Source organism: Rattus norvegicus, chromosome 3 (assembly GCF_021556685.1).
Source record: "Rattus norvegicus strain SHRSP/BbbUtx chromosome 3, alternate assembly SHRSP_T2T, whole genome shotgun sequence".
In the NCBI taxonomy this organism is placed as follows: domain Eukaryota; kingdom Metazoa; phylum Chordata; class Mammalia; order Rodentia; family Muridae; genus Rattus; species Rattus norvegicus.
The window spans coordinates 157725768-157797856 of NC_141536.1; the positions used below are offsets into that span (position 1 = coordinate 157725768).

The window sequence follows — 72089 nt, forward strand, 5'->3', positions numbered from 1 at the left end:
ACTATATGTGCACCCTTACTATATGTGCATCCTTACTGTAGGTACACCCTTACTATAGGTGCGCCCTTACTATATGTGCACCCTTACTATATGTGCACCCTTACTATATGTCCCTATTTCATTCCCTTTTCCTCAGAAGTCAAAGCTAATCTATTCCAGCACATTCCTTTCCCTGCCATTTCCTGTACTCCCACGTCTCCTCTCTCTGTCTCTCTTTCTGTCCATCTCCTTGTCTGTCTCTCTTTGTCTCTCTCTGATGAAGAAACCTCACAGAGTTTCATGAACATCCCTCAAAGAAGTTGGCCTTGTAGTCTCTGTTTGCAGCTTGTCGCCTTTGGCCTATGTGACCATCTGAAGGTCAAGTCCTAGTCCTTAAATGCTATGCTTGGGAAAGTGTTTGGCTCTGCCTCAGTTGACTCACAAATGCACAGCATACAACAGCAGCCAGGAATAGGCCTGCATTAAAAATCGCTGCTCACACTGCTCACAGACACACTGATCGACACACGGCACTGTCCCTTGGCCTTTCTTGTCTGTAAAACATGGGCAGAACCACTCTTTACATGGGCACTTGGGAGGACTATAGAAACAAGATGTTTAGAAGCTAGAGAGTACCCTGTCAATAGCAGAGGACAGCCCCCACCCCCACGTTTAGGAGCCTTACAAAATGTGACATGGCATTAGACTATGAGATCTGATACTCTCCTCTGATCCATAAGTGTCTTAGCCTAGTGCCACTGTGACTAATAATTGGGAAAATCAACTTCATGATGGGAAGACATGGACTGGTGCGATGGCTCACTGTGTGTGGAGACAAGGACCTGAGTTCAAATCCTCCCTATCCACATAAAGACCAGGCATGTCTGTGCCTGTGGCCCCAGTGCTGGGAGGGCTGTGTGGAGACAGGAAAATGACTGGGGCTTGAAGGCTTTGAGTCTGGCCTGAGGCTCAAGGAGAGACTCTGGCTTCAGGGAGCAAAGGGGAGAGTGACTGATCAGGACACTCAAAGTCTGGCCAGGGAGGGTGGGAGAGGGGAGTCAGTCCACGATCAGTTCCCAATTGCCCACGAACTTGTGAATCTATCACGTGGTCCATGAACAGATGAGCTTAGCGTCTTCATGACCCAGTCACTTCCCAGAGACCTCACTTGGAACTTCACTGCACTGGGGCCCTAGGCGTCACCACATGAGCATTCTGGGTAACGGATACCAGACTACCGTGAGCAGTTACTTTAGGCGAGCTCCACCCCAGGTGGTGACTTCCGGCTGCATAGTTTCTCAGAAGTCAGTTTCATCTTCCACAAGTGGAAATGAGAGATCACATGCAAGTTAGGAAGGGCACTTCCCTGATGAACATGGAATACAGGGCACGACTTGCATCAGGGGATGTTGGAATTAAGGGATGTGACTTACTCAGTACTGTGTGGAACATTGTAAACTGGCTCAGTGAGGCCAAATGTCCTCCTCTTCCCCCTCCTTCCCTTCCCCCTCCTCCTTCTCTTCCTCCTCCCCCTCTTCCCCTTCCTCCCTTCCCCCTCCTTCTCCTCCTCCTCCCCCTCCTCCCTCTCTTCACCTTATGGGGCAGACTGACTGCCTACTGCAATGATAAGAGATACTGGTTAAATAATGGACTGGGTAGGAAGACAGAGAAAGAGGCTACATTCAAAGATAACATTTTACCAGAAGTTATGTATATACACACTTCCCTTAAAAAACATGGATTTTACTTATTTTTAAAAATTTGCATACGTTGTGTGTCTATGTAGTATGTGCCTGACAGAGAGAGGGAGAGACAGACAGACAGACAGAGAGGGAGGGAGAGAGACAGAGACAGAGAGACAGAGAGACAGAGACAGAGAGACAGAGAGACAGAGAAAGAGACACAGAGACAGAGACAGAGAGGAAGGGAGGGAGAGACACAGAGAGAGACAGAGAGAGAGAGAGAGGGAGACAGAGAGAGAGGGAGAGAGAGACAGAGAGAGACAGAGAGAGAGAAAGAGAGACAGAGACAGAGAGGAGGGGAAAGAGAGACAGAGACAGAGACAGAGAGGAAGGGAGAGAGAGACAGAGACAGAGAGACAGAGAGGGAGAGATAGAAAGAGAGAGAGACACCCACACAGTTTGTATGCATGGGCACCAGCAGGGGAATCCTGAGGAGGATGGCCAGGTCTCTTCCTCTCTTCCCCTGTCTCTGTCTGCCTCATTCCTCTGAGGCAGGGTCTCTCACTGAACCTGAAGCTTGCATTTTAGCCAGGCCAGCCGGCCTGTGGGCTGCAGAGATCCATTTTTCCGCCGGGGCCCACACTTGACTTTTACTCGGGTGTTGGAGATTTGATCCCAGGTTCAAATGCTTACACAGCAGACTCTCCTACCCATCCCATCATCTCTCCAGCCCTCAAAGCCAATGCTCGACGGTTGACTCCTACGGTTTCCTGGTTATTTATTGATATCTAAATACATTAAAAATTTGCCTCACGGGGCTGTCTGTCTGAGGGATGTGGGGGTTCGACCCACCTTCTTTGTGCTGGAAATGAATTGATGCAATTTAAATATTTTGTCTAAAAGTTATTTGGCCTGGAAAATACCAATCTAATTCCCCCACAAGTAAGAAAATTAGAAGGAGAGAGATCTAATCAGTGAGCAGAATATAGCCCTAGAAAATGTGTATCAGCATACCTTAACGAAAGTAGAATAAATCTTGGAACTTTAATATCCCCCTTTCTTGGACCTAAATAGGCCCCCTTGGAAAACTATTTTATTGTTTCTCATTAAATTAGAATTGTGCTGAGGTGCCACTATCTACGGTTTTCTATTATTATTAATGTAAAAAAAATTCCATTGTATCTTCAGCACTTCCCTGGTTAAAGCCGCCGGAAAAGGCCTCCCCACTTCTGCGCTTAACTCTGGCTCATTTTTAAACAAAGTTCCCCCTTTTTTTTGTTTACATCTGCATTTAAAGCCAGCAATTCTTTCTGGTGACAATTAAGGAAAAGTAATGTATGGGTGTAGTCCCCCGCTCTGTTAAATTACCGGCTTGTGTCGAAGAAGCCGGGGAAGAGTTACGGGGGAAGAAGAGCCTCATTAACCTTGGGAGGATGTGGTCATCTCTGGGAAACAGGATTTGGAAGCATCGTTTTTCAAAAACTCGGGCAGCTTGGTAGTGCATTAGAGAGCAGACACTCGGGCTTCCTCGCCCCAGGTGAGGTGGGTGGCCCAGGGAGGGATGGAGTTGATGGAGTCTCAGGCGTTTACAAGGCCTTCGTGGTTCTTGATGGTTCTCAAACATGCTGCCTCGAGGTGGCTTATCACCTTCATTTCTTCAGGGAACAGATGCTGGGTAACCATAGGGGTGGCACACCCATGTCCCAGAGGCACATCTGGCCCACAGATTGTGACAGAAAGTGTAGGTAACATGGGACTCACCTCTGTCTGGTTTCCGAGTGCAGAGTGACTTTCCCTGAAGAGACCCGAACAAATGTTTGCTCATCCCAGACAAAGTGCCAACAACACACCAAAGAAATGACTGCATTTCCTGAGCCAGGGGGTTTCCTGGGGTCACTCACAGCATGAGTGAGGGTCACTTACAGGAACAAGGGTGTGGCATGGCAGGAGGCACAGGCCTTACCTAGAAGCCGGGTCACAGCATGACTCAGGGATTCTGCCTCTCAGGGCCCATGGCCCCAGTTCCAGGCAGATCGACCCAAGAGTCCCCTCTCCTAGAGACTGTTCACTCTTTACAAAATGTCTTGTGAATCTCCCGAGTTTCTCAGCTTCCTGATCTTAGGAGATTTCCTCCTCCCTCTGGGAGAGACTGTTTCAGTTCTGAATAGCTCTGCCTTGCCATCCACGCCTGGAAGCTCCCTGGTCCTCTGGAGAAAGACTTCGCTCTCTGCATGCAAAGCCCCATGGGTCACAACTACTGTGGGCTGTGGCCTGGACGGGTCTTGCACAATCATCTGTTAAACTCCTCAAAGTGTTAAGAAGTGGAGTCTCTGAGGTGTGACCAAGTCACAAGAGCAAAGCCCTCAGAGAAAAGGGAGGGCCTTTCTAAAAGGGTTCGAGGGAGAACAAGAGGCCACGAATCTGAGAGGGAGCAGGCGTGGGCATGGAAGGAGTTGGAGGAACACGAATGATATGGATACAGTATTTATAGATGGAATTATCCAAGGGCCGATTTGCGAAAAAAGAGTGTTAAAATTGAGCTAGTTTTAAAAGTTGTGTAAACTACGATGACATAGCCTTTTAAAAATCTCCGCTATAACCCCGTTCAAACAAAACAACATTAAAAAAACCCAATGTATGCTACAATATACAAATATCTGTATTTTCCTTTAAATTTTTAACATTTGTCTTTAGGATGGGGTATACATATTGGACTTCATTGTGTTGTTTGATACATGTATGCCATGTTTTACTTTTAAATGTATCCTCTCCGTTGCATAGGTGACATTTGATTGCCATTATGTGTCAGTATTATTTTTAATATCTACCTAATGTACGGGGACTTATAGCCACCTCTTCTGGCCGTGCTTTGGGGACTTCCCCGTCATCACTGCTGGTGGAGCTGCGTTCTCAAGCTGAGCCCGATGTGACAAAACTTCTTTGGCTCGAGGAGTCGGGTAGACTCCGCTTGGAGACCCAGGGAGGAGTGAGTCGTCGGGATTTTACTCCCGCGAGCACTCTGCTGTATACTTCATTTAATACGTACAGCATGTAAATAGGTTTCAGGGGCATAAAAGCTTCAAAACTGAACAAAAAGGAAAATTTAATAACCGGCAGATTTTTTAGATTGTGCACTAAATAATCAGCTTTTCACGCGAAGAAAGGGGAGGAGAGAGGCAGAGTTTAGAGACAGACACAACAGATTAAAACCTACTATCTTGGGGGTGTAAATCACCTTCCAGGAGCCAAGCAATGTGGCTCCCATCAGGTCTCCTACAGCCAGCCATCCTGCCTGGGAGTTTGAGCATAATTCAGCAACAGCAAGGCAGGTAGAGACCTGATGATGGGCTACAACCAACACGTGCCATGGTCACACATGCCCTACCTTCTGCCCACGGTGTTAGCTCTGTAATAGCCTTCAAACTGTGTTCGCGATGACCCCACCAGGGCTCAGGGCGTGAGGAAGAGAAGCAGTCATAGCGAGCGGTGCATGCTTGAGGGAGAAAGATCGTAAGTTCAAATGCAGCCCCCATTACAGAGTAAGTTGGAGGCCAATGTGGGCCTCTTGGTGAGACCCTGTTTTAGAACACGATGTAGAAAGGTGGGTTGGGATGAAGCTTGGGGATTGTGTTAGCTTAGCATGCACAGAGGTTCAAAAAAGGAAAGGAAAACAATTAAGGTATAATGAGAAATTAATCGACCTGTGGTGACTCTCTTGGACTTAACTGGGGCAATTTTGACACTGGGGAGGGGGACCCATGGCAGAACCTGGACACCTTCTGATGGTCACACCCAGGGAGGCGCTCCTCGTGGGAAGCGATGACAGATGCTGTTAAATATCAGATAGCGTGCGGGACGGTCCCAGAACAAAGAGCTCTCTAGCCGTCAGATGTGCACAGCGACAGGAAGTCCTGCATACAGGGTCGAGCTCTAACTCCGGGAGGTATGACATTGCTCTGGTTGGCTTCTCTGTTACTGGGAAAGCCACCGTGACCAAAAGCATCTTGAGGAGAAGAGGGTTTATTTCAGTTTACAGTTCCACATCACACTTGATCACTGGAGGAAGTCAGGGCAGGAACCTGGAGGCAGGAGCTGAAGCAAAGGCCACGGGGGAGTGGTGCTTATTAGCTTGCTTCTAGGTGTCTGTCTGTCTGTCTGTCTGTCTGCTTGCCTTCCCTCTCTCCCTCCCTTCCCTTCCCTTCCCTCCTTCCCTCTCTTTGTCCCTCCCTCCCTCTCTTGCCTTCCCTCCTTCCCTCCCTCTCTCCCCCTCCCTTCCCTTCCCTCCTTCCCTCTCTTTGTCCCTCCCTCCCTCTCTTGCCTTCCCTCCTTCCCTCCCTCTGTCCCTCCCTCCCTTCCCTTCCCTCCTTCCCTCTCTATGTCCCTCCCTCCCTCTCTTGCCTTCCCTCCTTCCCTCACTCTGTCCCTCCCTCCCTTGCCTTCCCTCCCTCCTCCCTCCCCCCATCCCTCCCTCCCTTTCTTTTTTCTTTTTTTTTTTTTAGCCATCTTTCATATACAGCCCAGACCGACCTGCTCAGAGATGGCGCCACCCACAATGATCTGGCCCCTCCTACACCACTAAGCAACCAAGAAAATGCCCCACAGGCAGGCCCAGGATGGAGACATTTCCTCAAGTGAGGCGCCTTCTCCTCAGGTGCGTCAAGTTAACAACCAAGGTCAGCCTTCTCCTCTTAGTTGAGTTTCCTCAGGTTGGTTCACTACAGCAGCAGCGAGGGAGTGAGAAAGGGTGTCCTTTCCAGAGAGGGTACACCTGATGTGGCCCCGCCCCTTGCCTTTCATGTCTTGGACTTGATGAGGAGTCAGGGGACTGACAAAATTAGTTTTGATTTGCTACCAGGCAGTGAGAGAACAATAGGGTCAGGAAGACACACAGAAGGCTCCATTCCCCTCCAGTGGATAAGAAGTCCTATCCAGTGAGGTGCCTGGGAAATGGCCACGGAGCAGAGATAAGCACAAACCGCAGAGCCTGTTTGTCCCTGGAAGAGTCTCTCCCCTGTCGGTTTGAGGCAGGACAGTGGGGAGGGATGAAGGGGGTCTCACGGTCTCCGTCTATGCCACACCCGGCTTGCGGTTAGATGGGAGACTTGAGTCTCCAGAGCTGTCAATCCGTCACTTTCTAATGGCATCAGATTTGCTTTAAAAAATTCATGCTGTGGGCTTTGAGGAAATAATTGTAGCTCCAGAAGTTTGTTAAAGATGGCATTCGATAGATTCATTTTAATGGGCAGCCTCATGCGTGGGTATTTTATCCTTTGCGACAGCACGTTTTGTGGAAGGAGAAAAGGATGCAAGTCAGGGGTTTGCTATCTAGATTTTTGTTTGTTTTATCTTTTTGCTGTTGTGTTTAAAAGCAAATTTCCACTTACTGATATAGCTGTCCAAGTGTTTCTGAAACTTTTATGGGAGGGAGAATTTTGTCTTTCTTATGCTTGATTGAAGAATGTGTGGAATTAACATTTGAAATTGGCAATTCCTCAAATTGAAGGACAATGAATGCTAGCATATACCATGGATTAGTATACATTCAATTTACGTAAAAGTTTGAGAGAGACAGTGCGGTGGTATCCAAGTGCTGCCTAGAACCATCACGTGCGACTGAAGGCTGCAATGAACTCTGTTGCTGTGCGGACCTCCCGTTAGCTAATTATATTTAATATAACTACCCCCACCCCCAAACAAATCGTTATCACCCGATGGAGTGGACGCCAAGTCCAATCACCGTCACCAGATAAGATGAACATTTAACACAGAACCGCTAACACAGCAATTCTAACAAAAACAAAAAACGCTTGTGTTTTTGAGAGCAAGTCTAAGTTTTAGCATTTTGATCTTTCCCCGGCTGTTGCCTGAGAACACAATGACAGTGCGGTCTGTGCAAAGTCTCAGAGCACAAGAGTTGCTCAGGGGTTCGATGCCCAAGATCTAGGACAGCCACACCTAGCAGCCGCCGCAGACACCCCAGGGTGTCTCTCTGTCTAACTTATCAGACCTCTGGACAAAGTTTTGTGTGAGGATAGGAATTGGTGGCTGGAAAGAGTTAGAGGACCGTCAGAGTCACTGTTAAACACTCTCTGGGGTAGTGCTTCTCAACCTTCCTAACGCTGTGACCCTTTAATACAGTTTCTCATGCTGTGGGGACCCACAGCACATTATTTTGTTGCTACTTCATAATTGCAATTTTGCTACTGTCATGAATCATAATATAAATATCCGATATGATATGTGGGGGGTCGTGACCCACAGGTTGAGAACCACTGCTCCTGGGGAAAAGGTTAAAAGACTTTTACCTGTTAGTATCGTCGTTTTAAGTGTACAGGGACATATCATGGCGCCTGAGTGGAGGTCAGGAGAGAAGTTGTGGAGTCCGTTCTCTCCTCTTCCTTCCTGTGGGCTCCAGAGATTGAAGTCAGGTCACCTCATTGCATGGTAAGCACCTTTACCCACAGATCCAAACTGCCAACCCTAAAACATATATCTTCTTATATGTAATATACAATAATTTATATATTTGATTATATGTGATATATGTTGAATGTCTTTGAGATAATGCAAGAGATTTACACTCAAGAGGAAAATGAAAGATTTTGCATACCCAGAGGAAAGACCAAAAGCAGATTGTATCATGCTTGATAGTCTGTGGACATTAACTATCTTTCTGGCCTCCTTCCCTCCTTCTCTCCCTCCCCCCATCTCTTTCCCCCTCCTTCTCCCTCCCTTCCCTCCCTCCCTTCCTCTCTCCTTCCCTCCCTTTTTCCTCTCTCCCTCCCTCACCCCTCTCCCTCTCCCCTCCCTCCCTCCCTCCCTCTTCCCTCCCTCCCTCTCTCCCTCCCTCTATCCCTTCCCCCCTTCTTCCATCCCTCCCTCCCTCCATCTCACTCGCTCTCTCCTCCCTCTCTCCTCCCTCTCTCCCACTCCCACTCCCTCCCTCCCTCTTTTGTCCTTTCCTTTCTTCTTTCCTTCCTGCCTCTTTCTCTCTCTACTTTCCTTCACATGTTTATCACAAACGAGACCATTTCCTTCTTTGACTTTTTTGAGGGGAGTGTCCTTTTTTATTCCTGGGACATCCTGTATACAAATTCTTCTTCTCTCAGTGCTGGAACCCCGTCTGTACAGGGTTTGGACTTGTGCAGACCCTGTGCATGCTGCCACAGTTTCTGTGAATGTGCCTCAACTCTGTTAGGTCTAGAGGGTCTTTTTTTCCCCTTGGTGTCTTCCATTCCCTCTGGATCTCAAAACCTTTCTGTCTCCTCTTGCACAAAATTCTCTGAGACCCGAGGGTTGCTCCCATCTACTGCAGGAGGAAGATTCTCTGAGGACGGGTGAGCAAAGACACTGACCCACGAGTATAGCAGAATACCATTAGGAGTCACTGTATTTCTGCATTTCTTTATGAGAACAATAGCATTTGTTTTTCTCCTTAGGATCATGGCCTATCTAGTTCCAGGTTTTGGGTTACCCAGGCAGTATCGAGCATGGGTTCCGTCTCATAGATTTGCCTGAGATCCGATCAGATAGACTTTTGTGCCCATATTACTCCCATGTGTCATGCAAACAGGCCACTATTGTAGATCAAAAGGTTTATAATGGTTGGCGTTTACCTTTCCCCCCTGGCAGTGTGCAAAAGGTTTATAATGGTTGGCGTTTACCTTTCCCTCCTGGCAGTGTGCAGAGTATCTTCCAGGATCAAGAACATTGTTTAGAATAGGTGAGGGCTCTAGATAGGCACCATCTTGAATTCTTCATGCTCGATGAGTTATGTAGGTGTCATTTATGGGGCCTCACCATTGGTTAAATAAGACCATTTAATGAAGATCACATGGATGTTTTGAACACTTACCTTGATATACAAACACACTCTCAAGTGATGTCGACGGTCAGGCAAATTGACCGCTGCCATCCCGTAATCTCCTCTTATATCCTTCCTTTGTGCTATTATACCGTCTTTGCAAATTAACTGCACTTTGTAGAGCTGACCATGCTGTGCAATGTTTCTTGGGTTTCGTTCATGTTCTTTAACTGTAGCTTTGAATGGACCTCTACCATCATCATAAACCACACCAGACTTTCCTTTTTAAGTAAAAAGATAGCCTTTGGGCTGGAAACATTACTGATGAGGGTAACAACAGCAGCAAAGATAACACACCTCATGCAATGCATAAGGACTGGAACAGACGTTTCCACAAGAAGGCATAGAAAGAGGTGCTCAGGGCAAACCGTCATGTATATGCAAGCCAAAACCCCCATGGTGTTGTTGTAAAAATATAAAAATAATAAAGAGTAGTTGTCTTTTACCCCTCTAGGTCTGTACCGCGGTGCCCCAAGATATCTGCTAGCTATCTTGGCAGAAACACATCCCAGCTGCACACTTTCTTACACTCAAACCCTCACATAAAAGAACACACAACACAACAATCTTTGACCCAATTGGTAAGATATAATTGCCCACTTGAACATACAAAGCCTGGTACCATCTATCCCTTGAGAACATTAATAACAACCTGTAAACACACAGAGCAGAATCTTAACATCACCTGCCATGGCTTCTTCCCTCTCTCTCTGTCTCTCCTGTCTCTGTTCTAGTCTCCTTCTCTTCCTTCAAACTTCTCTCCTGCCCATCCTTCCTTCTCCTCCAATGACAGGCCTCCTTCTATCCTGTACCTGCCCCCCACCTGTACTTTACAAATTCAATGGAGAGGTGGTTCTGGTGAAGTCACCTGAGTCCTGAGTATGTGACCAGGCAGCTGTCCTTGGAGCAGTGGAATTAGCATCAAAATACAGATAACTCCAGGGCAAACCACAACACCATGGCAAGAATGTAGTATGGTATAGATATTATGGAGGTCCCCAGGGAATCAGGAAATGGGTCTATACATGGTGCTGCATAGCTTTAATATTAGCATTTGGGAGGTAGAGGCAGGAAAAGCAGGAGTTCAATGCCAGCCTCAGCTATAGAGTGAGTCTGAGCCCAGCCTGTGCTATGTGAGACTTCATCTTAATAGATCAGCCCAGCTCAACCCAACCCAACTCAACCCAACCCAACCCAAACCAACCCAAACCAACCCAAACTAACCCCAACCAACCCAACCCAACCCAACCCCAACCAACCCCAACCAACCCAAACCAACCCAAACCAACCCAAACCAACCCAAACCAACCCAAACCAACCCCAACCAACCCAAACCAACCCCAATCAACCCAAACCAACCCAAACCAACCCCAACCAACCCCAACCAACCCAAACCAACCCAAACCAACCCAACCTAGCCCAACCCAACCCAAACAACCACAGTGGCCATATTCTTATTTCGTAGTGTAATGAGAGCAGTTTTCTGAATCCTACACACAGTAATTCCGTCATGTAACAAGCTGCTGTTTCTCCATTCTAGACCAGAGTAAGAGAAGCCAGCCTTCCTAGGGATGGGCAGTGTTCACTGAGACCAGCAAAATCCCTAACAGGGGTGAGGACACAGTACACACCCAACTTTTCTGGGCTCTGGTTTTGTCTGGTCCCTCTGCTAAGCACAGTCAACTCTGTTGCTGTAACACTGGGCAACAGTCCAAAGTCACATTCAAATAAATTCTTTTTGTAGCCATGGGCTGCATAACATATCTCAGGGAGTGGAGGTGGGATTGGAGGATGCAGGTGGCCATTGTGAGAAAATGCAGCTGTTCATTGGCCCCACGGCTTTGCAGCTTTTCCCTGATATAACCAATCTCAGTTCACTCACCAAGAAGACCTTGGTGGGATATCCCACACTCCTGGAGCTGTATATACTCACTCCTTCCTGCCTTGATCTAGGCGTGTACAGATGAAGTCAGAAGACACTTCAAAATGCAGGCAGGCTCCAAGCCAACACCTCTGCACTGACTCCATGAGTGACATTTTAAGATTGTTATCACCTTCAGCCTTGACCTTCTTCAAGGACAGAGAGAAGGCCTTGTCCACCTCTACATTTCCTTCAGGTGGATTTTCCTGTCCATCCCTACATTGCTTTCCCTCTGTTTGTCCATCCATCCCTCCATCCTTCTGTCCCTCCGTCCCTCTGTCCCTTTGTCCCTCTGTAAGTCCATTCTCCCACCATCCATCCATCCATCCATTCCTCCCTCCCTCCTCCCCTCTCTCCCTTCCTCACTCACTCACTCCCTCCGTCTGTCTGTCCCTCCCTCTTCCTTCCTTCCTTTGTTTCTTTCTTCCAGTTTCCTTATTAATAACAATGACATTGATATTGGAGGCAGAAGAGCCAGTAACTCAGACACGTCTCCATTCTCAGAGAGAGGTTTCAGGGACATTGCCTGGGCTTGAGGGCTTCCCTGGAACTTAGAGAAGGAATGGTTTTGAGCCATTTTGAAAAAACACCAAAGCCCCAACAAGACCATTTGGGAAGGTTTGCCCCAGGTCTACCTAAGGCAGCCTGCCAATAGTTACTGCTTCTTTCCCAGTCTCTTACTTTCTTCCCTGGCCCAGTTATGGAGAATGCACCTCAGCTATCTCTCTCCTGTTCCCAGGTTTGTCCCCTTGGGGGTGTCACGGACCCCAGGGTCGCTCCCCACCCCTCACTGGGTTTATGCCCTTTCTGAAAGGAAGATGAAGTCTCTAACCAGACTCCCTTCACGTTAAACAGGTTATTCTGCTTCTGAATTCACTTAGCTCAGAAGGAAGGTTCTGCTCTGCTGTGGAGCTAGTTCAGGACATTTGGGATGTAGAAACTGGAAAATTGATGAAGATGATCTGGAGGAAACACAGAAGGTTTAGGAGGGAGAACTAAATGATTCTAGTCAATTCCACATTCTACATTGTGTGGATTGAGAGCGCCTTTCCAGAAGACTGGCTCCACTCATGGAAGTCTGGATGAACAGCATAGCAAGCCAAACTAAGCCTTATCTCCTGGAAGACACCACTCAACCTGTTAAAACGCTGCTTTTGTTTTGATTTGGAATAATGGGCGACACTAAAAGCTTACTTCTCGTGGCCAATGATATGTTTATAGCAATGTTTCCCCCCACTTAGTTTTTAAAAGTTATCTTCTAAAAACCCCACAGATAATGAAGTCTTACAATAGAGTACAGGAATTCTTAAAGTGTCCATGTTAGAAGTATTTTCAATACAGACAGCATCCCAGGGCGGAGCTGTTGACAACTGACGGCTTCCGGTAGAGGGGGCTCCTGTTCCTTTTGCTTTAAGGGCAGCCTCTGGTGGGTTGACCGTGTTCCAGGGAAGGCCACGCGTCCAGGAATACACGGGCAGCACAGGTGAATCTCATGGATAGTTTTTAAGGATGTTGGATGTCTAGGGTTGGGTGAGCCACCATTCCCATCTCAGTTTTCCCTCTTCCCTTATACAGGGTTCTGTCTATGGTTTGCTAGTTGAAAACAAAAGAAAATAAGGAGTTAAGCCTTATTCTCTCTCTCTCTCTCTCTCTCTCTCTCTCTCTCTCAGCAGATTTGTTCTTTAAAAATACTCTTTATTTTACTATTTGAGACTATAATATAACTACATCATTTTCCCCTTTCCATTCCTCCCTTCAAGTCCCTCCCCCATACCCCTTTTCTTGCTTTTTCAAATTTATGATCCCTTTCTTCATTAATATGTATATATGTATTATCTCTTCTGTCTGTCTGTCTGTCTATCCATCCACCCACCCACCCACACACACCTACCTATCTATCTATCTACCTATCTATCATCTATCTATCTATTATCTATCTATCTATCTATCTATCTATCTATCTATCTATCTAATCTATCAACTACCTACATACCTGTATCTATATCTATATTTATATTCCTAAATACATAAGTACAACCTGCTCTGTCCATACAATGCTGCTCTTCTGTACATTTCCAGGGCTGACTATTGGCATTAGAGGACAATGTACTCTTCCCTCAAGACTATTTCTCCCACTCTCATTCCTTAGTTGCCTGTAGCTCTTTGTGTAGTGTTGAGGCCTCTTGAGCTTTCCTTCCCCTGTGTTCTCATGTCTGTTGTCCTTCTGCCCACGGAGGAACATAGTCCTCATCCCTCACCAAGGAAACCTCTCTTTGCAACAGACAGAGACCATTATAGAAAACCACAACCAATCACAATGCAGGATTGTAGAGTCCAGCCCTGATGGACACATCTATCTACAACATGACTCCTACACCTAAGGCCCAGGGATCACAGTGGAGGAGAGGTCTGAAATACCATAAGCAAGGATCAGGGAGTTTGCTATGAGGTCCTGTCTTCCAGGAGTGTCAGAAGCCACACCCATGAAATCTCACCAGCATGGCTGCTTAAAGAAGAGCTGAACAAGGGTGCTTTGTTCTCATGTGGGCTGGAGAGCACCTCTGAAGTCATCCATTCGTTTGCTTGTGTCTATACAATGTGAAATAAAACAGCTTCCTTAGGTGTTGCACTTTAAATGAGCCCACACTTGGTAGTTTTCTCTGTCAGAGATCTTTAGTAAGTCAGAAACAGAGCACACATAGTGTCATGTATATGATGACATGGAGCCCAGCATGTGACAATGTACCCATAATGACACACCCACTCCAACAAGACCACACCCACTCCAAGACCACACCCACTCCAACAAAGCCACACCCACTCCAACAAGACCACACCCACTCTAACAAGACCAACCCACTCCAAAAGCCACGCCCACTCCAACAAGACCACACCCACTCCATCAAGGCCACACCCACTTCAACAAGACCACACCCACTCCAACAAGACTACACTCACTCCAACAAGGCCACACCTCCAAATAGTGCCACCCTCTGGTTTGAATATACCATAAGAATGCAAGCAAAAGGTGAGACTACTTTCTTTCTAACACAAAGAAACCTATGCCACGTTAAACTGTTGGTTATTTAAAAACAACAGAGGGAACACGCCTGAGATGTATGTATAGGAGAGGTACTTGCTGCTACAGGTAGTCACCTTGGCTGTGGTCACAAGGTCACTGCAGAATTCAGTGAGACCGTCCGGCACAGAGCTGCTTAGCAAACCACAAGGTGCGGTTCAAATGTGAACGGCTTCACTTCGGAGTCTGAAGGGCTGGCTGTGTGGGTGAGTCTTTGTTTTGTTTTTGCCCTTTCCTTCCATTTTTGTCTGGATGACAGACACACGTTAATTAAAGAGAAATTTGGCATTAGCTGAACACGCCTGTGACTACGCAAGGGTGATGTCATCTTACTTGATTAGCCAGGTGGTATTGTCTGGCTTTCACAGTGAAGAAGCCAAGCCCCAGAGAGAACAACTGAAGCCATTAGAGGTAGGTGCAATGTCAGGATTTGAACCCAACTCTCTCTGATTCCACTGCCATTGATCTGCGCTTGGGTGACATTTAGGGTGTGTTGCCGCTTTTCTCCATGTGCACCAGTACCGATAATTCCCTTTTAAGTCCTAGGAGGTTGTGCCACCTGCATTTGCTCATGTGACCCTTGTTGCAGATGACAGAATAACTCTAGTCAGCGATGTGGGTGGCTGCAACTCATCGTCCGGAACCCAGCTTGGCCACAGTTATTTCCTGAAAGAGATCTCAGAGCTCCTGTTGGGGGCAGGTCTCTGCGTTGAGTGGCCTTGCTGTCACACCTGCATCTGGCCTTCAGGTCCTCAGCAGACATCTGAGGGCAAGAGGCATTACCAAAGACAAGGATAGCCACCGAATGCTTCTGAGTGACACCTGAATCGTGACAATTTGTGATTACCCCAGGAAGGAAGCTGGACAAGTTGACTCCATTTTGGGCACAGTGGCTATTTACTGGGGAATGTGCCACCAAGGTGCAGGTCTGCTCTGCCTCAGGTTCACGTCCATCTTCCTGTTTAGACCTTGGGCGGCGGCAGAGGATGGAACTGCACACACTCCTGCTGGAGAAGGAGTCCCTTATTTGGGAAGGTTAAGAAGGATAGGGTGTGTGTGTGTGTGTGTGTGTGTGAGTGTGTGTGTGTGTGTGTATAGGGTGTGTGTGTGTGTGTGTAGGGTGTGTGTGTGTATAGGGTGTGTGTGTGTGTGTATAGGGTGTGTGTGGGAAGGTTAAGAAGGATAGGGTGTGTGTGTGTGTGTGTGTGTATAGGGTGTGTGTGTGTGTATAGGGTGTGTGTGTGTGTATAGGGTGTGTGTGTGTGTATAGGGTGTGTGTGTGTGTGTGTGTGAGTGTGTGTGTGTGTGTATAGGGTGTGTGTGTGTGTGTGTGAGTGTGTGTGTGTATAGGGTGTGTGTGTGTGTGTGTAGGGTGTGTGTGTGTGTGTGTGTAGGGTGTGTGTGTGTATAGGGTGTGTGTGTGTGTGTGTGAGTGTGTGTGTGTGTGTATAGGGTGTGTGTGTGTGTGTAGGGTGTGTGTGTGTGTGTGTATAGGGTGTGTGTGTGTATAGGGTGTGTGTGTGTGTGTGTGTGTAGGGTGTGTGTGTGTGTATAGGGTGTGTGTGTGTGTGTGTGTATGTGTGTGTGTGTGTGTATAGGGTGTGTGTGTGTATAGGGTGTGTGTGTGTGTATAGGGTGTGTGTGTGTGTATGTGTGTGTGTGTATAGGGTGTGTGTGTGTGCATATGTGTGTGTGTATAGGGTGTGTGTGTGTGTGTGTATAGGGTGTGTGTGTGTGTATAGGGTGTGTGTGTGTGTATAGGGTGTGTGTGTGTATGTGTGTGTGTGTATAGGGTGTGTGTGTGTGTATAGGGTGTGTGTGTGTGTGTGTGTGTATAGGGTGTGTGTGTGTGCATATGTGTGTGTGTATAGGGTGTGTGTGTATAGGGTGTGTGTGTGTGTATAGGGTGTGTGTGTATAGGGTGTGTGTGTGTGTGTGTGTGTGTGTGTGGTGTGGTGAAGGTCACCTCCTCATTCTCTGTATCCGACAGGTCCATGGTTAAGTAATAGAAAAACTGGGAAAGGGGTGTCACGAAGAAACACACCTTCAGAGGCCACTCAGGCAACCTAACGGTATGAAGGGGTGAGTAAAACAGGAGAGAGGTGAGGACGTTCGCGCTCTGTCAGATCCACATTCAGCCTAAAGATATTAAAACCCAGTGTTGAAAGGGAAGCCGCCTGGTAGACACTACCTGGGCAAGCCCAAGGAGATGGAGGAGGGTGGTCAGGAGAGAAGCCGGAATTTAACACAACATTGCCTATCCCAGGCTACTGGGGACCTTGCAGATGCCTGTGAGCCTTCTCACTTCTTAAAATCTTAAGCCCATAGTGACTCCCCCATCCCTAGTCATGAGACAGGAGTGCACAGGACTCCATCCATACCATACAGTTCAGTTTCTTTTGACCTGACCTCACCGGGTAAGAGAGCATCTTCTCTCCATTATGATTTCTGACACTATTATAAGAGCAAACGGGTCGAGCTTTGGTTTAGTGAATTCTAAGCAGATCGTTGGAGTCTTCTTTAGGGTCCTGGGCACGTTTACTCACGGATTTGATTCTTCTCTGTAGTAATTCCTGATTTAGCTTCCAGGGTATTACGGGCCATCTGTCCCTATTATTTTTAATTAAGGTCTTTGCCTTGCCTCATCTTCGGAGCTCGGGTAGGTGATGCCACAGCGCCTGAGGTCTACGTGCGGGTCCTAGGTTAATGTCGCCCCACAAAGTGGGCAAAAGCCATTTATTGGCCGGACTTCCATTTTATGTTTAATTATCTTAAACGTTGCAAGCTCAGCTGTTCGTGTGGCTGTGCTCTGTCGGATAGTGAGGACGCTGGTGGAGTTTTCTGATGGAGAATTCCGATGGGTCAAAGGTCAGAGGCCGCCCAAACCAAGGGGCCTTCTGTAGGTCTGAGATCACAGAACTGGAAAAAACCACCGTCAGCCAGCACTCCCTTTTTCAAATGCACTCAGATGCTGAGAACTAATTGAACCAACTTCCCAGAGGGCGGATATTTAGTGGGTGTCAAAAGGAGCATTTACAGACGGACTCTCACTCTCATGGCGTTTAGATCTGAGGACACAGGGGCGCTTGGGAAGGTAGCAAGAGATTCAGACTCCAATTCCATCCAGAGGACGATAAATATGGCTTCCTGTAGCCAAATCTGGCCGGAACACGCCGTTTGGTACTCTTTAAATATCTGTTTCCCACGGTTCTTCAAAGCAGCAGGAAGAACGAGGTCTTTTGCCAGGAAGAAAGGAAGTGGGGAGCGCGGGAGGCTGGGGCCCTTCACGTGGTTGTTCTCCTGGTACCCGGGGCCCTCCTGCTCACAGCAGTCCACAGAGCTGCAGCCACCCTGGCATTTGTCACTGTCACTTCACAAGTGCTCGGCATTGTTCAGGAAATCGTATGTGTAAAGCAGGGACGCTCGCATCTCACTTCGACGGGGGGGAGGGGGAGGAAGAGCTATGTGGCGGGGGCGGGGGGGGGGGAGCAGCGTGGCGAAGGGGGCTCCAAACCCAACCATGGGCTTATGTGTCCTATGATGGGCCCCAGCAAGAGTCATAAATAATTGTGACAAGTTCTTTTCTCTCCCGCCTCCCATGTGACAGTCCTTGACTCTGCCTCCTGTCTCCTTTCCCCTCGGCCTCGTAGACTAGACCTGCCAGGCCGTGGGATGATAGATGCGACCGGGCAACAAATGGCAGCTGGATTGGGTTTCCTGTCGGTGCTTTAGAGGGAATCAGATATGCTGTATAAAGCAATAAGAAAAGCACACTCATAAGGTGGATTTAAAATAGCCAGCGCAGCGCTAACCTACTTCATTGTTTATCAAAAGTGAAATCTTCCACAGTAAGCCCTTAGTGATGTGTTAATTTCTCAGACCCTTGTCAGGACAGTGCGCATAGCAGCCATTAAAGAAAGAGAAGAAAAACTGAAGAGGGGAAGACGGATAAAAACCATTGGCCTTCTCCCTGTTTTACTTTTGTTTGTCTAAGGACCACACTTTCCTTTTTGTCTAAGAAGAGAGCACCAGGAGATCGTACCACTTTTTTTTTCCCTTTCTTAATCTTGATTTTTAAGCATAAAATTGGGAATTGGGCTGTATATAAAATATGTAAGCCTCTGTTTAAATTTATTTTAATATTTTTTATATCATCTTCCCATACCTACTCTATTGATCTAGGATCTGGGTAATGGATGATCTGGGTTTCCAGCCTCCGTGGAAATATCAACACATCTAGGAGGAGTGTGTTTCATAAAGAATTACAGCGTTCCCTGAGCAGCTCGGACCATGCGTCAGGCCTGCTGGCTTGGCCAGCTCGTGTCTGGATGGACGCACGGGATCTCTACAGTGTGATTCAGTGATTTATCCTGCACCTCAGTTCATGGATGAGGTTGGCCGAACCACCGTGGAAGGAGCTGCTGCGAAATTTAAGAGGGCTCGGTATATCAGACGGAGAGGCCTTCCCCCTTGATTTTTCTGATGAATCATGTTAGGAAGGCTGCGGCTTTCACGGAGCCGCCTGTGGCAGGAGGCAGAGAGGTGGCACAAGATGTTTATTGGGGAAAAAAAACCCACCATCCTTCAGACTGGGTACCAGGTTAAGGCTGGGGGGCGGGGCTAGGAAGGCAATTCGAGTTATGCCTCCATCATTCAAATCCGGGGACGATTTGATATGGGTGAGGTTACGCTCCCAGCTTACAGGGCTGCTGAGTATAATTGAGCATTGTTTATGACTTGGTTGACTGTAGCATTGCTGCTGCAGGATAATCTGCAGGAGAAAATCTATTTATCTGGGACTTTATCACCCTCGGGTTCGGTGACTTTTCTCTCTTTTTAAATTTTCCTTCTCAGTCGCCGTGGATTGATGGGACAGGAGGCGCGGAGGGCAGGTTTGGATTTCCCGGTTCCAAATCCCGGCTCACATTGCTGGGTCAAAACCAGAGGAGCTGCCCTCACTCTCTGAAGTGGGAGACCCAGGCCCACAATGATTTCCAAGCAACGGGCTGTTTTGAGAGGTAGATAAAATGGCCAGGTACACTTGGAAACCTTCCATGGGGCTCAGGCTTTGAACTTGTGCCGACCTGATGCCGATGCCAGTTTGGGAGCTGTGATGACACCTGTTTAGCGGAAGCAGGATGCCCCGTTCAGGCCTTGCAAGGTCCTGCTGCCAACTCTGTCTGCTTCCCTTTCCTCTGTCTGGCCCATTACTCAGTGAGCAGCCTCTGCCATAGGCACTGAGCTGCCCCACCATACCTTCCCGGCTGTGGTGCTCGGAGACCATGACTTGTTTCTGGTAGGGACATTGTCACAGTAACATCAAAGAAATCATTTCAGTGGGTTCGGTGCAGTTCTTCATTGGATAAATGACCTTATTATGATAACAATGTTTATGGCTCTGCACAGCATGGTTGTTTAGTTATGAATGCTTTCAGGCTGGAGTCGGGGGTCTCTTCATTCGGAGTCCTTCCAGGCTTGGCGATGGGATGTCACCGCAGAGGTGAAGCTGTCTTTGAGGAGTCTCAGACAAACTGTCTCTGTAGAAGGGAAGATATTCTCTATGATGGTGACGCTGCCTCCCTGAGTAACTTCATCTCTCTTTTCCCTCCCTCCCCACCTCTTCCTCTCATTCCCTTCCTCTTTTCCTTTATTTTCTCTCTCTGAGGCCCTAATGAGGGCCTCATTTAGTATAAGCTGCCTTTAAGGAACTGTGTAGCCAAGGCTGATTTTGAACTTGTGACCTTCCTTCCTCGGCTTCTGCATGCTGGGATTGCAGGTATGCAACAGCACACTCAGTTCATGCGTCGCTGGGGATGAAGCCCAGGTCCCCCCTCTTTGTTCTGTCAGCTGAGTAACGTCCTCAGCCCCAGCTCCACGTCTCCCTTATCGGGAAACACCTTTCTGAGATGTTTTCTGTGGATGCAACCAGGCAGGTTCCAAGGCCCACTCGATTTGTTCTTGATCCGTTTTCTCCTCAGCTCACTCTCTCTCAGTCTATCATGGATGACCTTCTGTGGGAGGTGTAGCCACAGGCAGATTCTAATCCGCTTCTGGAATCATTAAAACAATGTTTTGGGGGGCTCGACTTCCAGTGAGAAATCCATTTTTCTGTATTGTGTCGCATGATGAACGTGGCACACCCCTCCATTTTGTTGACTCATTTGTCCCATGAATCATTAGTCATCCTTCTCCAGTCTGACACATGCTGGAACTTTTTTATTCTCTTTTGTTTTGTTTTATAAAAAGGTGCTGTGCTAGATCAGGCTCTGCAAACTCATTCTTTAGGAGGCCAGAGGTGATTTGTCCCTCGGATGGTCGTGTGATCTTTGCCTGAGGACAGCAGTGGACAAATGCTGAGCGACAGCGGCAGAGCTAAGCACCCTGAGTCCCTTCCTTACGCGCACCGAAGTTAGAATTTTATATTATTTTCTTGTGCTGCACAGCGTGATTCTGCACACGAGCATGTGAAAATGCAGGCCAAATAAAGTAAGTAGGGGGTGGTCCAACCTTGTGACACTGAAACACTATGCTGTCATCTTCAGAGTTTATACCCAAGCGCTGCTCAACAGAGTTTAAAAATGTTGGGCCTAGAGAGATGGGTCCATGCTTAAGAGCACTGGTAACTTTTTCTAGAGGGCCCAGGTTCGATTCCCAGCACCCATAGAGTAGCAGTGGCCTACAAACATCTGTGACTCCATTCCCTGGGGATCCAATGCCTTCTTTGGCCATCAAGGGTACCGGGCACTCACACAGTGCACAGACATGCGTGCTGGCAAACATTTACACACATAGAATGGTAAAATAAATCCCAGCAACTTAGAGCATTTGATTCGAGTCAGTGAATTTGAGTTGGCCACATTCAAAGCTGTGCTGGTCTTCAACACTCACATAAGATGTACAGTTTGCAAAGTTGTCTTCTTGGATATTTCTCAAAGTGACTTGAGGGGACATTTGCTTGGCAGAGACATAAATGGTTCCTCAAGGGGAGAATCTTCCCTTTCCAGATGGGCTGCGAAATCCCAGAGTTAAATATAAGCCCCCACCTCTTAGCACAAATAGAGCATCCTTAGTCCCCTTTGACATCCTGAAGTCCAGCTTTCTGTGAGGTACACAATCCAGTACACTGCCCACAGCTGTTAGGTCATATGAGCCTTATGATTGAAATCACCTTTGGGAATTGAGTTTAGGGACTGCACTTAGGGTACTGTTTGAAAGCCCAGGTGAACCCTCTTTTCTTTCAGGATCAGCAAGTATTATGTGTAGAGCCCACATCAACCAGTGAGCAAGGGCATTGGTAATTTCTAGTTTCTCGGTTAACAGACACCTGGGTGCCACTGTGAGCATGGATACAAGATGTCATCAAGAGGGGTGACTGGCCCACTGTTGCCTCCTCAGAGAGTTTATAGGGGATTCAGAACTGTTACAGGCTACACAATGTGTAACTGTTACAGGCTACACAACATGTAACTGTTACAGGCTACACAACATGTAACTGTTACAGGCTATACAACATGTAACTGTTACAGGCTAGACAACATGTAACTGTTACAGGCTACACAACATGTAACTGTTACAGGCTATACAACATGTAACTGTTACAGGCTAGACAACATGTAACTGTTACAGGCTACACAACATGTAACTGTTACAGGCTATACAACATGTAACTGTTACAGGCTACACAACACGTAACTGTTACAGGCTACACAACATGTAACTGTTACAGGCTAGACAACATGTAACTGTTACAGGCTACACGTGTAACTGTTACAGGCTGCACATCATGGAACTGTTACAGGCTAGACATCAGAAACATAGCTGTTCATGCTTTCACTCTGATGGAAGACTTGGCCGTTGGTGGCATCACAATAAGGGGGTGATGATGGCACACACAGGTGCTGTCCAATCTCCTAGTTGTCCCTTTTAATCCGTGTGCCTACTTACTTGACTATGGCAGTGGTCATAAATATGATCACTGAGTTATCAACCCAGGGATTTCTGGAGTTTCCACAAAGCAGCCTCAAAGAGGTTGGAGAAAGGGGGATATTTAAGTAAAGGTTTCTTTATTTTTGTTTCGTAAGTACATGTACATGTACATGCACATGTGTGGGGGTACCCTCAGAGACTGGAAGAAGGTATCAGATCCTTGGAACTGGAGTTACAGGTGTGAGCTGCCTGCTGTGGGTGCCGAGAACCGAGCTTGGGTCCTCTGGGAGCACAGCAAACCCTCGGAAATGCCGAGCCATCTCTCTGGGCCAGGAGAGTGTTCTAAGTGAGACGTGGGAAGTCGTGACTGTGATTTGTCTGGAGCATCTGGAAGTCGTGCAGTGGCGCGTACGTGCTCACAGATAGGGCTGACTCTAGAGGCAAAGCAGTATGAGGAGCGCCACCTCTCCCAGGGGCAGCCAAGCCTTCTGTGCTTGTTACTTTCCTGTGGCTGAGATAGAATACCATGACCAAGGGGGACTTGCAGGAAAGAGCTCATTTGGGCTTATGGATCCAAGGGATAAGAGTAACATGGTGGCGGGGAAGCCTAGTGGTAAGCAGCAGGCATGTGACTGGAACAGCAAACCGAGAAGGCACATCTGAACCATAGGCAGGAAGCAGAGAGTGGGGGGAGACAAGGAGAGAAGAGGAGAAGGGGTGGACGGGAGGGAGAGACCAGGAAGCAGGGTCAAGTTATAAACACTCAAATCCTACCCCTAGCGACATGCTTCCTCCAGCCTCCTGCACCTCTCAGTGTTCCACAACCTTCCAAACAGTGTTGTCAACTGAAGACCAAGGGTCGAAATGCCAGAGCCTCTGGGAGACATTGCTCATTCAAACCGTTTATCCCCTAACAGACTACAGAGAGTTACCAAGTAAAATGACTCGTCATGTCAACAAAATCACCCTTCAAGCCCTAGCCCCACAACAGGCTTTCCAAGTTAGAGATCCAAAATCCAAAGTGGCCTCCTACCAGCAACCCAACATCCCCTTTCTATTTCCGGACCACTGTAGAGGTACTCAAGAGGAAGAGTCCCACTGGGACTGGGAACTCAGTGGCCAAGGGCTTGCTGCGCAAACACGAGGACCTGGGTCTGGATGCCAGCACCACTGTGGAAGTCAGCATGGATGGCAGTGTGCACTTGTAGTCCCAACATTGGAGAGGGGCAGAGACCGGTGACCCCTGGGAGCTGACTAGCCAGAGAGTTCAACTGAAAATAAGGCTTCAGAGTCAAGGAAGAGACTCTCACAACTTCTGATGGAGTGTGATAGAGGACGATATCCAATGCCAACTTCCGGCTTCCACATACACGTACATGCTCATGAGAACACATACACTCACACACACTCACACACATACACACACACACACAGAGACAGAGAGATAGAGAGACAGAGAGAGAGACAGAGAGAGAGACATAGAGGCAGAGATACAGACACATAAAAACACACTCATACACAGATACAAGCACAGAGACACACAGGTACACTCACAGATGAGACACGCAAAGACACACAGACACGCACAGATGAGACACAGACACACACACAAGACAGAGACACAAGTAGACGGATACACAGAGAGACAGACAGATATACATAGATACACATATACACACAGAGAGACAGACAGATATACATAGATACACATATACACACAGAGAGACAGACATACACACAAATCAGACATAGATGCACAGAGGAATACAGATAGATAAATAGATATAGACACATACAAAGACATAGATGAGGCACATAGACACATACTCAAGATCGAGACACACAAAACACAGAAACACAAAGACACACACAGACACATACAGACAGACACACGTACATACACACACACAGGTACACACACAAACATAGGTACACACACAGGTACACACAAACACACACACACACATAGACACACAGAGAGACACAGATAGGCACACACAGACACATACAGACAGACACACATACATACAGACACACATACATACAGACACACATACACAAATACACACACACAGGTACACACAAACACACACACAGGTACACACAAACACACACACAGGTACACAAACACACACACACACACACACACACACACACACACACACACACACACACACCCCTCACTGGGTTCCTTGGCATCTGTTTGAGAGTATCCTAAAGATCTTGGGAGGAGCATGCCTACTGCTAGAGTTCAAGAGACCAAACACAGCAAGCCCCGGTGTGGGCCTGCTTTCCCCAGTAGAACCTTCACAAAGACAATTCCGTTTCTCTTAAAATAACAAGGGTTCTTCAACAGCTGTGGGGAAGAAAAGCAAGTTACTTAAGTTCAACAGGAAGACAATAAAGGAGGTGGCCTGGTTCAGTTTGAAACTCGAGAGCCTTACAGTTCTTTAGCCACCATGCAGACGGGCAGGAGAGGGGGAGGACCTCGGGTCACGGCACTATTTTCAATTAAAGAAAGTTCGAGAGAAAGGCTTTGCAAAGCTGTGCTGCATATTAAAGCCCCTATCTCCTGGCGGCTGGGGATTAGATGTTCCACACGGTACCTGAGATTTGTAAATATTAATGGGGGATTATTCTAATGAGCGTGGGTTTACTATTTATTTATTTATTTTTCCGCAGTTCTGGCTACAGGGCTGAGTGAACCCATCGCTCTGTTTTCTGGCCTTTTGCAACCATGATTTAGCCTGAAGTGCAGCTGGCTTGTCGTCTTAGCGTGTGCCCAGGTGCACTGTGGGCTGAGTCCCTTTGTCACTCAGGGCACTGACAGATCCTTCCTGGCAGCAACATGGAATGCAGTTGCTAGTCCACCGTCCACTGCCGTGTTATCCGTTGCATTTCCTCCTAATCATGTCTCATAACCCGACTTCTCTGACATCTGTGCAGTGCGTCTCCTCCCACAGAGCAGTCCCGTGAGACAGAAACGCTGGCCTCCACACGCAGGATCCGCAAGCCTCGGTCCACAGCCTCACTCCACCCCATTTCCTGTTTCCCTGTTGATTATAAGGTTTCGGTGTTAAAAACTTGCTTTGCATTTTTAAAAAAAAGTCTTATTTTTTTTTATTCAGATCTGTGTAATACTTGGTAGCATTATTCAAATGGGGTGCATTTAAATGTGCTTTTTAATGTGATAAATAGATCTTATTTCTTAGTGAATACTTACACAAAATAATGGGTTTCATTACAGCATTTTTACCTCTGTATTTATTATTTGTCGTTGGTTTACATGTGTGTCACGTATGTGTACATGTGTACGCATGCCCGCGTGGAGGCTGGAGGTTAACCCCTGTTCTTGTCCCTCGGGAGGCACTTATTTTTATTTCTGAGTCAGGGTCTTTCCTCTGCGTGGGGCTCACCAATTAGACTAGGGTGGCTTGTCAGCAAGCCCCAGACCCTGGGTCCCTAGCATCACGGTTAGAAGGTATTGCCACATGCGAGCACAGGTGCTCCGGCTTGCATGTCGAACACTTTACTGACCGAGCCATCTCCTAGCTCTGATCCTTGCATTTCTTTTTAAATGGTAGAAAAATGATCAAGATTTTTGTAACGTACAAAACATTATGTCAAATTCGAGTTTCAGTGTCCCCGTGTGACACTTTATTGAGACATCATTGTGTCTGCTCATTTAGGACTTGGCCGTAGCTCATTAGCGCTCTGGGCTGAGCCTGGAATGTTCACCATCGTGCCTTTCAACAAAAAAGTTTCTGGACCATTCCATCCAATGTTGGGTAATTCATAATGAGAAGTAAACGCGGGTGAACTAATAGAAACAGGGTGGAGTAGGGGCGGTGTCGAGAGATCTCTTGGCTACCCTCAGTCAAGGGGAAGGAAGATTACAGAAGTCAAAATTCAATCCTGTCTTTGTGCCCAGAACAATCACTGGGTCAAAGGGGGATGCGTGAAGTAGAGTGGAGGCTGTCTGGAAGCTTTGCCTAACTTTGAGTGACATGGCAGAGGGCGCTGCGGCCCATGCCTAAGGTTCTAGCACAGGGGACCAAAAGCTAAAGCAAGCGGGCCCTGAGTTCAAGGCCAGCCTGGGCTACACTGGGGAGGCACGGAGAGGAGATTCCACCTCAAAAAGACCAACAACATCCAGGACAAATAACCACAACGGGCACTCCTCCACCAGAGGCAGCCATCCGAGTTACGGAATAAACAAGGGTTGGGGGCGGCTGAAGAGATGGTTTGGAGGTTAAGAGCACTGCATGCTCTTCCTGAGGACCCAGGTTCGGTTCTCAGCACCCACATGGGGGCTCACAGTTGTCTGTAACTCCAGATCCAGAGGGTCCGACACCCACATACAGACATATATACTGGCAAAACAACTCCAATTACGATAAAAATAAGCAAATGGTTCTTTAAGAAGGGCCACGGAGATAGTTCAGTCTATAAAGCATGTTAAACCCGGGTTCTGTCTTTAACACTCATGTGGAAATGCTAGACGCCCTGAGGGCACTTAGAATCTCAGTCCCGGGCAGTGGAGACAGGAGGACCCTGGGCCTTGCTGGCCAGTCAGTTGGGTGAGGTCAGCAAGTGAGGGAATTCTTGGTGCAGTGAGAGGCTTTGTCTCCAAAAACAAGGCAGAAGTGACTGAGAAAGAAATCTGGGGTTGAGCTCTGGCCTCCACACGCTTTCATACGTATACATACGTGTGAACCATCATGTAGCTAACACACGGTGCATGCACGTATGCATGTGTACATAGACACACAGACACACACAGAGGCAACTAACACACAGTGCATGTGCACTCGTGCACGTGCACACACACACACACACACACACACACACACACACACACACACACAAGTAAAAACAAATGGTAGAGCTCCTTTTCAGAGACGTCTCGAAACTCCAGATGTTCATGTATAGACGCCCACCCCTTTCATTTTCCTTTGGCCCCCTCTGTCTCCGGTAACCCAGCCCTTCCTTGTCGTGATCCTGATGTCATCAGAGTGCAGACTGAACTCTCTAGATTCGTTATTTTCAACTACAGGCTCAGGTCACATGCCTTCCCCATGCCACCAGCCTCCCATCCTCCTTCTACAAAGGCCCGTGTAACTGGGGGACGCCCCGGAGTGAGTCCGAACTACAAAAAGGCAGCGTGACAGTAACAAGGTGGAGAGTGTAGCGGGCACTCGAGCACAGACAAAGTTGCTAGGGAAACATGGCAGGTCCCGGGAGCTGCCAGCTCTGGTACATTTATAAAGAACTGACAACAATTGACCTCTGTCTCCTCTTCCCTGCATGCCTTTCACCAGGCGTGCCAGAGAGGGGTGACTTGAATGACATATTTGATGGGCAGATTTTCAGATGCCATGGAGGAGAGGGTCCTGCTTTCCAGCCCTTCGAAGAGCTCAGAAGTCACGAGTGTCACCTCCACTGCCACCCGGTCCGTGCGATTGAAAGGGGGTATTTTCACATCAAGACTTGGCTCCTATATTCCCGAGGAGAAAAATGACATATTTTGTTGCATTATTTAAATATCCCTGCTGAACACCAAATTAAAAATATCCATTAAAGGTTTATTTGATATCTTCCTAATTATTGCCCATTGCGCATTTGACAAATTATTTACACATTTTAATAATTGCGACTTTCTTTGGAAGTGACACAAAAACAATTACTTTCTCGAAATTCCACTGCGTGGATGCTTTTGAAACTACGGAGCCATTAAAAACAGTCTGTCGAATTAAAGGTTGGGCAATTAATTAAGTGCAAATTCTGTAAAAGTGGACCAAGGAGAATATTCATCAAACGTATGAAATATGGCCTATCTTGTCCAAAAGACAAATATGTTTAAACAAAAGATGAAAATTAATGACAAAATTACGGGTCGCAAACCGCACACGGAGCCAACAGAAGACAGCTGTACAGGGTTCCGGCACGCTGGGTCCACGCCTGTGGAATCTATGATTCATTGCCACCGGACAACTTTCCCTAGTTAACTGGAAAGTTTTGCCTGTGGGATAATAAAAGTTCCCCGTGAGAGCTCCCAGTGTGGTGGTAGCAATGTTTTGCTGGCCTTTAGAAAGGTCTAATTAAATGTAACCCAAGGTGGGCACAGTAGCCAGAGAGCAGGTCTCCCTTGGACAAGCTCAGCCCAAGTGTGGTACAAGGATTACCCCTTACACTCCCCTCTGTTTGGAATTTCTGACTTGGCTGGCTTCCCATCTTCGGTCACATTGGTTCTGACAAACCTGAGTCCCCACTCCTTCTTCGAGAGGGCTCTAATTACGTTAAGACTTTGGCTTTCCTCTGTCAGTGGACTATACAGCAGGGGTCACTAGAAATCAGGACAGTGACTTGCAGGAGCCCTGTCCATCAGGAAGCCCTGCACTTCCCTACTGCTGGTTCCCAGTGTACCCAGATTCACAAATCAACATCAACGCTGATACTGAGTGGGCGGAGGAGGGAGGCGGTTTCCGGACTGTGGGGACCGTTATGGATACGAGGCTGTTATTTCCATATTAAAATGTAATGGTCTCATTAAAGTTAAAACCACTGTTAAACTTGATGGAGTAAATTAGTTAATTAACCGTAGCATCCGATGTGTTCCTCCGGGGCATACCTTACGTTCCTCAAGATGGGAATGCAGGCTCGGCTTGGAGGATTTTATCGGGAAAAGTACAGAACGCTCATCTTAGATGTCTTGGTGTACGTAAAAATAGAAAAAAAAAACCTGAACCCTAGCAGGTGAGGGTGTTAGGCGGTGCTACGTGAAGACAGGAATAGCCTTCTGATAAAAGAGGGTAGATTTTATTTTTAAGCTGAAATTTCTGAGGAGTTTTTCTTGTTTAAAAAAAAAAAAGACAAAAAACACTTAATAAGCAGGTTGCAAAGTGATTCTTAGCCAGCTCTACAAACCATGGGCAAAGTAACAGATTTATTTATTTGTTCTCCTGCTTTCCTCTGCCTCAGTATCTAAAAGGTGTTTCCATGTGGTTTATAGAAACTTCTCAAAGGCTATGTGGGTAAGTGCCCTTGAGTCAGTCCTGGCTAGGTTTTGTCCACTTGAAACAAGCCGGGGATGTTGGGAAATTACCTCCCCCATATTGGCCTGTGGGCAAGCCCGCACAACATTTTCTTGAGTCATGACTCCTGTGGGAGGGTACAGACCCCTGGGGCAGTGCTCCCTTTGGTGGATGGTCCTGAGTTGTGTGAGAAAGCAAACTAAGCCAGCAAGCCGTGGGGAGCAAGTCAGCAAGCAGCACTCCTCTGTGGCCTCTGCTTCATTCTGTCTCCAGGGTCCTGCCCTGGCTTTTCTCAGTGATGGTGTGTGACCTGTGCACTAAATCAATCTGTTACATCCCCCGTTAATTTTGGTCATGGTTCCTATCACCACAACAGAAAGCACATCAGGACAGTGAGGGTTGCGGGGGAGCGAGCGGGTAGATAGGGGATGGGTGGGTGAGACTTAAAAAGGACTTTCACTTTTCATGCCTGGGGCAGGTTTTTCTACCCTGTTGGCTACCTGAGACTTGGGTCCCTTGCAGCTGAGTTAGGAAGCAGTTAGCCTCATTCTGGGTCTGTCCCACTTTCTGCATCTATACAAGGACAGTAACCACGGCTGGCTGCTGGTGTTGTCGTGATGGATGAGTGTTGTAGGAAGTTGGTCTGAACGGGCCACGTGACACGGTCCCACTGATCACAGATATAACTGAGCAGAGAGAATGGGAGAGAGAGGGCCAGGTGGGCAAGGTGGCAGAGGTGACGTAGCCACATCTAGTCCAAGCATGTCATCTCTCCATGGCAGGTTTTGTCATAGGTGTTAAGTCATTGAAATGGTCTAGGGATCCATCCCTACATACTGAGTAGGGAGAAGCATGGTTTTATGTGGTTTCTTGGTCACTTTCTTCCCATCCAACGTACTACCTAATAAAGACCTAGGGCGGGGAGCTGGTGAGTGTACAGATGCTCCCTGATGCTTTTATGAACGTTGACATTGAAATAGAGCAGGAGTAAGGCTGGTGAGATGGATCATGGGTAGATAGATAACCCAACCGCCTAGGGAGGTGAGGTCCAGCCTTAGGACCTTCCTGGGTGTGGTTCCTGGTAGGAGAAGACAATTGACTCCTAAATGTTGTTCTCTGATACACACACACACACACACAAAACCACACTCATACAGACACACACCATACACACTCATACAATATATGCCTATATACATATAAACACAGACACACTCGCTCACATAACACACCCCACTCACACTCACATACATACACCCTCACACAAATATACACACACCCACTCATACAGATACACAACACAAACACAAATTTAAACACATGTACACACACATATATGCATACATACACAACACCCATACACATATATACATATACTCACACTCACATACACATACACACATATACATATACACACACTCACACCCATACACACATACTCACACACACAAACCCCAACACTCATTCTCATACATGCATATGCACATACACTCACACACTCCCATACAAATCAAATATATACATAATCATACATACACACACACCCACAAACCCATATACTTACACTCACATACACATACATACACATGCATTCACACACATACATACTCACACACGCAGCCCCCCTCACATACATATGCATATACACTCACACACATACACTCACACAAACATATGCACACACTCATACACATATACACATACACTTATTCATACAGACACACCACACATATGTGCACACAATACACACTCACACACATATACATAAATGCATGCACACCCCCACACCCCCACATACATATATAGTCACACTCACACATACACACATACATAAACACACACATATACACTCACACTTGCATGGACACACACATACTCACACACGAATGTGCACATGCACTCACATACACACACCTACACATGTACTCACACACACGCATACATACTCACGTACACATACACACCATGTCCTTTAGATCCCTTCTGTATAGGGATGAGAATTAATCCCCAACCAAAATGCTGAACTTTAGCCCAAAGTGATATTATGCACATGAAGTTAATGTATTATAAAAGCAGGTTTTTGTATTTTGCATTTGTAAGGTTTCCCCCTTTTTGCACTCACAAGAGAATTCGAGAATAAGCCATGTATTTTGGAAATTGGGGCAAAAATAGTGAAAACCTGAGAAAGTGGCACAGAGATGGGAGAAAGCCAATATATAATTTAGAAACCACATTACCATATAAAGTGATTACCAAATGTAAACCAGGTCAGTCTAATCATTTTCTAAAAACTATTGGTTTGTAATGAAAATCAAACATGAAGACGCTGGCTCAGCTGACACTTAGCACACCTGTGAAAAATGACAGTGTCTCCTGGGCACATGCGGTGGCCTAGAAAAGCCAGCTCCATGCCACCACACACTCAATTTAACAGCTGCTTGCTGCAGGTGCTATCGTTGTCCCCATTGAAGAGATGGGAAAAGTGAGGCACTCAGAGAGGGCAAAGAGCTTGCTCAAGTGTACCACACCAGTAAGAGGCAATGGTTAAATCTGAAGGATGTGGTGGAGTAGGGAGATGCTCTTCCCACCCCATCAGCCCACCTCGGTGAGTTCCGGCTCCATCTCTGACAGCGACTCAGCTCTTCTGAATTCCCACACCTTCCCCAAGAGTGCAGTTCAGGAAGCAGGTGACCTGGGATTTCAGTCCCAGCCTCTTAATATACACAAGAGCTCACGAAATAGTTCTCGGTCTCTGAGTATCCACATCTTCCTTTCTGAAATGGGGCTGGTAAGGGCTCCCTCGTGCAGATGCTAGCAGACGTCCTCCCTGGTGTTCATGGCTCTTCTGGGAGGTGCTGGGCCATGCGGAGGGCAGTCCCTGCACTCCTATGGCCTCTCCTGTCCATGGTCGCACAGTAGCAGCCAGCTCCATTGGCACCTAGGTAGGCTGGGTGTGTAAGAGGTGATGTCTCCAGGGGCCAGTCCTCAAGTATGGGTGGCAAAAGCTGGCATGATAGGTACCCTGGGTGCTCTGTTCTTGCAACCCAGCACTGTGCTGTACCATCTTTCAAAGTGTGCTCAGTGCCCAGAGCTCCAGACCCCTTCTCCACAGTCCCAACCACCTCCCCAGGGCTCTTCCTACTGCCTTTCCCCATGTCCCCCCACCCCCCAGTTTCTGTTTCCCAGTTCCTCACCAAGTCCATAGCTTAACTTCTTTTCAAATTTGTTCACTGGTGTGGCATGTCGCGGCACCGAACAATCATATATGCTATCAACCATTGTTAACATACAGAAACACAGCGTGAGGAGCTGCTGTAAGGAGGCCGACGTTGTTCCGTGTTCACTGCTGACAACTTTGAGACTCATTTGCTCCTCCCCTCTGTCTGCTTCACATCATGGAAAAACTGCCCAGAGGACCCAGGTGACTTCCTACTTTACCAGCAGAAAATATAAATGCAGAGGGGAATCCCTCAACCACCACCCCCATCACCATCACCACCACCAAAATAATACCTCCTCACCCCTCTCCCAACCAGTCTCCTTCTCCTGCTTTCTTGAGACATGGGGGATCTGACTGGAAACTTGCACGTCAGCGGTGGCTCAGCCACTAAAGGCTAGGCTCATGGCCAGATAGCCTTTCACATCCTTTCTGTGTGCAGTGTGAACTGACCTCTGTGGTAGTTAATAGACACTGCCAACTTGATAGTGGAGACAAACCTTTAGGGGTGTCTGTGGGAGACTTGCTAGATTGAGTGAACGGAGTTTGGAAGGCAGGCCTTACATGGGGGTGGCACCATTCCATGGACTGGAGTCCTGGGCTAGCTGACGACAGTAGGTAAGCAGAGAATCAGTATCCACCCGCCTCTGCTGAGTGGAGATCCTATGTGACCAGCTGCCCCCAACCCCCTCTGCTGAGTGGAGATCCTGTGTGACCAGCTGCCCCCCACCCCCTCTGCTGAGTGGAGATTCTGTGTGACCAGCTGGCCCCACCCCCATTCTGCCTCACTTTGCCCATCGTGATGGGGAACCAGAGCAAACCACCTTTTTCTTGTTTCTGTGGGGCTGTTACAGCAGGAGGAACTCTATTGCACACCACAGAACCAGGGCAGGACTCTGTAAGGTAAGAAAGGTGTATTATCAACCTTTCTTGTCCCCACAACAGATTGCCTGACAAGATGACTTGAGGAAGACAAGAACTTTGGTTCATGGTTAGAAATGGTCTAGAGCCCATCACGGTGGGAAGAAACGGGATAGTGGGAGTGTCCAGCTGAACCCTTCCCATCCCTGCCACAAACAAGAAGTAGAAAAGCCATCTGGCCTGAAGTGGAGTTAGCGGAAGTCTCAAGCTCTGCCCCATGGCCTGATGTCTGACAGGCAGGCTGCAGGTTCACGGGGCTCTCCCACCTCTTGGGACAGCACCACCAGCTGGGGACCAAGTACCCCAGCAGTTGGCTGTTTTCAAATCGTAGCAGGTTTGAAGCTCTCTGGCAGCTACTTTTGAGCAGTGCCCGTGGCCGTAGAGAGGTCAAAGGGCAGGAGTCTGAAGTTCGAGGTCAGGAACTGAAGGAACGGATCTGGACATGATGGTTGAGGATCAAGGCTGCTGCAGGCCGAGGGGCAATGGGAGGCTTGGCTTCACGTTTTGTCAGCAGCAGCGACAATACAGAGGACGCACTGTTGGCTTAGAGGAAACCAAACCTTCCTAAATTCTACTCTGCATTGGCATGGGGATTTCGTGAGGAGAGGTCGTATCCTGGTACACACCCTGCCTGATTTCTTACAGCTCAAACCTGAACTTGGGGTTTAGGATGGCAAACAGCTTAGAGGTCGAACGTAGACGCCAATGTTCTAAATTCATGCCCGCCCTGGGTGGTAGAAAGAGGCTCTCCCTCCAGTCTGTAGAGTTTCCAACGAGGTGATCCAATCCAGGACAGAGAAACAGTTACGTAACTCCCTGTCCCAGCTTCCCAGCCTCTATTTATAAGTCAAATGTTGGCATGTGTGTGAGATTTAAAGGGAAGGCAGCTTTGCTCATGATCTTGTGATGTTTAATTTTTTTTTTTTACCTTTGATTTAATGAAGATCTCCCCACCAGTTCTGAATAGGTAACGGGGGAACTTTGCAGGTCTTCTGAGTCTCAGTTCCACTCTCTGGATGAATTTGAAATAAGAAAAGCCCTTCAGCTTTGTCTAAACGTTTAAACATGGACGCCGACAGCCCAGAAGGACGTGCAGTCAGTTCCTGCAAACAGCAGGGCATAACTTTATATATTTAGTGTGCACCTAAACGCGAGGGAAGTCAGGTTGTTATAAAAGGCTTTTAATTTAAAAAGATGCCTTTAAAGCGACCCATTCCCACGTCTAAGGGCTGTGAAGATGATGCTTACATCAGAGGCTACTTGGTAAGATAGTCTTAAGAGGAGAAATATGCCAGGGTCCCAAAGCATTCAGATTCTCTTCCTCTGCCTGTAATCAATTGGCAGTGCTCACTGTTAATGTGGAATGGCACAGTGTATGCGTATGAGTACATGTGTGTTCATGTAAAGGTCAGAGGACAAGCTCAGATGTCCTTCTCTGCCTTGTCTTACTGAGGCGGTCTCTCATTGGCTTGAAGCTCACCAATCCATCTAGGCTGTCTGGCCCCTGAACCCCTGGCATCCTCCTGTCTCTGGCTTGCCAGGGCTGGGATTGCAAATATATGACAGTACGGCGGCCTTTTTTAAAAGAAGATGGCTTCTGGGGATTAGACTTAGGTCTTCAGAGTGAGTACTTTATCAACAGATCCATCTCCCCTACCCAATGTTGCATTGAAAAGAAAATGGAGTACAAGACTGAAATAAAAGAGGGGAGAGAGACCTCATCGCCTGATCATGTGGGCACTCCTGAGGCTGCAGAGCGGAGGAGACCACCAACACTGCCCACCCCTGCCCACATCCCTGGCCCAAGAGGCAACTGTATAAGGCCTCTGGGTTCCCGTAGGGGAGGGCCCGGGAGCGGCAGGACCCCTGCGCCTGAGACACTGCCGGAACCTGAAGGAAACAGACCGGATAAACAGTTCTCTGCACCCAAATCCCGTGGGAGGGAGAGCTGAACCTTCAGAGAGGCGGACACGCCTGGGAAACCAGAAGAGACTGCACTCTGTGCACATCCAGGCGCCAGAGGAAAACACCAAACGCCATCTGGAACCCTAGTGCACGGAGGCTCCTGGAAAGAGCGGCGCAGATCTTCCCGGTTGCTGCCACAGCGGAGAGGACTTAGGCAGTACCCCACGAGCAAACTTGAGCCTTGGAACTGCAGGTAGGACCAACTTTTCCCCTGCAAGAAACCTGCCTGGTGAACTCAGGACACACAGAGGCAAAATTCCTCTAAGGCCGGGCACTTCCTGTGTTTACCGGAAGTCCCACACCGGCGGATCCCGGACCGCAGCAGCTCTCTGCTCCCAAACCCCGTGGGAGAGAGACCTCACCGCCTGATCAGGTGGGCACTCCTGAGGCTGCAGAGCGGAGGAGACCACCAACACTGCCCACCCCTGCCCACATCCCTGGCCCAAGAGGCAACTGTATAAGGCCTCTGGGTTCCCATAGGGGAGGGCTCGGGAGCGGCAGGACCCCTGCGCCTGAGACACTGCCGGAACCTGAAGGAAACAGACCGGATAAACAGTTCTCTGCACCCAAATCCCGTGGGAGGGAGAGCTGAACCTTCAGAGAGGCGGACACGCCTGGGAAACCAGAAGAGACTGCACTCTGTGCACATCCAGGCGCCAGAGGAAAACACCAAACGCCATCTGGAACCCTGGTGCACGGAGGCTCCTGGAAAGAGCGGCGCAGATCTTCCCGGTTGCTGCCACAGCGGAGAGGACTTAGGCAGTACCCCACGAGCAAACTTGAGCCTTGGAACCACAGGTAGGACCAACTTTTCCCCTGCAAGAAACCTGCCTGGTGAACTCAAGACACAGGCCCACAGGAACAGCTGAAGACCTGTAGAGAGGAAAAACTACACGCCCGAAAGCAGAACACTCTGTCCCCATAACTGGCTGAAAGAAAACAGGAAAACAGGTCTACAGCACTCCTGACACACAGGCTTATAGGACAGTCGAGCCACTGTCAGAAATAGCAGAACAAAGTAACACTAGAGATAATCTGATGGCGAGAGGCAAGCGCAGGAACCCAAGCAACAGAAACCAAGACTACATGGCATCATCGGAGCCCAATTCTCCCACCAAAGCAAACACGGAATATCCAAACACACCAGAAAAGCAAGACCTAGTTTCAAAATCATATTTGATCATGATGCTGGAGGACTTCAAGAAAGACATAAAGAACTCCCTTAGAGAACAAGTAGAAGCCTACAGAGAGGAATCGCAAAAATCCCTGAAAGAATTCCAGGAAAACACAATCAAACAGTTGAAGGAATTAAAAATGGAAATAGAAGCAATCAAGAAAGAACACATGGAAACAACCCTGGACATAGAAAATCAAAAGAAAAGACAAGGAGCTGTAGATACAAGCTTCACCAACAGAATTCAAGAGATGGAAGAGAGAATCTCGGGAGCAGAAGATTCCATAGAAATCATTGACTCAACTGTCAAAGATAATGTAAAGCGGAAAAAGCTACTGGTCCAAAACATACAGGAAATCCAGGACTCAATGAGAAGATCAAACCTAAGGATAATAGGTATAGAAGAGAGTGAAGACTCCCAGCTCAAAGGACCAGTAAATATCTTCAACAAAATCATAGAAGAAAACTTCCCTAACCTAAAAAAAGAGATACGCATAGGCATACAAGAAGCCTACAGAACTCCAAATAGATTGGACCAGAAAAGAAACACCTCCCGTCACATAATTGTCAAAACACCAAACGCACAAAATAAAAGAATATTAAAAGCAGTAAGGGAAAAAGGTCAAGTAACATATAAAGGCAGACCTATCAGAATCACACCAGACTTTTCGCCAGAAACTATGAAGGCCAGAAGATCCTGGACAGATGTCATACAGACCCTAAGAGAACACAAATGCCAGCCCAGGTTACTGTATCCTGCAAAACTCTCAATTAACATAGATGGAGAAACCAAGATATTCCATGACAAAACCAAATTTACACAATATCTTTCTACAAGTCCAGCACTACAAAGGATAATAAAGGGTAAAGCCCAACATGAGGAGGCAAGCTATAACCTAGAAGCAAGAAACTAATCATCTTGGCAACAAAACAAAGAGAATGAAAGCACACAAACATAACCTCACTTCCAAATATGAATATAACGGGAAGCAATAATCACTATTCCTTAATATCTCTCAATATCAATGGCCTCAACTCCCCAATAAAAAGACATAGATTAACAAACTGGATACGCAACGAGGACCCTGCATTCTGCTGCCTACAGGAAACACACCTCAGAGACAAAGACAGACATTACCTCAGAGTGAAAGGCTGGAAAACAATTTTCCAAGCAAATGGTCAGAAGAAGCAAGCTGGAGTAGCCATTCTAATATCAAATAAAATCAATTTTCAACTAAAAGTCATCAAAAAAGATAAGGAAGGACACTTCATATTCATCAAAGGAAAAATCCACCAAGATGAACTCTCAATCCTAAATATCTATGCCCCAAATACAAGGGCACCTACATATGTAAAAGAAACCTTACTAAAGCTCAAAACACACATTGCACCTCACACAATAATAGTGGGAGATTTCAACACCCCACTCTCATCAATGGACAGATCATGGAAACAGAAATTAAACAGAGATGTAGACAGACTAAGAGAAGTCATGAGCCAAATGGACTTAACGGATATTTATAGAACATTCTATCCTAAAGCAAAAGGATATACCTTCTTCTCAGCTCCTCATGGTACTTTCTCCAAAATTGACCATATAATTGGTCAAAAAACGGGCCTCAACAGGTACAGAAAGATAGAAATAATCCCATGCGTGCTATCGGACCACCACGGCCTAAAACTGGTCTTCAATAACAATAAGGGAAGAATGCCCACATATACGTGGAAATTGAACAATGCTCTACTCAATGATAACCTGGTCAAGGAAGAAATAAAGAAAGAAATTAAAAACTTTTTAGAATTTAATGAAAATGAAGGTACAACATACCCAAACTTATGGGACACAATGAAAGCTGTGCTAAGAGGAAAACTCATAGCGCTGAGTGCCTGCAGAAAGAAACAGGAAAGAGCATATGTCAGCAGCTTGACAGCACACCTAAAAGCTCTAGAACAAAAAGAAGCAAATACACCCAGGAGGAGTAGAAGGCAGGAAATAATCAAACTCAGAGCTGAAATCAACCAAGTAGAAACAAAAAGGACCATAGAAAGAATCAACAGAACCAAAAGTTGGTTCTTTGAGAAAATCAACAAGATAGATAAACCCTTAGCCAGACTAACGAGAGGACACAGAGAGTGCGTCCAAATTAACAAAATCAGAAATGAAAAGGGAGACATAACTACAGATTCAGAGGAAATTCAAAAAATCATCAGATCTTACTATAAAAACCTATATTCAACAAAACTTGAAAATCTTCAGGAAATGGACAATTTCCTAGACAGATACCAGGTATCGAAGTTAAATCAGGAACAGATAAACCAGTTAAACAACCCCATAACTCCTAAGGAAATAGAAGCAGTCATTAAAGGTCTCCCAACCAAAAAGAGCCCAGGTCCAGACGGGTTTAGTGCAGAATTCTATCAAACCTTCATAGAAGACCTTATACCAATATTATCCAAACTATTCCACAAAATTGAAACAGATGGAGCCCTACCGAATTCCTTCTATGAAGCCACAATTACTCTTATACCTAAACCACACAAAGACCCAACAAAGAAAGAGAACTTCAGACCAATTTCCCTTATGAATATCGACGCAAAAATACTCAATAAAATTCTGGCAAACCGAATTCAAGAGCACATCAAAACAATCATCCACCATGATCAAGTAGGCTTCATCCCAGGCATGCAGGGATGGTTTAATATAAGGAAAACCATCAACGTGATCCATCATATAAACAAACTGAAAGAACAGAACCACATGATCATTTCATTAGATGCTGAGAAAGCATTTGACAAAATTCAACACCCCTTCATGATAAAAGTCCTGGAAAGAATAGGTATTCAAGGCCCATACCTAAACATAGTAAAAGCCATATACAGCAAACCAGTTGCTAACATTAAACTAAATGGAGAGAAACTTGAAGCAATCCCACTAAAATCAGGGACTAGACAAGGCTGCCCACTCTCTCCCTACTTATTCAATATAGTTCTTGAAGTTCTAGCCAGAGCAATCAGACAACAAAAGGAGATCAAGGGGATACAGATCGGAAAAGAAGAGGTCAAAATATCACTATTTGCAGACAACATGATAGTATATTTAAGTGATCCCAAAAGTTCCACCAGAGAACTACTAAAGCTGATAAACAACTTCAGCAAAGTGGCTGGGTATAAAATTAACTCAAATAAATCAGTTGCCTTCCTCTATACAAAAGAGAAACAAGCCGAGAAAGAAATTAGGGAAACGACACCCTTCATAATAGACCCAAATAATATAAAGTACCTCGGTGTGACTTTAACCAAGCAAGTAAAAGATCTGTACAATAAGAACTTCAAGACACTGAGGAAAGAAATTGAAGAAGACCTCAGAAGATGGAAAGATCTCCCATGCTCATGGATTGGGAGGATTAATATAGTAAAAATGGCCATTTTACCAAAAGCAATCTACAGATTCAATGCAATCCCCATCAAAATACCAATCCAATTCTTCAAAGAGTTAGACAGAACAATTTGCAAATTCATCTGGAATAACAAAAAACCCAGGATAGCTAAAGCTATCCTCAACAATAAGAGGACTTCAGGGGGAATCACTATCCCTGAACTCAAGCAGTATTACAGAGCAATAGTGATAAAAACTGCATGGTATTGGTACAGAGACAGACAGATAGACCAATGGAATAGAATTGAAGACCCAGAAATGAACCCACACACCTATGGTCACTTGATTTTTGACAAAGGAGCCAAAACCATCCAATGGAAAAAAGATAGCATTTTCAGCAAATGGTGCTGGTTCAACTGGAGGGCAACATGTAGAAGAATGCAGATCGATCCATGCTTATCACCCTGTACAAAGCTTAAGTCCAAGTGGATCAAGGACCTCCACATCAAACCAGACACACTCAAACTAATAGAAGAAAAACTAGGGAAGCATCTGGAACACATGGGCACTGGAAAAAATTTCCTGAACAAAACACCAATGGCTTATGCTCTAAGATCAAGAATCGACAAATGGGATCTCATAAAACTGCAAAGCTTCTGTAAGGCAAAGGACACTGTGGTTAGGACAAAACGGCAACCAACAGATTGGGAAAAGATCTTTACCAATCCTATAACAGATAGAGGCCTTATATCCAAAATATACAAAGAACTCAAGAAGTTAGACCGCAGGGAAACAAATAACCCTATTAAAAAATGGGGTTCAGAGCTAAACAAAGAATTCACAGCTGAGGAATGCCGAATGGCTGAGAAACACCTAAAGAAATGTTCAACATCTTTAGTCATAAGGGAAATGCAAATCAAAAAAACCCTGAGATTTCACCTCACACCAGTGAGAATGGCTAAGATCAAAAACTCAGGTGACAGCAGATGCTGGCGAGGATGTGGAGAAAGAGGAACACTCCTCCATTGTTGGTGGGATTGCAGACTGGTAAAACCATTCTGGAAATCAGTCTGGAGGTTCCTCAGAAAATTGGACATTGAACTGCCTGAGGATCCAGCCATACCTCTCTTGGGCATATACCCAAAAGATGCCTCAACATATAAAAGAGACACGTGCTCCACTATGTTCATCGCAGCCTTATTTATAATAGCCAGAAACTGGAAAGAACCCAGATGCCCTTCAACAGAGGAATGGATACAGAAAATGTGGTACATCTACACAATGGAATATTACTCAGCTATCAAAAACAACGAGTTTATGAAATTCGTAGGCAAATGGTTGGAACTGGAAAATATCATCCTGAGTGAGCTAACCCACTCACAGAAAGACATACATGGTATGCACTCATTGATAAGTGGCTATTAGCCCAAATGCTTGAATTACCCTAGATCCCTAGAACAAAGGAAACTCAAGACGGATGATCAAAATGTGAATGCTTCACTCCTTCTTTAAATGAGGAAAAAGAATACCCTTGGCAGGGAAGGGAGAGGCAAAGATTAAAACAGAGACTGAAGGAACACCCATTCAGAGCCTGCCCCACAGGTGGCCCATACATATACAGCCACCCAATTAGACAAGATGGATGAAGCAAAGAAGTGCAGACCGACAGGAGCCGGATGTAGATCGCTCCTGAGAGACACAGCCAGAATACAGCAAATACAGAGGCGAATGCCAGCAGCAAACCACTGAACTGAGAATAGGTCCCCCGTTGAAGGAATCAGAGAAAGAACTGGAAGAGCTTGAAGGTGCTCGAGACCCCAAAAGTACAACAATGTCAAGCAACCAGAGCTTCCAGGGACTAAGCCACTACCTAAAGACTATACATGGACTGACCCTGGACTCTGTCCCCATAGGTAGCAATGAATATCCTAGTAAGAGCACCAGTGGAAGGGGAAGCCCTGGGTCCTGCTAAGACTGAACCCCCAGTGAACTAGACTATGCGGGGAGGGTGGCAATGGGGGGAGGTTTGGGAGGGGAACACCCACAAGGAAGGGGAGGGGGGAGGGTGATGTTTGTCCGGAAACCGGGAAAGGGAATAACACTTGAAATGTATATAAGAAATACTCAAGTTAATAAAAAAAAATAAAATAAAAAAATAAATAAATAAACTCAAAAAAAAAGAAATACCCAATTAAAAAAAACCTAATAAATAATCGAGTCTAATCAACTAAGACATAGTTATTTGTAAACAAAGAAAAAGTTGAATGCATTCTCAGAGCTAGGGTTGATTCAGTTTTCTCTCAGTCATGTGAATGTGAATTGTTCATGCAAAAATCTTAAAAGAGGATTTTGATTGTTACACAGAAAAATCTCAGCTGTATGCTACCTGGCACCAGTGTAGACTAGCAGGACACAGATAAAGTAGGTCTGACAAGAGGTTATTGTTGTATGTCTAATCCTATAAATGAATTGTAGTACTGTTTTGTTTTCTGTCTGTCTGTCTGTCTGTCTGTCTGTCTGTCTGTCTATCTATCTCAATATCTATCTATCTATCTATCTATCTTCTTCTTCTTCTTCTTCATCATCATCATCATCATCATCATCATCATCATCATCATCATCATCATCATCTATCTGTACTCTTGGCCTTGTACAATAAATGACTAAACTAACATATAATTCTCCTATACAATGGAATATTATGTGACTAATAAATGAATGAGGGTTTGCCCTATATATGGATCAAATACAAGTTTCAGAGCATATTATTAACTGCAAAAAGGAAGTTATAGAAGCAATGCATATATGAAAGGCAGAAATACATTTGTAGCCTGAAACCACAGATATATGAATTATTCTTATTATGCATTGTTCCATATACTTGAATTTTGAATTATGTGAGTCAAAAATGGAATTAATCTTTCCAAATTGAAATAAAGAAGAAATAAAATTAAAAAAAAAAAAGAATTTACCATTACCTTTGAACCTAAGTCTGTGTTTGGCCCGCATGCATTTCCTCTGCAAGCCTATGGCTCCTTAACTGTCATGGAGACACAGCTGGAGGGGGTTTTCTTGACACAGAACTCCCAGGTCAATCCACTTGTAGAATTTGGGGTAAATATGTTAGGCATCTAGCACCTCACGAGAGACTTTGAAGTTGTGCATTCTGTGACCTCGTTCTGTAACACCAAACCCAGATGTCAGCTCAATAATATACACTCTAGGAGAGGGTCCCACCTCTGTCCTACCGTGTTAGTCATTTGAGTAATTTCTTCTGTTCCTTGAGATAACCCCTGATTCAAACCCCTGGAGGAAGCCAGCCCAAACCACCTCTACCGACGAGCTTTAGCTTCTGTTCATACCAGTCACTCTCTCTTGCTGTGCAGTCATTCCCTCTCAGTTGAAAAGTTCTCTCCTAGAGGGCAACAGGAAACTCACAAGATAGAGGAAGGTCATAAAACTTACAAGACTCAAGAGGCCCCGCCTCTAGGTTGTGTAAGCAGCAAACAGTAGCTGGGCAGAGGACTCTTCAGTGGAACTTCCTGCAAGCTGCAGGGAGCTTCTATGATGCAGATGCCTGGAGTCACCACTTGTGTTGGGAGGGGGGTTTTGGTGATGAGGGTGCCCGGAGGTCACTCATGCTCTTGGAGCAACCCCAATAATCTCATCGGCTAAACTTGGGTACAACAGTTTCTCCCCTCTCTGTTGATGTTCTGTTTGCAGTGAATTGACAGACATCTGTCCACAGGAAGAGTCGTACCGCCTCTCTCTCTCCCTCTTCCCTCTCTTCATACTTTTTCCTAGCTGTCGTTTGCAGTCACTATTTGAGGGACTAGAGAGAAAGAGTTACTAAAATGGCCAGGGGCGTTACTCTTTCCAATAAACGTGAATCTGACTGAGATGGTAAGAGGGAACTTGCAATCACCTGTCACCACCACATCTTGTCACTTGAAGCATGATTTACAAGCTAGAAGAGACAATGTGGTTCTATTTTTTTTTAAATGCCATGTGGTCCCTAAATTGAAGCTAAGATTTGGCTGAGATACTTTACTGAAGGTGCATATTTTTTTCCCTCCAACACAGGAGGAAATCGTACCTCTGACAGGCTTCTTGGGAGCAAACCTGTCCATCTGCATTCTGGGTTTTTCTTAAGGGATTGCGAAGACTAATTTTTTCTCCCTACATAATCTCCTCAGACTGACTTTTCAGCCTGATTCTCATCAGATATGACTTGACTCTCATTACAATGCAGCACAGTAGAGACCCTTCTGGAAGGGGCTTGCTGATGGATACCGTGGGGTACAGTGCCAGATGGGGCTGATGCTGACTGGCTATGTCAGGCAAGCTTTCTCAGAGTAAATGCTGCCTGAGTAGGATTTTAAAGATAAACAGATATTTGCTTAATGTTTGGAAGGAAGAAAAGAATGTAGCTCTTAAGAGTCTGCCATAAAAAAATGTCCACTTGGATTTCCTGATACCAGACCACAGGTTTGTGGTCTCCACTTCCATCAAGAAATCAGGCTGCTTGGGCTGCGCGACCTCTGGGGAAGATTTGATCTGCAGCCTCTTTGATTCCAGTCATCTGCAATTTGCACAACACACCCTGGCAAGCCTTTCCCTCATCCCCTTGTTTTGTCTCCAAAAGATGCATTAGGTAATGTCCGTGAGTGAGTCCAGGCTCTCTGAGAAGCAGATGTGGGGGTGGCACTAACCACAAGAGATAGTATGGACAGCATCCTGAGGAAAAATGGAGAGAGGATGGGTGAGTTGCTAGGTGCTGGCGTGGTTCTGATGCTGTCGAAAAGAAGGGGAATGAGGAGGGTGGACAGACAGAAGGCTCTCCATCCTCAGTGTTGAAGGGTGTTTGGCAAGTTGTTGGCACAAAAGCCTGTTAGAGGCACAGTGTAGTTAAGCAGTGTGATCCCTAATGTGAGCCCCTGGTTGGCAGTCACACTGTCTCTCCAGCATGTGGTGATGATGGCTAGAAGGTCACACTGCTGCAACCGATGTGGCCCTCACTGACAGAGATCTGAGATGTCCATTTTCATGGCCACCATGCCTGCATCTCTTCACGACATTCAACCATGGTATGGTTTGAATCTGAAACTCATGCTGTGAATGCTTACTCAAAGGCTAGAAGCTAGCTGCAAGGGAGGCTTGGAACCCCCAGAAGGTGGTAACTGGTTGACAGAAGCAGGTCACTAGAGTGGACCTTTGAAGGCCATGACCCCTTTTCTGTCTTACACTCTGCTTCCTGTTCATATTATGACAGGAACAGTATCCACCATACACTCGAATTGCTCCGTCATGCCTCAGACGGTCCTGGTCAGCAGACGCAGCAGATGAACTGGAGACGTTCCCTGGGTACAGTCATTCTTGTGGTGTTTCTCCTCAGTTCTGGTTGGTGAAAGACAAAGGCTATGACTGGGTCTGTGCTTGGATCACTCTCATCTTCACAGCAGGCACTCTCCAGGCTCATTAGTGTCGCTTGCCTGTGGCCTCCAGCTACATCAGAATGCAGTTTCTGCTTTCACGTATATTCACCACTAAGGTGCTTCTGTTTATTTCTGTGTGTAGGGTGTGTGGGACCGTGAGACAGGCATAAGAAACGGTAAGGCTGAATGCGATCAAACCCAATGAATCTCAGAGTCTAGAACTGCAGGAGTGGAGCCAATTTCCCCCTGCTTCTGAAGCACAAGACTACACATCCCATGAGGACCCTGGGCACTGGGGTCACATAGCACAAACACACAGAGTTCTCTATGTTAATGAGGTATCTAGATAACCCTGAGTCTTTAACCCATGAGCTACCCTTCCTGGGCCTTCCTCCCTGCAAAATGTATCTACTCCCTGGTTCACCCCAAACAAAGTGTATGCGTTAACATCCACCATTAAAGGAAACAAGCAGGGTTAGTCTGACCCTTCATTAAGGATCGGCGCAGAACGCAGAAAGGCCTTCGTCTTAAAGAGCCAGGCCTAGAACTCTTGAGGAAGGGCCTTCTTTCCTCTAGCCCCTCCTGTACTCTAGACATCCATTCCCAGTCAGACTGGGTCCTGCTCACGGAGGACGGAGAGGAGACCTGGAACCACAGCTTTCATCCCAGACTCCGCTCTTTCCCCTTCCAGTCCGGCAAAGGAAGACTCAGACTGTGGAACACTGTTTCCGACTTTGTTCTGCCTCCCCTGAGCAATGCGTATGACATCTATGTGCCTGCGGCCCCTTGACTAGGAATGACCTCCATTGGCTCCTATATTTGAGTGCTTGGTCATTAGGGAGTGGCACCACTTGACAGGGATTAGGAGATGTGGTCTTGGTGAAGGAAGTGTGCCCCTGAGGGTGGGTTTTGGAGGTTTCAAAAGCTCAAGCCTGGCCCACTGGCTCTCTCTCTCCACCTGCTGCAGATGTAGAACTCTCAGCTCTTTCTCGAGCACCATGTCCGCCCGCATGGTGCCGTGCTTCCAGACATGACGACTGTGCACGGAACCTCTGAAACTGGAAGCCAGTCTCAGGTAAATGCTTTCCTTTATAAGAGTTGCGGTGACCATGGGGTCTCTTCATAGCAATAGAACTCCGACTAAGACCATCCCCAATAATTATTGTTTTCTTCCCCAGACTCTCTCTCCTTCCCTCCCCCATTTCTAGACAGGGTCTCGCTATGTAGCCCAGGCTAGCCTCGAGTTCACCATCCTTCTGTCCTAACATCCATCATGCTAGGATCACAGGTGTGTGCCCCATGCTTGACCTCTGGCTGCTGAAATAGTTTGCTTTCAAAATGAATTGAATTAAACCCATACCCATGTGTCACGAGGTATAGAGAGCAGAAGGACTTTGGGAAAGTGGCAAGTTCTGAAAAAAAATCTTAGTAAATCTGAATTTAGGTCACCAGGAAGCAATGGCGTTGGCACTTGTGATCTCGGTTTTCGGCATCTTCCAATGGCACGCCTACTTCTCCTGGACAGGGCTGCTGTGAGGCTGTTTGCTTTATGATGTTCCGGCCATTCTGTGGTGGGAGATGCTATAACTCAGTTACTCATCCCTTAAACAATCCCCAGAGAACAGATCCAGCACGGATGTAGTTCTAGGGGGATGAAAAAGTATCGTCTTCCAATGGAGATGTACACCTCTTCCTGTCAGACAGAGACGGGCAGACCTGTCAGGATGCCTGCTGTGCCTTCTAGAATCCTTAGGGCAGAATTTCCCACTTTTATGGTTGCACGCTGCCTACAAAAGGGCTTCCTACTTCCTTGAGAAGGATTTAAAAAAGAAAATCTAACAATTGTAGGTCGTGCTGGGTTCTACAGAGATAGGCTCCATCAGCCTGTGTCAAAGAAAGTCTGCTTCTAGGCCACTGTAGGCCAAGTTTGGCTTTGCTCTGATAACGAAATGACCCTTAAGCTTCAGGGCCTTGCCAACACAGGGCTTCGTTCTTGTCAAGGCCAATGTTGATTTCCATTCTAGAACCGGAGTGGTCTGAAGTTTTGTGTCCCAAGGACCCTATCACCTTGGATGTCCTTAGGACTAATAGGTCACACCTCTTGAAAATGGTCACAGCTAATAATTTTAAAATAACATTTCTTGCCTGTTAAGATGTATTTTCAATAGAATCCTTAGGAATAGGGATTTTTTTTCACAGTACACATATGTATCAATATAACACACTTGTCTTCATTACTGTGGTTTTAAAATTTCAGATTTAATTTTATGTGCATGGGTATCTGGCGTGCATGCATGCCTGTGTGCCACACCTATGCCTGCTATTTGTGGGGGGCGGAACTGGAGTCATAGATGGTTTGGAGCCTCCGTGTGGGTGCTGGGAATTGAGCAGGGGTCCTGAGTAAGAGCAGCCAGTGCTCTCCACTCCCAAGCCCCTCCCTCCAGCTCCCGTCTCTGCTGAGAGGGAGTTCACTGCATGGAGTACTTCTTTTTTTGCATCACTGGACACCTATTTCTGTTTTCTTCTTGACCATAACCGATACAGCGACATGCTTTCTCTCTCCTCAGAATGGAATCACTGTTGACTGATATGGGTATATATCTTTCCTATCGAAGACCCTTCTGGACCATTGTTTTATGCCAGTAGTAGAGGAGGACCCCAACAGTTCTGTGTCTTCCCTAACACTTGGGGCCACTCACCAAACTGATGCCAGCTGTCTTGGTGGAGGTACAGGGATACCTTCTCTTGGCTTTGGTTTGTATTTCTTGCATGACTAATGATGACCTACACACATACACAGTTGCAAAGGGTCTGTTTGGTTTTTAAAATTGAATTTATTTTATTTATTTTTTACCTATTTGGCTTTTTCTTCAAGGCCAGGGTCCCTTTATGTGCCATGCCCCGACTTTCTTGTGTGTACCTGCTGACTGGATTTCTTTTATCCCTGAAGACAACATGGACGGGATCTTGGGAACATTTCAGGGGACAGAGAATATTTTTAGGATTCACATGTGGTGAAGCGGTAAGGAAAGAGGACTCACACTGACTGAAGGCCCGTCGTGCCTCAGGTGGCACGGCAGAAGCTACACAGAGACGCGGTGTGGTCTGCTGGTGCTCAGAGATCAGTTGATTCCTTTCTGTGCTTTGATTTCCCCTCTAGAGAGAGAAATCTATTCCCTTGGGAGTATGTGAAATTATGCCTCCAGTGGCCATTTTTGGGGTGAACAGATGACTCTGAAGTGTGATGGAGGCTTAGAGATGAACGCATATGCATTTGAAAGCTGATCTGTGTCGGCCATCGAAGTAACAAAAACGTATCTTGATCCCGATTGCACTGTAATATAACGATGTATATTGAATCCCACATGGTAAACTCTCCCATCATGCACCACCCTAACCGAGTGTATCCTCACATCAAAATACTCTTTCAAAGATGCCTTTGATGGGGAGTAACCTGGAGAATTGTCCTCACCAATGGGTTTTGTGGTAAAAATCCACGTTGGACTAGAGTCTTTTCTAGACTCATCTGCAGCAAATACATGTAGGGAGCCATATTGGATTTGGGCCTGGCCGCTTTGTGACTGCATAGCTCAAGGTGGCTATGTGACTCTGGGCTGTATGGCCACAGAAACTCACCCCTAAGGTGGCTGCTGTAAGATTATGAGATTGTTGGACAAAAGCTTCTTCCAGGAAGATTCCGGGAGCAATCACAGGATGTTTCAGCCTGAGCAAACACTGGATGTCCCTGAGCAGATTCCTGAGAAGGGTTCGACCTTTTCTAAGAACATGTCCCCAGAAGACTGTTGCCTCTTTGTTTAAGGAGGATATCTTGCAGTTTAGTGATTCGCCTTATATCCTTGGGCACTTCCCAATACTCCCCCACCCTAAGCTTCAATTCCTGCCTCAGAGCTTTAAATGCTGTACATTCCTCTCAATAAACGAGACCTTGACAACAGAACTTTGCTTGGTCTCTTTCTTCTCTTCACCCCTTTGACCCGCAGGTAGAAAGCCTCTTTGGGACCCGCTGGATGGGTCAAATACAGACCTGAAATGATCTTCAGTTATCAAATCTGCTCCGTCTTGATCCTATATCAAAACTATTCTTGACCTTGCAGGAATTTCCCGTCTGTTACTGCATTAGTGAAAAGAATTAAAGTAAGTAAATTGGGTGGGATTGTGAGCACGCATCCGCCAGTGGGAAGACAGAGGAGTATAGCTTTGAGGTTCCTCAGCATGGGCAAAATATGGGTTAGAGACTATATATATATATATATATATATATATATATATATATATATATATATATATGATCAATGGTTTAGACAGTTGTTTTCTTTTTTATTGGTTAGTTTGCTTACATTTCAAGTGGTTTCTCCTTCAGGTTTCCCCCCACACCCCCACTCCACCCCCTTCTCCCTGCCTCCATGAGGGTGCTCCCACCCCACATCCCTATCATTCCCTTATGCTGGGGCATTGAGCCTTCCCAGGACCCAGGGTGCCCCCTCCCATTGATGCCAGACAAGGTCGTCCTTCGCCACATAGGTGGAGCCAAGGGACCCACAATGGTGCTCTTTGATTGGTGGTTTAGTCCCTGGGGGAGTTGCTTTCTTTAATAAGTAAAACTTTACTAATACAAATGCCAAGCTGTAGCTCTAGGCGTTTAATGTTTATATATAAATATACGTGGGGAACCTTACTCTCGCACATGACAGTGTTCCAACTGCTTGCTCTTATAAATAAATCTTTATTAATACACAGCCATGCCCGTTGCATTATTTGTAGTTGCTTCTATGTTACAAGGGGAGGAACTGAGTAGTTGGACAAAGACTGTATGGTCCGAGGGTGCAAAATATTTACTTTTTGGTCATATACAGGAAAGGTTTGCTGGCCCCTATCTGGAGGTCAAGATTATATCAGCAAAGTAGGAAAATGGGTGGAACTGAAGACATCATTAAGGGAAATAAACCAGTTTTAAAAAAGCAAAGACTATACCCTGTTGTAAATGTGTATCCTAGGCAACATGTAACCACAGAGATAAAATCACACACACACACACACACACACACACACACACACACACATCCCCATTCACACACACACACATCTGCATGCATAGGCATACACATGCACACACACACACACCACAGACAAACACACACACACACACATCCTTATTCACACACATCTACATGCATAGGCATACACATGCACACACACATACACACACACACATCTACATGCATAGGCATACACATGCACACACACACACACCACAGACAAACACACACACACACACATCCTTATTCACACACACACATCTACATGCATAGGCATACACATGCACACACACATACACACACACACATCTACATGCATAGGCATACATATGCACACACACATATGCACACACACATATGCACACACACACACACACACACACACACACACACACGATATAAAGAGGATGAGAGGCAGGGGCATTTGAGACCATTAGGAGTAGGCCTAGTGGGGAGAGAGGGGTAAAAGCAGACAGTGCAGTGTGGGGAATTCAGTCACCTTGAGGGAAGATGACTGTGAACTCTGTCACTGTGGGCCATGGGTATGGGCTCTTACGTTTTAAGCTCAGAAGCATCAGAGGTATAATAGCTTCTTCCCCAACATCACCAGTACGAATCAGCTTCCTCGTTACTGAACTTCATCTTAGAAACTCCTGTTTCTGGAGACATCTGGTTTACTCGCTGGGCGTGGCCCAGGAGGGACACTCCCCCAAAGGTCAGCACTGTGCTCAGGAGAATCGACTTTTCCTTTAGCCACTTAGCTCTCAACCCTGAACACAGGCACCTCCTATAGGCATGTTTCCGACCGACGTCTTGCTTTCTTGGGCAAAGCCCCTGATGTTCTCCATGCTCCGTGTGGTCCCCTAGCACTGACATAATCAGGGAGGTCCGGGTCTTTCAGGAGGTCTCCCAAGTTTCACAGCACAGCACCCTCTTTATCCATGGATTTGCTTCCCACAATTGTATGGAGTTACCTATAGTCCACGTGGTCTGAAAAGCATTAAAAGAATAATTTCAGATTAGCTGTTTGTGAGCTTTAAGTAAACTCGACTCTGGTACAGTGTGGCCATTGATCTATGTTATTTAATATCAGGTATTATCATTCTCATAATTTAAACACTGGCACGTCCTCAAGCATAGGGCCTAGGATTTTGCAATTTGACTTTGGAATGCGTTCCTGCGGAGGAGGTGAATGGGCGTTGCTGTGTTTCCTGCTGCTTTCAGAGTCACAGGAAGGAACCCTTTATAAGCAGAGCCTCAAGGAAATGGTTGGGGACTCTGTTTCAGCCCCCCCCCCCGCCCCCCGTGGGTCTGGATTCCAGGCTCCTACCATATCAGTGGCTCTTGGGGAGACAGATGGGACTTTTGAGAAGAGGGTTCAAGTTTTCCGACTTGTACACCGTGAGGACTTTGCAGCAAGTCATAGAAACATGTGGATATTTTTTTTTCCTCTCTTTCAATCTTCGACAGACAAACTGGGGATCTTGTTCTGGTAGCAGATTTTCCCCCTTTTGCAGAAAAGAATCTTGGCCTGTGCATTTGCAAAGTCCCCATCCTTTCGTCCATTTCTGGAACAACTTATGGACAGCCTGTTCCATCCCCAGCCACGCGGCCGTGCAGCCCCATCCTAGGACGCCTACTGTGGGAGACGGCAAGGTCACAGAGGTGGGCAGCAGGAGGCATGACGGAGACCTGACTGAGACTGAAGCAGGGGGTGGGCTGCAGTGTCCAGTGTGAGAGCGTCACGTGGCTCACGTACAAGTTGGAGGGAGTTGCCTTTCATGGCTCCCAGTGGCTTCATGGAAGATGAAGATTCGCCCAGATTCTGGACTCTGGTCTTGACACATTCCTTTTTGTTTTGTTTTGATTTTGGCATGCACGTGTGTATATTATGCAGGCTTTGATATGTGTGTGTGTGTGTGTGTGTACGTATCTGTGCACTATGAATGCTTTGTGGATGTGTGCTATACATACTTTGATGCACGGGTGAACGCACGGGTATGTGCGTTGTGCACGCTGTGTGTGTGAGTGTGTGCACATGTGTGACTGAGTGGGATACCAAGAGACATCCTCAATCGCTCATTTATTGTTTACTGAGGCAGTGCCTCTTAATCAAACCTAGAGCTCACTGATGTGGTCAGTCCCGCCAGCCAGCCTGCTTGGAGGATGCCTGTCTCTGCCTTCTAAGGCTGGAATTACAGGAGGACTGCCGCGCCCCCTAGGCATCTATGTGGCTTCTGGAGATCCAAACTCTGGTTCTCATGTCTGCATGGTAAGCACTTTTAACCGCTGAGGTCTCCTCAGGTCCTGCCGGTTTTCTTCTGGGTCAGAGTGTCACCATGCAGCCCACACTGACTTTGAACCTGTGACACCATTCCTCCTGTCTCGGCTGCCTAGCGCTGGGGTGGCAGACCTGCACCACTGCACCCTGCATGTTTACTTTAGTTTCATGGAACTCCCCAGTCCTCAGCCCCAGAACTCTCACCTCTTAAAGGCAGTCAAAGCAGCGGGGAATCCTCACAACATTCTGACCAGAGTTGATGGGAGAAAGAAAATAGCTTTTATGTTTAATTGTGTGCTCATTCGTTAACGCCCCGAACGCAGTTTGTAAGGGGTTGGGTGGGGTCGAATTTGAACAGCATTAGAATTGCCCTTCATAGTTTTGTAATTTTAGGCCGATATATGTCATCTCTGAGAAAACACTGACTCTTTGTAAAGTGCCAAACGGAAGGAAAATTCCCAGCTTAGGCCATTTATTGTGAGTTAAAATAAATAATAAATAAATAAATAAATAAAAAAGACTGAATCAAATTCTTTTATTAAGCAGTTTGCCCCAATTTCAACTATACTAATTAAGTCTCTAAGCATAAACATAATCATAAACAGGTCATGTTTTATCAAAGTCAAATAGTCAAATACAGGGCGATCCTTGTGTCCGTGCGCTACTGAGCCTGGGTTATTACATGAGACCCATGCCATATTTTTTAAGGTTCTATCCACGAATAAATGTTTAATAAAAAAATGTAAAAACTGAATGCTGTTCGCAGAAGAGAGATATCCCCAGCGTTTCTAGTGGATCCGGCGTAGTTGAAAAGCAAGCTTTATATATTCCGATCCATCAGATAGAAATTTCACTATAAAAGGTTTTCGTGGAAATCATAGCTGTCAACTATCAATTAAAATCACACGGTCCCATTTTCCTTGAGTACCGTATTGAACTCTATCGAAAGGTCACCTATTCTATCAGACTGCCTTATACTTCGTTAAGATTAAACTTAAGCACAAATTAACATCAGCATTCCATGAAGAGAAGAGAGCACACAAACAAGACCCGCCCCCATGGCAGGGGGTTGCCCAAGAGTTCTTATTGAATGCTGGGAGATACACTTCCCTCCACATTTTAAAAAATGCAAAGAATTCTTTTTTTTTTTTAAATCAGTGTAATCGGAAAATTAACCCACTCCAAGCTGCATGTGCCTCTTGTATTCTTTTGCTCCTGACTTCAAGGTAAATGATGTCTGAGCGACATTTTTACACACGTCAGTGGAGCAGAGGCTTCGCTAAGCACCTGCCAGCCAGCCCGGGAGGGATACAGCTTCCAGACAAGGGCTTGAACCCACCGTCTCCAAGTTCAAGGTTCCTCTCTGTCATTCACTGGCTGTGTCGTCACCTTCCTGCTGAGTTTCAGAGCTTTGCATCTGTAGAATGAGAAGCAGGCAGCGTTGTTTGGGTTCTGCTCTGAGCTCTGAGGGAGGGCTGTAAATGCTGTTTGGAACACACATGTGTGTTGGGCTTTCTGTTTGTATGGGAAGGTATCTTGGGACTTGGAAGTCCAGGAACCATGCAGCTCTGAGGTGGGACGGTGTCCCAGAGAAAGGCCATCCTGAGACACGGGATCTCAGGAACCACACAGCTCTGAGAGGAAGTCTCCTGAGCAGAGGAGTTGCAGCTCCCAGGGGAGGGGATCCCCAGCTGAGCTGAGGAGCTCAGCAGCCCCAGCCCCACCCCTTCTCTTTCCTTCTTCTCTTCACTGCCTCTTGTCTTCTTCCAGTGAGAGTCACACCAGGCAGCAAATCTTACGAAAGAGGTTTATTGGAGGGTCCAGGGTGTGGAAGGACAAATCCAGGAATGGCTGCCTATTCTCCCAGGAGGGAGCAGACAGCAGTGACCTGGACAGAGAGCAGGGCTTATATAGGAATCCTTGGGGGTGGAGCTTTCTAGGATGGAGTTTCCAGGGTGAGGATTGGTGGGATTTCAAGTCCTGAGCTTGGGGGAGCTCAAAGATTGGTGGGTTTTTGTTCAGACTTTTTACCTAAAATTAATGTAATCTGGGGCTGGTCCTATTGAGGGGCTAGAGATGGCCTTTGTGACAGTTACAGAGGCTGGAAATGCCCTTGTGACAGTTAGGGAGGTCTGGGGAGGGTCCTGGCTACTGGAGCTCCTCAGGTGGGGGCCTGGTCACTTTCTTGCCTTGAGGGTTTACAAAGTTTACAAAGGGAGTCCATAGCAGGGAAGTGGTGTGAATAGACCTGATGTCTTCATCAAGTAGCAGCTGTGTTTGTGACTATAGGATGGACCAGGGACAGAAAGGTAGGGTATGAGCCCTCTCCCTGTAGACAAGTGTTGTTTCCCCAAACTAGAAACAAAATAGAAGGAGGGTCTGAGTGCACTCTTGTAGTGTCAACGAATGAGAGGGGTGTGTGTGCATGTGTGTGTTTGTATGTGTGTTTGTGTGTATGTGTGTGCCTAAGTGTGTGTTTGTGTGTGTTTGAGTGTGGTGTGTTTGTGTGTGTATGTTTTTGTGTATGTGTGTGTGTGTGAGTGTGTTTGTGTGTGTTTGAGTGTGGTGTGTTTGTGTGTGTTTTGTTTTTGTGTGTGTTTATGTATGTTTTTGTGTGTGTGTTTGTGTGTGCATGTGTGTGCGTGTGTGTGCTTGTGTGTGTGTGTGTGTGTGTGTGAGTGTGGTGTGTTGGGATACATAGAGGTCAGTGGACATGCTGAGGCATCATTTCTCAGTTGCCTTTTACCTTTGGTTTGAGAGTAGGTGTCTATTTGGTCCAGAACTTCATCGGGTAGACTAGGCTATCTGTCTTGTAGGCTTTCAGGGATCCTTCTGTTTCTACCTCCCTTTTTATCATTTATTGGAGGGTACAGGGTGTGAATCCAGGAATGGGTGTCCCCCCACCCAAGAACCCCTATATAAGCACTGCCCTCATCTATTTCATACCAGGGAGTAGCACTATCAGGTGAGGTCTTGTTAGAGGAGGTGTGTCGCTGTGGAGGTGGGCCTCCGAGGTCATATATGTTCAAGGTGTGGCAGCCGGTGTCCATCTGCTGCCTGTGGATCAAGATGTAGAACTCTCGGCTGCCTACTGCCATACTTCCTGCTATGATCACAATGGACTAAACCTCTGGAGTTGTGAGCCATCCCCAGTGAAGTATTTTCCTTTATAAGAGTAATCTTGGTCATGATGTCTCTACACAGAAATGGAAACACTGACTAATATCGATGCTTAAAGTGCTTCCCCTCGAAGCAGGCGCACCATGAAGTGAAATGGCGGAGAGTGTGACGCTAATAGAATAAATTCTGTAGAATCAGGAGACTGAGTCCTCATCCCTGACACTCACTGAAACTGGTCCATGGGCGACCCTTCTGCATATCCCCATGCTCTTGCCTGAAAAGTGTGGGCAGGTCTGAGTGAGGGGGAGGGGCATAGCCAGATGGAACACATGTCCCTTCTTCAGGGACATCGTCTCTCTGGTTCTGGCTTGTTGTTGCTGGATCTCCTAGAGAACTCAGAAATTCAATCTTTTTAAGGAACTGCAAGCAATTGATGGGAAGGTTTGGGCTAGTCAAAGCCATCTCATTTCCACAAGGGTTGAACGCTCCCCAAGAGGAACCCTGGGTGATCTGTTTTCTGGATGTTCCTTCCAGATCTATAGCTTTATAATTTTAGGGAAGCTTCATTTTCATTTGACTTTCTAGCCTATAATCCTGGGGTGGGGGTAGTAGTTTGTGAAACTCAAATAGATTTAGGCATGAACATAGTTGAAATGGACTGCCTCTATCATGAGTTAATATTAAACAGAGCTTGTGGTGCCTAAATATTTGTTTTAGGAATACCCACAGACTTCATTTTCATCTGGGTTGAGCTGTATGTAATCTTTGGTCTAGCGGCTGCAGGCTATAGCACTGGATAAATCATGCTTTCTCCGGCAGAAGAATGCTAGGGTGGTTATATACAGATGGTAGAATGTGTCCATGGATGCCCGAGTTTTGGCTTGCATCTACTGTTAACTGAGGAACGCCTCTGCAGTGCGTCCATCTGATGGTTAAGCAGTCACCTCCCTAGACAGCTTGATGCTGCTGTGCTCAATCAGGTCCTAAAGACTTCAGATGCTCCCTGTTAATGAACCATTTACTTAATTGATAGAACACTAGAAAGAGGGCTTAAGGAATTGGATCAGAACTCTGGACAGACTATTGTTCCTAGAGACAACTATCTTCAAGGGCATGCTGGTGAGACATTGAAGTAATGTGACATTTGCTGCTCCCAAGACCTTGCTACCCTTCAGCCTGTGTAACGTGAGTGTTAATGAATGTCTAAGAAAAATAGAAGAGGAAAGAAAAACAGTTGGTTTTATGGGCTTCGGTTCAGGCCCAGTCTCAGAAGATGAAGGTTTCATTGATACCATGGTGATGCCCCTTTTCAGAGTGTGTCTTACTTTGCCTCTCTCTGGGCTTCCCTCCTCAGCTCCTGCATTTTATTAATTATGGAATTCACTGGCCATCTTAAAAAATGATTAATGGTACTTCAGAAACACAGAAGTAAATAAGCCAGGCTTCAATATACGATCGTGTAGGCCTGATAGAAACCCCAGGGCGGCCATCTTTTAAGAGGTCCATGTGAGGAGTTTAGCACCAGCCCGTTGCTGCAGTACTTAAAGTCTGGTGGCACTGTGAGTTATCACCCTGCTGCGGATGGGGCTTTCAATGAATTTGTAATTTGAAAAGTTAAATTAATCCTGAAATATATTATTTGCTGCCTGTTTTTCCACTCAGGGAAGAGATCCTCATGTAAACAGAGCCTCCCTCTCTGGCTGCTGTGAGGGTGAGCTGGGCGTAGATACTTGCCGAATTTACAGTGCCTGTTATTTTTCAGAGCACAGACAATCAATTTTTTTTATTATCAGTTTTTTTTTTTTTTTTTGGAAAAGAGATACCACCACCATGAAAAATATTTTCCAGGAGATTTCCGGTACTTTTGCCCTGGTTTATGTAGGCCTGCCAGGTTCTGCTGAGCACATATTTGCTGCATCCATTGTTGATCTCCCTACTAGAATGTAAGCTTTGTGAGGCTGGGGATTGCCTTTTAGTTCAGGACGCTTTCCCTGCACTGGCCACAGGGCTCATGACATGTAGCAGGTACTCCGTATATGCTGGCTGGGGAATACTGGAATATGTATTTTCGAGAGGAAATGACTTTGTCACGGGGGAATATTAACAGATTCAGGTTTGCCTGTACTGCTGTGTGAAGAACCTCGTTTGCCTGTTCGGTTTTTACCAGGGCCCTGCTCTGTGGCACACCCTGTTCTAAGCACTGCAAAGGCCTTGCTTACTAATGCACAGTGCACTAGCCTCTCTCATCACCCTTCTGGCGAGATAATTTAACATGCGTGTGCAAGTGTGAGTGCTTGGGTGGTGATGATGTGCACATGTGTGCATGTGCACACCCGTGTAGAGGTCAGGGGTCAACCTTGGTCATTTGTTTTCTCATATACCATCCATCCATTTTAGTTATCTGTTTGCAGGAGGAAACAAAAATTATTTGTGTGGGGCTGGCGTGGTAGTGACCTGCAAGGGGAACTTAGTGAGAGAGATTTTTAGGAGCTCCGGGACAGATAGTCTGCAGAAATGAGAATAGTCCACTGGTGCCATGTGGCCTGCCGGTGCCAGGGATAGTGTGGGACGGTATCTTTTTTAGCATTTCCTGCAACAGAGACTGAAAAAACCTTCCCTGAGAAGAAAGTAACATCGAATCCCGGGCCTCAGTGTGCGTCAGTGCTGGAAGAATAGAGCTGCCCACATCTGGTCACTCTGCCGTCTTAGGAGGACTGCAACCCTTACTCAACTTAAACACACTGAAAATCTAAGCTCTATGACCTCCGAAGGCTTGGCTCATTGAACCTTTATTTATTTATAATGTACACTTAAAAAATAAACACCTGTGGGTTGCTGATGCAACACTCACGTTCAGTTTCCCCCTCACAAATATTTATTTTGTTATTATCGTAGCCTATGTATGTGTATGGTATGGGGGGGGGTGCATTACACAGGCATACAGACGTCCAAGGACAACATACAGCTGAGAAATCTCTTTTTACTGTCCGGGATCATGGAATCCAACTCATGTATTGAGGCTTGTGTGGCAGGAACTTGCCCTGTGGAGCCATCTTGAGACCCCCATTTCCTCTTTTTTTCACTGAGCCCCAGTATGTTCGGCTGCCAACTTTATAAAAAAAAAAACCTATGAGTGTCAAGGAAAGCTGACAGCAGAACCCAGTCAATTAAAGTTTAACCTTGCTTCCTCTGCAGCGACTGGTCTGGGGGAGGGTGGAGGCCATGCGATCCAGCTCTGCACAATGGAAAGGAAGAAGAGACACCTGAGAAACGTGCTTACAAAGACATATTGACTGGAGGGAACACAGGATATTACATAGCCACCTCCAGACCAACATGAAAGACAAGTCCTCACTTATATTTATTGATAAATTAAAAGTACAGTCATAATAAAGTTTGCAATATAGGTGTAGTTACAAGAATGAGATCGTTTGCTTTTAAATATTTAATCATTTTTATTTTAAATATTTTATTTTTGAAGGTACACTGTGAGTGTGTTTATGCGTGTGTGTGTGTGTGTGTGTGTGTGTGTGTGTGTGAGCACGAGCGAGCGCTCATGTGTATGGAGAGGTCAGAGGTCAACATGGGTTATCTTCTTCTACTGCTCTCTACCTTGTTTTCTGAGGCAGACTCTCTCCTGGACCAAAAGCTCACTGTTTTTTGATGGATTCGCTAGCCAGTAAGTCTAAGGGATCCCCCTGTCTCCACCTCCCAGTGCTGGGGTTAGATATGTTCACCACTGTACCTGACTTTTATGTAGGTGTTGGGGATCCAGAATCAGGCCCTCACGCTTATGTGATAGACTCCTCCCCACCCCCAGGCCACCTTCTCAACCCTGGAACTTTACTCGGTTTTAGTGTTCCATGGTACTAATATCTCACATCAATTCATCTGTTCTTTGTTAGTAAACGATCTGCGAACAGACAACAGATCAGATGTGGGACTGTCATCTCCAGGGCTCATCTTAGATGACCTGTAATTTCATGGTTTTAGTGGTAGAAACTATTATCCCCAAGTCACCTCTATATGTGCAGCTGTGGGCATCCTGATCCATCCACAAAGAACGTTAAACGTTTCTCCGTGAATTGCCCCCACCGCTTCACAACTTGCAAAGGTAATTGGTCAGCTTCAGGAGATGGAAATTAATAACTTTTCATGTGCCAAGTGTTAGATTCCGCAGACTTTAGAGGCATGAGCACACTTAACTTTCACAAAACCCAGCAGGGAGAAAGGGTCTGCCTTACTTTCTGGGATCTGAGGAAACTGTGTCCTGGAACATTTACATAGTTCCCTGCTGGAGTGAATTGTATCCCTTTGTCAGTTCTGATCTTTTGTGTTTGTAAACAAATGAGGTGTTCACAAACCTGTGTCTGATTTGCCTCCTACATTAGCTGGCATGTGTGTCTGTCTATCTGCCTGTCTGCCTGCCTGACTCTGTCTCTCTGTCTGTCTCTCTCATTCTCTCTGTCTCTGTCTCTCTCTCTGTCTCTCTCATTCTCTCTGTCTCTCTCTCTGTCTCTCTGTGTGTGTGTGTGTGTGTGTGTGTAGGTGCCAGATTTGGAAACAGATGATGCTTAAAAACAAACCCAGTCACCATTACAGTTCTTTATGGTTAAGGAGCATCTGGACCAATTTAAGAAGCTCGAAGAGCGATCGGATGTTTTACAACATAATGTGCCCCAGGATTGCCATCCGCGTGGGAACGTGCTCACTGAGTAATGACTCCAAGCGTCGCTCCTTGGGTTTGCTTTCTCCAGACCTCTGCGGTATGGCTGCAGCGAGGCTGAAGCTTTATTTATTTAACCTTTCTTCCTTCATTCTGGCATCCCAGGGAATAAAGCAGCACTCCCAATGATAATATACACTAAGACATGGCGGGGGGCAGGGGGAGATCAGACCCATTGTGGGGAGAGAACAAAAATAAAAATAAGGTCATGGAAAAGCAACAACAGAAGGAAGACTGTAAATAAACTTGGGTGGCTGTGTGATGTCCAAGGAAAGGCTCAGCCAACTGGTTCAGTGTTCATGTATCAGCTCCACTAACAGCCACTGAGGCCATCTTAGAATTTCCCTTAGAGTAATGAGGAAGGCACGGAGGGACAGCAGGTGCCATTTTGGCCCATCTAAATATGAGCCAAGATGGAATGGTTCCTCCCGAGGGCAGCCACTGTGTCCAACCACGGATGACTTCAACTTATCATCTGTCCCTTCTTCTAAGAGATTAAACAAAGAAGTGCATCAACAAGAGCCCGAGCTGCCTTTCCAACCAGACGACAGCTCAGTCTGACCCCATCTGGAGGAACCTAGAATGTGGATGCTTTCCTAATTCAGTAGATAATTTTGTTGCCCCTTAAAACTGCACGGCTGCCATACATATCCCATTGTTCACAACTGCACGGAAGGTCAGGAGTGACATAGAAAGGTAGATAGCAGGAGGCCAGGGAGATGGCTCCATGCATGACCAGGCTTGCTGGGGGCATAGTGACCTGAGCTCAATCTCTGGAATCCATGTGAGAAAACTGGATATGGTGCCATCCGTTCCTAGTCTCAGCCCTCCTTTGGCCAGATGGAAAGTGGAGCTAGAATTACCTGGAAGGTAGCAGGACAGTTGTCCTGAAGAGAACGTTGCCATTGAAGCCTGGCTTTGACAGGCCAGGTACTGAAGAGGGTGTATGGAGTAGGTGGCTAATCACACAGTATACTTTTTCTCTGAGAGAGTAAAACTTAATTCTCTGGGGCCATTAAAAAAGGGGGAAACACACACACACTCAAACACACACACTCACACATACACGAACACACACATTCATACACACACGTCTTATTGTTGAAGCAATCTTTTTTTATTCCCTATTTTTTCTATTTCAATTTCTATTTCAAAATCTTTATTCTCTTTCTGTTTTTTCTCTTAGCTTTCCTGTATGTAAGAAAAAAGATCACCTCATAGCCACAGGTTAAATATTCTGAAAAATAACCACCACAAAAAACATAGTCTTCAAAACAGATTAAAATCATGACACAAAGGGAAATTACAACAGGATTGCTGATTATATATTCTTTTGAAACCCACACCTAACTTAACATTTCCCATCTATCGTTCCATAAATTTATCCCAAACCCAAAGCAATAATTCGTTTGTCATTGATTAACAAAGTTTAAGCAAGACAAATCTATTGTTTTTCCCTACGCTAGACGGGAATCTTACCCTTTATCTTATATCTTAGTTTTCGAAACCTTATTTAGCTAAACTGGCCAATTGTCTATTTTCTATTCTTATAGTAGGACCATTTACTTTTTGTTCCTGACCCTGTGTTTGTACATTACACCCTGAAACCTGTGACCACGTCCTTAGATCACAAGACCGAGGAACTCAGACCCAACCTGGAATAAATATTTTCTTTGAGCATTAACCTGTCTCAAACCTGTTTTCCTCCCCACAGGTACAACTCTGTGCCTGTAACGCGCAGGAGCTCAGTGTGCTCCTCTTCTAGCCTTTACAGCCCTCACTACTCCACAAAGAGGGCACATCCCACTCTTAGCTCTTTGTTGTGTCTTCCTGCAAAACAGCCTAAACCATTTCCTGAATCTTCCTTATCAAGTACCCTAATGTCCTAAAGCCATTAAATCAAATCATGGGTTCTGTAAAAATTATTGATTTATCCAAACAGCACTGTTCTATGAATGCTCATCTTCATTTTGATCTGTAGGGAAAACTGTCCGAAAGAGTGAGCTGTCTCTGAGGCAGCACTCACACCAGGCTGTAGGCAGTGAGGGGTCTCCCCACACCCATTCACACCATGCCGGGTATATGAGGAAGATGACGATGACACACACGAGAAAGAACAGCGATGGTAGCAAGAAGCAACCCAGGTGCAAACCTGCTGGGGCTGTGCCTCTCTGAGCTACATCCGTAACTGTGCAAAATGGCAGACGGTCTCCAGGAAGCTCATTTGCCCACCGCAGTTCCTCTGCTACAACGCAGTGGTGGCAGAAATTATGAGAGACCCAGCTGCCTCAATGGAAGGAGGGAACTGATTCCCAAGAGCTGTCTTCTTTTCTCCCTGCTACTCTCCTCCCTTCTCTTTTCTTCCTTTCTTCCCACTCTTTCCCCTCACCTCTCATCTCCTCTATCCCTTCTCCCTTCCCACATCCCTGTTCATCACCTCCTCTGCCCTCTCCCCTCCTATCTTGTTTTTGTTTTGACGGGGGACTCATTGTGTAGTACAAGCTGGCCTTAGACTCTCATCCCGTCATACCTAGCATTTATGGTGAATTATAAAGTCAGGGCGCATTTCTGTTGCCTATCCAGGGCCTGAAGCAATGATGCCCTTTGGGAAGTTCAGGGCTCTGTTCATCTAGATCCTTGAGCCACTGGTTTATGAGACAGACTCTGTGTCAGTCTGCTTTCTGTTACTGTAACGCATGCTGGAGACGATCAATTTATAGAGAGAAAAGGTTTGGCTCCTAGCTCTGGAGGGTTCAACCCATGGCAAGGCAGTGCATCATGGGGTGGGGGGTGAATGTGGTGGAGCAAATCCTTCCTACTAGGTTCTACCTCCTTAAGGTTCCATCCACTACCCTGTAAGCACCCCAGGCTGGGGACCGAGTCTTTGAAAACATTTCACCCAGACGGTGATGGAGACACACCAACACTTCCACCACCATAGTTGTTCTCCTACAGGATGCACTGGACACTGGCAGGCCAGTGGGTGTTCCTGTGAGCAGAGGCCTTCCGATGAAAAGGCTCAACTGAAGCATCAAAGGGTACACTGCTCTCATGCTACATGAGGTAGAACTTCATTCTGTGGGCTATGAGCCACTGTCTTATACTCTCTGCTGCCATATTTTGTTTCTGGGTGTCTCTTTTTCCTGTGTGTCTGCTTCACAATTTATCTCTCTGAAGACAAGCCTTTTCTTCATTCACAGATAATGTTTGAACACTTTACTTGTCCATGTGTATTTTTAATTTGATACAACTTGGGAACAGAGAGATCCTCAGTTGAGGAATTGCCTTCATTAGATTGGTTTGTGGCCATGTCTGTGAAAGACTGTCTTGGTTGATTGATGTGGGAAGGACTAGCCCACTGTGGGCGACACCATCCCTAGGCAAGTGAGCCTAGCTTATTAAAGAAAGCGAGATGAGAATAATCCAGAGAGCAAGCCAGAGAGCAGCAGTCTTTCATGGCTTCTACTTTAGCTCCTGCCCTGACTTTAGGGATAGACCATGACATCAGAACTATATGATGAAATAAACTCTTTTGTCCCCAAGTTGCTTTTGGTCATGGAGTTGAGTGTATTGGACAGCTGCATGCCTGTTCATTCTCACCTAACTTGTAAGATGTTTATTTGCACCCGCTGCTTTCCAAGAAAGGAAGGACATAAACACTAAGAGAGCTCACCTTTTAAAACGGAATTCTCCATATTTCAAAAGCCACATACATGTTTGTTTAGGGAGTGTGAGAAATAGAAAGAAAATGAAGAACAATATCACACATAATCTCACTTCATTAGCATGGCATAAGAATATTTGTGTAAACAGGAAAAAGTCGGACATTACTCAACATACTTATCAAGACAAGAGGAGGTTAAACGCATAACACCCGTGGGGTAGAAGCCCATTATACCAGCCTGACCAGCAAAGAAATGGACAATGCCGGAAAGGGAAATTGCCCCAGAAATCCCCATCATAAGAACCATTTTCTTCATCCCAGTCCTACTTTAATAGAAGACTTTTCAGATCTATCCATGTCCATGCAAATCTCAAAACTCCATTCTTCTTTGCGGTGAAACAGAATTCTGCTGTGTACGTGAACCGCATTTTCACTATCTGTCCATCTGTTGGTGGTCATCTAGGCTGGCTCCATTTTCTTGTTATCATGAGTGGAGCAGCAAGGAACAGTCATCTCTGTGGCAGGATGCAGAGTCCTTTGGGTATGTTCTCAAGAACCTTCTAAGCAGGACCCCTACAGCACAGGAAACCTCCCTCAGAATCAACAACTAAGACTGCACACAATTAACTCGTCTCTACACAAGAGAGAAGACTGTCAACAGAGAAAGCAGCCCCAGGAAGGAGGAAAGGTTCTTTTCTTTTACTTAAGAAATTCGTTGTATATGCTTAAAGAACATGGTACTCTGTTACATAGGATTTTCACATGAACATTCTTGTGATGATAGCAGTTCCTCTTCATACCTTCAACGAGTGCTACTTTTCCATATCCTAAACACCTCTGGATAATGTTTTCCATATCCTAAATACCTCTGGACAATGATTTACTAGGACGTCGCTGTAATTTCACTGAAATGCTTTCAGTAGACATTCACAGTATTTCCAGTTTTTTTCCCCCTTGATTGCAAATTAACATTTCGGAGCTCGCTGTTTATCTATTGAAGATTTACTGTTATTCTGGGGCCAAAAAAAGGGTGTCATTTTCAGGCAAAGAGTAAGGTGTCTGCATCGGATAACTAAGCTTCTGAGATATTTAAATACATCCGGAACTCAAACAAAAAACAAGGCCCTCCAAACTGAGAATTAGAACCAAGAGTCTGCAGAAAGTGAAATTAGACCTTATTGTTCATCCTGTGCAAAAACCAGTTCAAAATGAGTAAAGTAGTCTGGGCTGGCTGACCATACAGATCTAACTCTGTCTCTGCAGATCTGGGGTTCTAAACTCATTCTCTCACCCAATTACTTTTAATGCAGATTCTGGGGATGAAACTCAGGTCCCTGCTTGCTTACTGACTGCTGTTTCCCCAGCCATGGTGTAGAGGATGTTAGATACCGCATCTTCTGAACAAGGTGAGCCCTTACTCCATCCGAAAGGGGAGTAGACTTTTAGAGAGTTGACTTTTCTAAAGTTAAACTTCCCACACTGAACACATTTTTATACACAGTACCTGGGGCGGAGGGGTGTTTAGCTACAGTATTTCCTCTGGATGAAAACAAGAGAGAATCCATTTTATTTCCTATGTTTATTTCTTTTTGCCATCTACCTTCTGTTTGCTACCGGAGGTACCTGAAAACCACAATAAAGTTGTAACTGGAAATTGGCTTCATGTCAGTTGTTCTGATTTGAGTTTGATGTTTATCAAGAGCTAACCAAGGTCTGTTCAACCAGGACCTTGAGAGCTGTTCTACCTGCCCTTGCTCTCTGCCATTCTTGCTCTCCTGTCTGTCTCTGGGCAGAATTACAGCAAGCACTCTGAATCTATGTGCTCTCTGAGTCTCTCTGTTCATCAGTGTACGCCCCTCCCAAAGTAATAGAAAAGAAATATTAAAGGAAGAAAAGAAGGAGTCTGAGAAAAAAATGACTTATTAAGAGACCCCCTTCAGTCCGTGGGGCTCCACAAGGACCGAGGGACATCAATAGGTTCTTGAACTGCAGGAGTAATTCCTAGTCTTGCGAATTCTAAGATTTCTCTGAAGTCCAATACGGATCCCAAGCACACTAATAGGATTAGAAATAACATCTCCAATAAGAAAGAATGCGCCTTCAACTGTGCACTTCTCTCTGAAACAATGGAAGTACGCCATACCATATTTACCTGGAAATATGGACGTGAAGTTAAAACTATCTGGAAGGCATCTGTTTTTTTAAAGCCTGTTCTTGATTGAAATTCCACTCCCAAAGTTTGTGCTGCCAGTTCCCAACTCCATTCCTTGCCTCTCTCCCGTTTCCCTCCATCGCCTCCCCTTTATGACCTTTTCTTGGCCACGCCCCTTGATTTATGGTCGTTTGTATGATGCCCTTTTGCAGTACAGCAGTTTATGCCACCCTGTTCTTGTCATAAATGACTACCATAAAGTGAGGTAAAATATCGTAAAACATTAGTGAGTCCCCGATACTCAAGGTTCTTTCCAGTCAGCCCTGACAGGCACCAACCACAGAAAAACAGATTCGGCCTTTTGAAGGGAGCAGCATCGGACACTAAAATTCTTAAAAGTTAAAAGCACTAAAAGTCACTAATCTCTTTCCATGTGCCGGTCACTGAATAGAGCTTACTGCATACGTGACATAAAATCCTTGTTACTTCTTGTCTTAGTCAGGGTTTCATTGCTGTCAAGAGACACCACATTCAAAACAACTCTTCTATAGGAAATATTTAATCCGTGCTGGCTTACAGTTTCAGAGGTTCGGCCTACTATCATCATGGCGTGGGGCATGGCAGCACACAGGCAGACTTGGTGCTGGAGAAGGAGCTGGGAATCCTCCATCTTGATCAGGAGGCAGCAGAAGAAACTGTCTCCTGTAGGCAGCCAGGAGGAAGCTTTCCTCTGCTCCAGGAAGAGTTTGAGCCTAGGAGTATGGATGACCGGAAGGCAGCCAAACCACCGGAAGGCAGCCGAGCCACCGGAAGGCAGCCGAGCCACCGGAAGGCAGCCGAGCCACCGGAAGGCAGCCGAACCACCGGAAGATAGCCGAACCACCGGAAGGCAGCCGAACCACCGGAAGATAGCCGAACCACCGGAAGGCAGCCGAATCACCGGAAGATAGCCAAACCACCGGAAGGCCCACCCCAGAGTAGCCAACGACTCACAAAAACTCTCAGGAGCAACCTGTTGATGGTTGGTATTTCCACTGGAGAGATACTCTTTCTCCCAGTGGTTTCACTGTTATGGAACGGTGGGACTTCTGTCAATTTCATTGTCTATCAGCTTCCTGAATCAGTTGAAGCAGGAGGCGGGTGCTTCAATTTGGGTAGAACAGGCTGTACATCAGGGTGTAATATATTCTATACAGAACATTCCAGCCCTTTCCTTGTCTATCTCATTTTTTTCCCCCTCCGCTCTATCACTGCACACTGCTTCCCCTCCGAGCTTGGGTCATACTGTGGAAGGCTCTGTTTCCCCTGAAACGGTGAGCTTCATGGGGACCGGAACAAACCTGTCAAGTCTACAAACGAATTCCCAGCAATCGGCACAGGGCCCAGCTTGGCGACTTAATAGACATTTGTCCAAAGGATGTTAAACTCGTTTGCCGGCCTGGGTGGATGGACGTAGATCATCTTTCACTGCACATGTTAGAGCATGCACAGGCTCACTGTTAGCCTGACAGGGTTGTTAATTTAACACACAGTGGCTGACTGAATTACAGCCACCCTCAGAAAACCTCGGCTTACAAGACTGACAGTGAGCCGTACTCACTTTTGTGAATAACAGGAATAACAGCGGAGGGGTTCCGAAAAGTGGGCAGCGACCACAAGTCAAGTTAGGACAGCAGTGCCCGGGCTCATTAGGAGATGTTAGAGCTTCGTTGGTATAAAAGGAAACAGGAAAAATAGGAACCAGGAGGAAACAGGATCAGTACGTTTCTATTTTTTGCCCCCACATCTATGCTCTTTTCCAAAAAATCTTTCTTGGTTTCCTCTTTCACATCTACAGTGGAGTGGAAATTATAGTTTGATATATATATATATATATATATATATATATATATATATATATATATATAGCCATTTCCAGCAAATTTTAGCAAGGAACAAAATTTTTATCTGAGACTGAAATTTGGCATTCTTTCACCCCCTTGTGCTGGCAACGATTTTTTTTTTTTTTTTTTGTCTTTACAAACTGTGATGAGATATATATTCAGTGGCTGTTATATCTAGCCAACCCTAGGCCAGGCTTTAAAAAAAAAAGGACTGAGAAAATGGGAATGTCTCCAAGCTAGGCCTGGCCCTTGCCACCCTAATATTTAGTTATGTGCCTTGTGCCAGGTGGAATCAAACCAGGGTCCTATAAACACGAGGTGATATTTGGAATGGTGCTCGCCTCTAGTCCCTTCCTCTCTGAGACAGTTTCTTTCGCCCTGGCACCTCCAGCTGACGCCGTGGCCACCCGTAGGAAAGCCTGGCATATCCCACTGCTGAGGTGGGAACTGAACTCTGTTTAGAAGGCTGGCAACTTGAAAAGCACATAGCGGCTTTCAGAGGGACCTCAGGGACGGGACGCAGGCTGCCACACAGCACAGATTGGTTCTTTTGGTTTTTGCTATTGTTCTGTTGCTGCGGCAGCACTGAGGGGCAAGTCCCCGGGCTCGCACCTGAGTGTGGCCAGTGCTCTAACCACTGAGCTACATGCCCTACCCTACCCCATCCCCACCATGGTGGGTGTGTTTAGCTTTCCTGGACCCTGGCACCACATTGCTAACCTCCAAATTACAAAAAAAAATGGAAGTGCCCTACCTCCATCCTAACCTCTGTTTGGGAAACACCCTACTCCATTAGCTGGAAGCTATAAGAGGATTGATACAACTTTTCCCAGGGATCTCCATGAGAGTAACAGCAAGGACAAAGCCTGCTGTCTTAGACAGGGTTTCATTGCTGTGAAGAGACACCATGACCACGGTGACTCTTATGAAGGAAAACGTTCAACTGGGGGTTGGCTTACAGTTTGCAGGTTTAGTCCATTGTCATCATGGAGGATGGAGGGCAGGCAGACCTAGTGCTGGAGAAGAAGCTGAGAGTTCTACATCCTGACCCAAAGGCAGCAGGATTGTATGCCACACCGGGCTTAGCTTGAGCCTAGGAGACCTCAAAGCCCTCCTCCACAGTAACACACTTCCTGAAACAGGACCACACCCACCCCTCCCAATGATGCTACTCTGTACATGCCAAGCATTCCAACATGTGAGTCTACGGGGTGGTGCATCCCTATTCCAACCACCACAGCTTTGATGCTCTGATCTGGGGATGGGGACAGCAGAGAAAACCACCCCCTGAGTGTCCATTGCATCCTGGTCATCTTCACGCTGTTTTGTATGTGTTCTTTATATCCACAGGAAAGGAGGCGCCAGCGTTACCGGGAGATCTATCTGATGGTGAAACTGCCATGGGTCCAAGGATCACTCAGGCTTGCCCTTGGTCACCGCGGAGATATGAAACCTCCAAGGGATGATCCAATGAACCTCCCACCCCTGATGCATCCATTTCTCTCCACTGGCTTCTTGCTCATCCTTTAAAAATCAGTTAGCTTAGAAATATAAAATTTTTAGTTTACAACTATAACAGGAACCAATAGTGATTGATAGGGGACAGTCACCCGGTCTAGAGGGTGCCATTTGAGCTATCTGGATGTAGAATTTACATGGACTTGGTGACATTTACTTCGTGATTGTGGGAAGTGATGCTATAGAGATAGAAAGTCATGTTCTCAGGTAACTAAAGCAGGTTGACCAGAAGGCCCTGTATCTGTCGATCAGAGAGAAGAGGGGGTTCAGGAGCAAATGCTGGAGGTTGGAGTAGCACACAGTGTTTTAGATGTGAGCCACGATCCCAAAGACACTGGAGGCAGGTTTGAGGATTCACGATCCAAGATGGCCCTTCACAGGCAAATCCTCTGACACAACAGAGACCTCTGTGCTTGACAATGTTTGGTGAGTCTCAGTTGTGTTTGTATAGAGAGCTTTTTGGGACCACTTGCTTTGCTCCTAGACACTGGGCAGGAATCTGACCTTATCAGGACCAAAGAATAAACCAGGGGCAGGAATCTGGCTTTGGGCTTGGGCTCAGGAAATGGGCCCTGATTAAGAAAATTTACATTTGAATTAGTGCAAAGCTCAGAGCAGGCTCAGTGGAAGCATGTGTGGCAGTCTTTTGTCTTGGTCATCCTGACTAACCCCCAGAAAGGTGTTTACAGGAGACTTGCTTGTCCCTTGATCCAAACTGATCTTTATATTCTGCATGTACTGAAAACAGAATCAAAGCAGATTGGAAAATGAAAAGTCTGCTTTAGCCTCAGAACTGGCTGGAGTCGTGTAATAGTTTTGTCTGTCTTTTTTTCTTTCCAGTCCTCACTCCTGCCCTGGAGAACCTGTTGACTGTCTGAGCTGGCGTGGTCATATGTGTGTATCAGGGCCTGTCCCCAGTGATGGCTGAAGCTGTTTGGCTGTCCTGCTATAAGTGTGGTTTGCACAGATGGGAACATTCTGTCCACTCCAGGACACTGGGCTTCTTCAGTCCCAGTACCCCCGACAGTTGGGGCCAGACCATCCCAAATCTGGATGGCTCCCTTAGACACTCACTACAAGACATTTAACAGCAATACTAGCCTCCACCTAGAAGACGCCCATCTCAGCCCCTGGACCTGGAGACCAAGCAGGGTCTCCTAACATTGCACATTTTCTTTAGGGCTGACATTACCACCTGCCAATAGTTCTTCTTGACAACTGGGGACCTCAAGGTTGCTGACGCTTCATAGTCTTGAGTTGGCGGTGACATTTGAGGTGGCCGGTATCCAGTATGCACCACTTATCTTTCATATGTGTATGGTGACTGAATGATTCAAAAATTCTGCTAAGGAGACATCCTCCTAAAAGAGTTGTTTTTCGATTCGATGCAGATTGTCTCTCACGGGTCACATGTTTGAACATCTGGTCTTCAGTTGGGAACCTTTAGAAAGTGGGGCTGGGTTGAAGGAAGTGATTCCTGGGAGTGGGGCAGAGGGTGAGTGCCCATGGTCCAACTCCACTTCTGTCATGAGCTTTCTATGCACAGAAGTGAGGTGAAAAGCTGTGTTGCAAATACCCACTGCTGCCAAGAGTCACTCCCACCATGGCCAAGCCTTTCTCACTGTGGACACAAGGGACTGTGTTCCTTCAGACTGTAAACCACTGTTAAGACTTTACATCTTTAATGGCTTTCTGTCATGCATTGTGTCACAGGAACGATAAATTAATCTGACAACGAGGGTGACGTTAGTGTTGCAGGTCGAGGAGGTGGGAGCTAAGGCCTTGCAGGTGGAGAGGCAGGGGTGAGTAGGGTGAACCAGAGGGGCTGGGTAGGATTCTTGGCAGGGGGCATCCACAGGTTATCTTCCCCTCTGTATATTCTCATGTCGGGAGATGCATTCAGAAGTAGGGAGCAAACGTGAGAGGGAAGATTGAGACTGAATCATGGAGATACTTTTACATTACCCTGGGTGATATTTAATAAGCACAGCGGGGCTGGAGAGATGGCTCAGCGATTAAGACTACTATAGCTCTTTCTTCCCAAGTTCAGTTCTCAGCACCCGCACTGGGTGCCCACAACCGCCTGTAACTCCAGTTCCAGGGGATTTGTCGCCA

At 46.3% G+C, this 72089-nt stretch overlaps 2 long non-coding RNA genes across 2 annotated transcripts in view; one reads left to right on the forward strand and one right to left on the reverse strand.

The window, feature by feature from the left end:
• Positions 1-31527: 31527 nt before the first annotated feature.
• Positions 31528-33061, reverse strand: LOC147995831 (uncharacterized). The gene is made up of 3 exons (XR_015683986.1): positions 32999-33061; positions 32680-32914; positions 31528-32432 (listed from the first exon to the last, which is right to left on the reverse strand). It is a non-coding gene; the product is annotated as an uncharacterized LOC147995831 (long non-coding RNA).
• Positions 33062-67426: 34365 nt separating this feature from the next.
• The window catches only part of LOC108350529 (uncharacterized), a 5565-nt gene continuing 902 nt past the window's right edge, over positions 67427-72089 (forward strand). The window contains exons 1-3 of the long non-coding RNA XR_015683987.1: positions 67427-67594; positions 69807-70400; positions 70815-72089. The exon at positions 70815-72089 is cut by the window's right edge and continues 902 nt beyond it. This is a non-coding gene — a long non-coding RNA (uncharacterized LOC108350529). The remainder of the gene's footprint in view (positions 67595-69806; positions 70401-70814) is intronic.